We start from the raw sequence: 71,443 nt of genomic DNA, 5'->3' as shown, positions 1-71,443 counted from the left end.
CTAAGCAAAAGCACGTCCATCTGTTGCACCACATTTGGGATGCTGTGGGGGGGGGGGGGGGGATTCCTTGGGAAATGCATTTCCGAGAGCGTGAGCAGGTCGCACGTGGCAGACAAACAAAACATATCCAAAAATAATTGAATCTCTTCTGTCAGCACGTGTCGTTAAGTTTGACTACCTACAAAACTACAATTTTATATTGCTTCATGCCCGTCTTTTAGTGTTTCTCTCTGCATCATAAAAAGTTTATTTTGTATTCCAGAGGTAAGGTAAAATAAAGACAGACATCATATTTGCCAAGAATAAGGATTTAAATCAATTGTTTTACAATGTGTACTAGCTTTGCTGCATACTGTGAATTGAAATGTGGAGAATTTACGGTCACGCGTTACGCCAAACGTTCATGCGAAAAGTTATCAACGATCTTGTTTTGGCATTTTGACATTTTCAAGTCAGTGTCGTCGTTAGTTAGCTGGGATCTTTAGACTAGACAAGCGCTCTAGAAGCTGTTGTTTTAGTTTGCTTGTACCGACTAGTTCTTACCTTCACGACATAGCCCTCAAAGAAATACATTCAAAGCTTTCCTGTAGAATTAGCAGTTGTATTTGTTAAGCTTTGTGGCTTTCAACCCTTGAATGTGAAGCGATTTTTTATAGAAAAATTACGCCACATTTGACTATTTGACTGTTTTACTAGACATTTGGATTGTTGATTTACGAAGTAAATCTTCCAAGCGAATTTAACTAAATACAAAAAAGATGGCAACGACACATGATACAGTTAACGCCGAAATTGTAAATCTCAGTATTATAACACACACGCACATACATTGAGAAAACCACATTTTGTTGAACATTATTGAGCACTTTCAATTATTAATACAACGTTGTAACAATGCGGTAACTTTTAGCGGTAAGCATCGATACACCCTTGAGCACCTGAAGGGTTTGATGTAGGACAGAGAGGTGGCACTTGAATGTAGTTTTGACATTCACCGCTGACCGAACCATCGGAATCTGACGGATTGTGAGGAAAATGAAAGTATTCGAACCAAGGCAAAATGTGCACTGAAATCCGTTTGGGGTGGGTTCGATTGAATACACGACTTTACGGCGCACAGGTTCCGGGTTACTTTTTTTACTGGGTGCGGTACTACCGTACTGCCCTTGGGGTGATAGTATGCATTATGAACAGCAGGCTGCTCATAGAGTTGCGTAATTAAACTTTATTATACGCGCTCCCTATACTGCAACTAACTATCGACAATGCAATGTAAAATTGGAAACGTATAACAATACAATAAGTCAGGCGACTTGAGCTTTGTAAAGTTAGACGAAAATGTTGAAATAAAAATGAGCTCAATTCGCCTGCCTCGAATAATATTACAAGTAGATTCGACTTATATTATTGTTCGTTCGATTGTCTTAATTGTACGGATTTATCAGCATATCTTTTAAACTGATGTTTGGAACTCGACGAAAGGAAAGTTGCTGCCACCTTAAACAAGCATGTTGAAAGATGATTTGATTGAGGTTTGCTCCTTCTGCTGGGTCGATGGTGGTGGCCTAAATATTTGACACCGTTAGACAGTTGCTGCTTCGTTTCTTTCGATGGCCAGACGCACACAAAACGAGTTCATTGTAGCTCATACATACTGACGTGTAGCGGGTAAATGTATCGTACTCTCTAGCATTGGGCGTCATGGCGCGATACGCTGGCTAATGCCTGAGGTAGTAGTAGTGGTAGTGTAACCGGTGTCGGTGCAGACCAACACACGAGATACAACCTGGCAAGGACCACTTCGTCATTATCTTCATCATCATAATTGTCACCTTCATCATATTGCATACGATGGGGTGGTGAGATCAAAAAATGTTCTCGCACCAACGCGTAACCACCATCGAATGTATTGTTTTTCGTGTGCAATACCGTAAGTACCTACATTTACATGACGAGATTCATTGGATTGTTTTCGGAGTGATTCAAATGTGGAGCAGTTAACAGTCTTACTAAATGTAGATCTCGTCTAACGTCGCTAAAACTGTGCTATTGGTATGATTGATATGTATCATTGATTCTTTGGTAATATGTCAAGATTAAAATTATTATCCTTTTCCTAAAATATTGTATTGGTGGGGGCAGATTTTTTTTTAAATTTAGGAGGAACGGTACAAATAGGTCGTATTGTTTAATAATAGGCGCCACAATTCATATTGGGTGGGAGACATTTCATTTTATTAGATATGGAGGGGCACCTTATCCAAGGTGTATTCAGACGTTTCGGACATAATTTATTATGTTGAACGTAAAATTAATATATTGAATGATTGAATAATAATAGGTTCTCATGATCGTTTTTACTTAAAAACATTGTCTCTCTTCTTTTATTTCCTTTAAAAAAAACTTTACACAATGGGAGTACGGTAAACGTAAACTATGAATAAGCAGTCGAGAAAAAGGAATTATTTATGTGTGGAGGAGAAAGAATACGGCATGATAATCGTAGACAGCCGGTCTCATGGTACAGTCGTCAACTCGTACGACTTAACAACATGCCCGTCATGGGTTCAAGCCCCAAATAGACCGTGCCGCCATACTTACGACTGACTATCCTGCTATGGGGGGAAATCAATAAGTCACTGAAAGCCAACCCCACAAGTGTGTTGGCAGGCCTTGACCGGCATCGGTTGTTGAGCCAAAGAAGAAGAATCGTAGACATCGGAAGCTATTGCATGCGGGGTTTTTTTTTTCATGCAAGATTGAGCGAATTACATATTAAAAATAATTATATGTATATATATTTATATATGGCATACGGATATTATACAAACATATGAATACCAACCAAAAATTTACAATATTGTAGAACTATTGTAAACTGCACTAAACTGCACTAGCTATGCGTTGAGTTACTGATCGCTGGTACATTGCTAACAACTGTCTAGGTAAAAGCTGTGCTGTGTTTAAAGGATTTTTTTTTCGCGCGGAGGTCACAATGATGTTGATTGAGGGACATCTACATGGGCAACAGACGAGAGGGTAATTCGCAGGGCTCGGGCGTTTGCATATGCTGAGTGTGTGTGTGTAGCGTACAGTAGCAGATACGTGTATGAGTTATCAGCTGTGGGAGTTCTAAATACGTGTATGAAACCTAAGAAACTATTTGCTGAGGGTGCCACGCAGCGTTCATCCGGCTTATTTGTAGTGAGGTGGTGTAATACGTGTTATTTCCTACATTATGTGCAAAACTTTGACATTTGAGGATGTTTCTCCTTTTTGGTTTTTTAAAAATGATTTTCGAATTTTAAAGTCGTGAGGTGATTTATGTCAGACGTTATCTGTGTATTGTGACTTGCTGTCGGAGTAAAAGTACTATATTTGGTCAATATAATAATCAATTACACAGAAAACGTCTATTTGCTATCCTTGTGATTGGTACTGAAAATTTTCATCCATTTTTTGATGATTTGAATTATTTTTGATAGAAGGCTGAATTCGTATATTCTAATAGAATACCAAGAAGATTTATTTTAGCTTTTTTGAATTAAGTTCTCCGACTTGTTCTGCAACTTGACGAGATTTGCAGCACTATAAGATTATCAACTGTACTGCAGCTGCTTGGCACAAAATTAATAATTTTACTTGTTTTGATCCAATAGTGATCATGTTGTTTATCATTGAAGTACTCGCTATGATAATGCTCTAAATGGTGTCATTTAATTTACATCATTTTAGCTTAACGGGCGATAGGAAAGGATGGGACATCCGGTATAATGAATAATATATATGTCGAAACTTGATGATACTTCAAAAGTAAATTTCCTCTAATAATATATAATGAAAATAGATTGGATACAATTTATAATTTAGAGGTCAGATATTTCGTACAGCTTTCCTCTTGTATGATCAACTTGAATAAGTGTGAGCATTACTGTTCATAGTGTAACAGAAGCGTCTGGTGGTCAGGTATGGATGAATAGAAATCGAGACGACGATGGACTATTTCTGCATCGCAACAATAGCCACAATCCGTTTGCGTAACACGTAAACCACGTTCAACCGCCGAACAGCATAAAGCATAAGCTTGTTTGGCCGAATGGAAACTTGAAGTCTACCTTCGTTGGTATCGGTTTCGATCGAACGGGTTTTTGAATAACGGCAAGAGGAACAAGCCCGACGTTATAGAGAGACAGGGAAACACTATACGGCGATGAGTGGGAACATTTCACATTGCAAAGCTATTACACTGCTCTGCCGATGAGTTGTCGAAGGGGCGGAAAATGTAGCCAGAGAGCCGTAGCACACAATAGGTTATGCTGGTATAGCATTTTGTGCATTTGATGCGGCGGTGGCGCTTACGTTATGCTTCATTTGCTGCAGCGTCTCATGACGTAAGGTGGCGATTGTGATGAACTCTTCTATTTTCATACTAAACCAAACAAAAATCATGTATAGAAAACGAATTAATTTATTAGGATTATATTGTCAGAATTTGAAACAAAACACCCTTTTTGTGGATTGAAAACGAATACAATTTTCCTTAGCGATAGCGATAGAACGGCATTCGTCTGAAACAAGCAATATAGAGCAGATTGTATGCAACAGGAAGATAAATGCTTAAGAAATGCATCCAACTAGATTAATGCTCGCTGAAGCATATGCTTGTTCTGGAGGTGCAACAATGCAATGGGATACTAATCGAATGATTTATTTGGTGCTATTGCGGGACCGTAACCAAAAAGTTTGTTTTTGAACCGAACCCTCCGAAGAATAATTCGTGAATTGGAAACAGCAACAAGTCGGTTTCTCGCAGGACTCTCGTCATGCGTCACAGTGCGCCATAATCACGCAAACGTGGAGCACAAACGTGTGAGCAATCATGACGTATTCTCATGAAGAAGCCATGTGCTGCCGGGGTAAAGGTTTATTACGTATTACGAACGTTGTCTCTTAGGGCACCGTCACTGGTGTGGAGCATCGCCTGGAGACTGAATTGCACTCAAGCGAACGCGGAGTATCTCTGGATATATCTATCTGAGAATGTAGTAGAGAGAAATGAAAGTGATGATTTTTAAGAGAGGAAGATAAAATCGAAGAGAAAAATAGAAAGAGATGTAGACTGGTGGGGAGATGTTTTTTACAGTTTGGTGTATCTTTGGACATATAAAGTGACATTTTTATTTTTATAACTTATATTCCTCTATATTGATGGTTATTTTGTTGCATCAAATGCGCACTAATGTATGTGTACTATATCGTACCTAAAATAGGATGATTTTGGAGATGTCTAGTGTCACCTTGCGAATTGAAAAACCTGCAGCATTGGTACTTTCTCCGCTATGGGAGAGAGTGTTTCGTTAGTAGTTTGGCCGACCTGACTTTCCAATGCGCTTTAAATAGCTAATTTCATGTATGACGCAACTACTTACATTCGAAGTGATAGCTCCGTGAAACATACATTTGTACGCAGATGCATTTTTGCAATAATTGTATTCATTTTCAGGGGCAGCTAGTTAATTATAAATTCGATGAAAAATAAAAAAAAAACATGTTTCTGTGGAAAATTTTGTGATAACGCTCAATTACAGGATTTTGGAGGACTATTTAGACATGATCAGCGAGTTGTAGTTTTGTTCAGGCATATAATAGACTCTTTCAGCGAGATATAGAATTGTTCGGCAGTAGGCGTTGATAAGTTCAGCGATTCTGTAGTGTTGTCATTTTTTTGGTTTACACATTGTGCCGCAGCATTTAATTTTTCATCCTTAAAAGTCCTAAAAGAAGCAAATAATCATTCTCCAAGCGGTTTAATAATACATAAACTAGTTGAAACAAGCATATTTTTTCGAAAACCGTTTGTTTTGATGAGAATGATCCAAGCTGCAGTCCAAGGGAAACAAAAGTGACAGCACTACATAATCGCCGAGCATGTCAATGCCTACTTGCGAACAATGAAGCAGTCGGATGCTGGAATTTTTTCTGTTTAGATGGCAATAGGCAATGGGAGCTTTCGGTAAAAATTTCTTCCAGAAGGGGCACAGAAGAGGGGTGATAGTTCTGTGCAAAGTCTATATAATACAGAGGTCGATGCATAGCTCGATTTTGGTCCACCATTTTGAAAGCTTATTTTGGCAGTTAGATGAAAAAGTTTGTAAACAATTCCACACAACCAAACACTTTTTAGGGCCAATTGAGCTTTTTCTGCACAAAACCTAGTGTAACTATACATTTCCTTCTCATGTACGTGGCATGGAGTAGTTTTTTCACTAATTCATCAGTTAAACACGACCAAAAGCAGGAAACAAGCCTATTAGCTTTGGTCCTCTTGAGCTGCACATGATTTAGTCCTAATTTTGGGCACTGATCTTGTTATAATCATTAATTGTACCATAATTCTATCTTTTCTTGATATTCGTCAACTTTTTTAAGTGCAATATTACGAACAAACGATGTAAAAATGACCGAAAATGCATTCAGACCACTGCATGCACAACAACTAAAACCTATTGAAACTATTGAAGCTTTTTCATCCAGCTGTCAAAAATTTCCCACGCTTTTTGATCAAATGTTCTGGACGACTCGACCTCTGTATTAGACTTTGGTTCTGTGTTACAAATGACAACACTACAGAATCGCTGAACATGTCAACGCCTACTTCCGAACAATTCTATATCTCGCTGAAAGAGTCTATTATATGCCTGAACGAATCTACAACTCGCTGAACATGTCTATATAATCCTCGAAAACCCTGTATCTTGGGACCAGTGTTGTTAATTGTCGACATTTTTTTATGATATTCGCAGTAAGCGGGTGTCAAAATCATTTTTTGATCATGATATTCATGGTTACCATGACACGACTTTCCAAAAGCGACAATCATTTGTGCAATAACAATCAATGGTTTTTCGATGACATGATTGCAAAAACTGTAGAATGAATGTCATTTGACATTTTTCATGAGACGCCAGAACTGCTCTATCGTGCATTTATCGATACTTAGCCATTAGACCACTTGATATTTTCACTCAGTCAACCCGGAAAATGGTGTACTCTTACTCCTGTAAGAGTATAGAAATTCACGCGAAAACACGAAAAAGGACCCATTTTCGATGAAGATCTAATTCACTTGGGGCACGGCAAAATCAAAAAGTCAAATGATTGTAGCAGAAAAATATCATCGTGTCAAATGATATTTTTTCCGTGATTGTCGAATGAATGCGTGGATCTAGAATGCGATGCTTCAAAAAGTATCATTTTGTAAAATTTGATGTCGACGACTATCACCGTTCGCAACACTGCTTGGGACATTACAAACGTGAGACAGTTGAGTTGATTATGATTTTTTTATAAAGTTTCTCCTTTTACCTAGGTGTTAATCCGTTTACCTAGGCGTTTATGTTTGATTGTAAAATGTGTGCGGATTTTCAATGGGACAACTAAAAAGCATGCGATATTGAATGAAACCCTCGATAAGTTGATCTGATGATAGCAAATAGGTGGTAGACAGAACTGTCTGTTCTCCATAGTACATTGTTGTAACGGAAGCAAGAACTCGATACGGATTGCTGCTGTTACTGCAAATAGGGCAAAACCTAAATCTGCGTATGTTGTTTTCGTGCCGATCATATTTTTATATGCACCATCAATGGTATCGTTAGTTGCTTGCTTACTTGACTGCTTGCGGTTATCGGTCAATTATGTACTGTTGTAGTTGTTGTTGTGTTATGGATTTCAGATTGAAGCGCCCGTCGTGTCGATAAGCTAGAAGCGTTTTGTGTATTTAACAATAACATCGGTATGATAACGGGTTGGTTATCAGTGGAGTGGAAAGTGTGCTTTTGGGTCCATGAGTCGTTTGTTGTTAATTGTATGAATTTAAAACTTCGTCTAAACAACAGCTGTGAACAGTGTTATACCTTTTTGAAAATACCTTCTTACTCGTTATGTATTATTTGCCTTGTTTATTAGTTTCATCGAGTATTTTTTCAGTAAAATAATGAGCACCTGCGTTCCAACTGCATTTTATATGAGTTATGTATTAATAAACCAAATCTGACAATTGTGACATTAAAAATCCATTCTGATACTACTATTTTTCATAACAGCTAATATCCGGCTTAGCTGATCTCTTTTAATGTTCTTTCTCTATAGCATTCGCATTACTTTCTCCCTCCAAAAATGCTTTAAAAGAATTTATTGTTTTCTCTCCGCCAAGGCGTCAATTCTTTATAAATAGTAAAGCAATCTGCTTTATATGTTGTGTTTAATACTTGCATAATACTTCCAAACAACCGATCTCAAGCACGAAAACAATTGATCACATACTGCAATGCAAATCGATTTAAATGATATAAAATGTCAATTTAATATTTTTCAATTGCGTAACCAACACTATAAAATTTCTACAATTATCTTATTATATTTGGTCGCTATTTATTTTAGCAACGATATTCAGATTCAATTCACTCCTGCCATGGTAGAATGGTTGTGCAGTGATAATTTTATTGTTTATGTTTGCTGTATGTTAAGTAAAGGTTAAATAGTTAAATAGTTAAATGGTTAGCTAGCAAAAAAACTTTTTAGTCTTAATATTTTACAATGTTATAATGACCATCCAGTAATAACAAGTTTTCATTATGACGATACTGCCACAAACAAACTAACCTTCAAATGAACATTCAAAGACACACTGTTTTGATTAAATGTTGTTGATGTTTGTTTTTTTCTTTATTTATTTTTTTACTTGCCTGGAGTGTTCATGCAATCATAACCGTGCGCTGCAACGTGCTATGCGTATGTTACTGATACTTATGTTACTGCTAGCATGACTAACTTAATAAACAGTGACTCTAGAGCGCCTTGTTGTGCATTTATTATATTCAATTAAACTGGTGGTAGAATTCGCCAGAACAATATTGTGCAGGGGCGGTCCCGTGGTACAGTCGTCATGGGTTCAAGCCTAGAAAGGACCGTCCTCCCATAGCCTCCCGAAAGACTTGAATATCCGGCTGCGTGGTATTGAATAAGTCTCAAAAACCTATACAGGCTGGCATGTCCGCGTATGACGTTACGCCAAATAGAAGAATTTTGAGCAGACTTGGTAATTTATAGCATATTACTCACTAACTATTTCATGCAGATTTTATTATACTATTTAATGACCGTGCTATACTAGATGTTTTTAACTTTTTAACGACATATTTTCATCACAAAAAAAAAACATTCGAAAACAATATTTATTCTGATGTGATTATGTTTTCGAGCCGTTCTGGTGGTACAGTCGTCAACTCGTACGACTTAATAACATGCGCGTCATGGGTTCAAGCACCGAATAGATCGTGCCCCCATACGTCGGACTAACTATCCTGCTATGGTAACAATAAGTCACTGAAAGCCAAGCTCACTTCACTAGTGGGTACAGGCAGGCCTTGACCGACAACAGTTGTTGTGCCAAAGAAGAAGAAGATTATATTTTTAAATGAATTAATAAGTGGAAAAGCATCAGATAGAGCTAAATGGATCTAACTATTATTTTATATCCTTATACAAAATATTAGCGTGGGTTTCCCATATTCACCATAGAAATAAATGTTTTTTAACATTAATGTATGTATGTGTGTTTGTTTTTTTTCCTTTCAATTACAGGCAAAATTAGGTACTTCTAACAATCCATCGATACAGTTTCTTCAGAATGGCCAAGGCTTTCTATCATTTCCTTCCGGAGGCAACAATGTACAGAAGTTTAACTTCTCCATTACCGACATTGACACTGGTTCGATCGAATGCATTCAGCAGGCCCAGGGCCAGCTACAAAATATGGGCCATATTCCACACAAAATGCGGATACACGCAAACGATGATGTTTACGAAACCACGAGGCATAGGCTTGCCGCCGCAGAAGAAAATCAAAAGAACAAGTGGTATGTTAAGTTTAGTTTTCCTAAAAATATGAAATTAAATCACGGCATAAATCCAAATACTGCTCACGTTCACAGTCGCATAAATGTAGATAATTTTGTTTTAATAACCTTGCAACGAAGGCAGATGGTTTTTATACTCAAAGAGTATGGATTTTTGTTTTGTTTAAATGTTTTATTTTCTTTTTTATCGGAATCATACATGTGTCTCCAAACCATGGCCTGCGAGTCGCATGTGGCCCTCGAAAACCTATAATGCGTTCTGCAATGAGTTTGCAAAGGTTAAGTTAAATAGTTCATGTTGTAGATTCCTTTAATTGAAGTTTCAATTTTGGCTTTCTAAAGACGGAAATAAAGCATCAGTCATATAAAGCTGTAGAAATTTTATATAAGCAGCTAGCATTTTATTATCAAAACATACATTAAATTTTAACCCATTAGCTAAAAGTAACGTCAAGATGGCCCTCAATAACGTTATTTGCTGAGGAATGCGGCATGTGAACAGAAATGTTTGGAGATGGTTTAGATTTTCAGAAATCATTTTTTGGTTTCTTTTTCCTCTTAGTCGCCAAGGTCATTGACGATCTGTGACTAGTTGATTCGGGCATAGCATAACAGCCTCAGTTCGGTGTACAGGGGAAATCCATACTATATTTGCACATCGTGGTATGTTATATAGCCCTGCGTGCAGTTAGTGGACCTTTACTAAAAACATATCCGTTACAATCGCGAACTCTTGTTACATCTATTTTAACAATTGCAAATATAATTGTGAATGAACTTATGTTATGGCATTTTTCCCTCGTGATCCTGTTCCTTGCGAAAGGTAATGAAAATTTAAGTTCTGTTGCACAAAAACGAAAGTAACCTTTGTTATTTATTGATTAGTTATTAATACGTTGTCACTTAAAATTTGTTATACCGTTGTCTCTCTTCTTCTCATATGGGATATACATGACAATAAACCTATCTAACAAGACGCGATTGTCCTTCAGGTGTAGTGAACACGCAAAAGCTTGGGCGATGGGAAAGCAGTAAGAAATAAAAATCGCCGAAGATTCTTAAAAGTAGGTCAATGGTAAATAGCGGCAGGTTTTGTTGAATATTGCTAACAAACAATTTGGTTCGGCACGATTAAACCCAACAATTGTACTATTTCCGAAAAGGTGCCTATTGTTAGGAAAAATCATGAATTAGAGAAACTATTTAATGTACTTCATGTAATATAATTTGTAATGAAATTCATTACAATTATTTGCATCTATAATATTTGATCAATAATGCATTATTATTCATTTATTATCGTTCCAGCACTAGGGAAATAAAACCTAATCAAACAGATATTGGGCGTAAAGTGAAGTTAAAAAACCCAGCCATCCGTAACATTCCTAGTAATAATACAGCAGTTGTAAACAAACGTGATTCTATCTATAGCAACAATTCTGTGAATAAGACATCCTCCGTAGCAGCAAGCCAGCTATCATCTAATAATAGTGTTAATAGTTATAACAACCTAGCAACATCACCAAAACTAGCTAAAAGTAACGGTCTGCATCAGTCGTCCCAACAACAACTACAGTCTCAACAACAACTGCAACAGCAACCTCTGCAACAACAGCCACAATCGCAGCATCTGCTTCAACAAAATAATCATCAGGCACAACCACCATCTCAACTGCCTCCTGTGCAGGCGAAACCCGGATATCAGCATACCGTTCATGATCCGCCTAATTCGCAGCAGCAACACGTACCGAAGCTGTCTGAGAATGGAAACTCTCAGAGTAGGGTAGCGAATGGTAGGCCAAAGCCTGCGAATTCAGATTACATGAAATGCAACATAAAGTAAGTTATCAATCATCAATGAGACACAATTGGAGATGCAAAATGTATATGTTACTAATTATATTTGATTCAAAACACAGAGAACGTCTTATTCATATGCTAGCATTGAAGCCATACAAACGGCCAGAATTGGTTGTAAAACTGCAGCAAGGTATGTTTTGGATTCCATTGGAATAATTTTATATGAACAATCACATTTTTTTCTTTTTTTTTTTTAAAGATGGAGTCCGTAAGGAAGAGATGAAATGTACTCAGCAGATACTAAAAACCATATCCAGCACCCGAGACGGAGTTCTTATACTGCATCGGAACATATGGAATGAAGTACAGGATGATTGGCCGTTTTATTCGGAACAAGATCGACAAGCCGTTAAACGGTACGTGTGAATTCGTGTGAATTCGTGTAAATAGATGTCGTAGAGTGGACATTAACAATAATGTTTGGTTGGTTCTTTCGCAGGAGGAGGCCACAAAACTTGACGCCTCCTCTTAGCTCAGACGGTGGCTCATCAACTTCTGGTCAGAGTCCTTCTAGTACACATAACGGAAATAGTCCTCAATCGGGTAGCAAACGAGCTGTGCTTGCGGGCAGTGAAGAAGTTGGTTCTACTCCCACTGCCAAAAAGCAACGAATCAGTCATTACAAGAAAGAAACTACTTCCGATCATACGAGGTAAGTGAACGATGAAGGTAACATTTTCGTTTCGAACGAATACAACATCCCCACTTTCCATTACATTGTTATGTTTAAAAATGAATATTTGTTATTTACGGGATGCAATGTGTCTTATACATCTTTTCGGTTTAGGAAATTGTTAATTTTGTTCTATCATATCGTTATAAGCTTGTACAGGAGACCTTCGACATACGATCCACTTGAGATACGGCGAGAATGTTGTTGTTGTTTGAATAGTTTATAGAGGCTTTGGCTCCAACGGAGTTCTTTCGCCTCTTAATACGGCGAGAAGACATATCTAGAATCTAGATAGTCGAAGTCTAAACAAGAGAAAGAAGGCCTCTAAGTATAGGGAAACGAACATAAGTTTGAATAAACGTAGGAGTATACTACCTTTCTCATAAAACAGAAGAAGAAAATAGGACGATTCGCTTTTTCTAGAATTTTAACAGTTTACAGTTGTCATTTTGCTGAAATTGATGTTTCTTTTCCAAATTTCTGACTGATAGCCGTTACATACACATTTATAAAGATTCCAAAACTTGAATAATTATATCATGTAATCGATTTTTGTAATGCAATCAATACATTCCGGTTATTTTGTGTAGGTAAAATACACCTTGGTGTGAGTCCTTTTTTCCGTCCCAAATATAGTCGTGTGTCGGGGGTCATCTGTATTGAATGTAAAATGAAAAACTGAAGCTGTTGTTTAACAAATTATGAAAAATATATATGAGTTTTTTCTTCTCTTTTCCACTTCTACTTGGCATTAAAAAACAAATAAATGAATTTTCTGTCTTCGTCTGCATCATCGTATCATCATTCTACTTCTGTCAACTATGACAATGTACTGAATCGAACGGTTGCGATTGTGTCTGAAATGCGGACCTATTTGAATCGGTTCACTATGTGTTATCTTCGATATGAATGGATTTATCTATGTAGTAGACGCGGTATAACAGATTCCAGAGACAGTAGCAATATGAATCCACGATCCAGGGAACAAGATGATCACAAAAATCATCACCACCACAACCACCACCAACATCATCATCATCATTCCATACGTTCGTCGCACTACTACGGGTAATTATTGGTCGTACAAAGAGATAGAGGGTACATGTCCTTGCTTCTCTGCGTGCATGTTATTGTGATGGTAACTTTAAAACCATCATTTTTTATCTTTGCTATACGTTGGACATTTTTATTTGTTGGTTTTTTTGTTTTGGTGGCCCTGTTAAAATATTATTTATGGTGGATCATTTTTACATCAGTGGTGCTTATTCAATTAATCATTATTGCGGTTATTCAATGTTGAACAGAAACGGATTTGTTTGTTTCATAAAATATGATGGTTTCGGGGCTTTTATTGACATCAACAGCTAAAGGTTTATCAAATAATATTGAAGGTGGTTTACAATCTACAATCGACAATTTAAAAAAAGATGTAGCGAAATATTTTAAACCTGATTTCTATATTTCATGGTTCACAGCTTGAAATCGAGAATGTGGTGGGCAGTATAATTTTAGGCTTTTTGATATGGTGTTTTTTGAACCTAAGTTATCTAAACCCTTATCAAATTATATGATTAGAATAAGCGCTTCTGCTATCTTCAAAAGAATGTTAATGTTATATATAGTTAATGTTAAAATTTAATATTAAGGAGCCAAATGTGCTGAAGCATATGGTCACATGGAACGTTTGGTATTATTTTTACCCCATATTCCTTCATCATTCTTTTGATATTAATCTTGTATCTTGTCGATTTGTTGGGTTTAATTCATTTAATCACTTAACATATTCTAGCCAAATCTAACAATATTATGGATATTGTAGTACAATATCATCGTTAGTAGTTGTTTCGACGTGACTTGGGCACTAAGATTGATTTGTGTGTGCTTTCGTTTCTTTTTTTTTATTTTTTCTTTAAAAACCGCCTTGATCGTAGACCAAATCTAACGCCTAATGCCCAGGAATCAGAAGATGGTGTTAGTTTGAGCTACTCACTCGTATCGAACGATGTTGCGAAACGGATAGAATCGTCGGTGTGCGACGCAGAAGCTGAACGGGAGCCATTCGATACTGGCTATCTGGATGGTGCGCAGCAGATGAACGGCGGGGGAGAAGATGATTTTGTGTAAGGCTTTCAAGCATCCTTTCAATTTCTAATAAAATCTTTTAAGAGAGATCTCTGTTGTGCCTTTCCAACACTTTACATCTTTGACCTTTAGCTGTGCCTTTGTTGATTTATATGTATACTTGCTATCTTCTTTAAATAATCTACCTGTACTGTAAATGTCCAATGATGTTTCACTGTGCTTAAGAATTTTATCAATGTACAGTAACTATAGTGTAGTTTCATAATTTCACTAACAAACTTAACTCAACAATCAATAGTATAATGTAGAATATTTGCACTAATATTGGGAGCAAGCTTCCTTAATTAAAATTCAATATACTAACTGCTTAATTAAAATTCAATATACTAAGAGCTGCATGAAATATTGCCGTTCTTATTATGCAAAATTAATATTATATGGTTTGTACTTTTTTTAGAAACCAATTTACAAGGATAACATCAGTTGAGCAACGGCGTAGATACAAGACTGAATTTGACAACGAATACAAGGAATACCGGCGGCTGCATGAAGTTTTGGAGAATGCTTCAAGAAAGTTTGCTCAGTACGAAGATGATCTGTCGCACGAACCGAAGGATACACAACGCTACAAGGTATGAAAGATTCATTTCAATACGATAGCAATATATTCACCTAATGTGTGGTTCGTTTTACAGGAAATTCAATTGAAAATTCTGAAAGAATACGAAAGAAGTATTAAAAACGTCAAATTTCAACAGGACAAAGAGCGGTACGTAAAATTTGTAGCAACATCATGATTTTTTGTGTAACATAATTTGCACTTTTATTGAAATTGTTCAAAACATTATTGTATTAAATTGAAATTTATACTTTCAGGTTTAACTATCTTCATAAAAAACTGTCTCATATCAAGCTACTTGTACGTGACTACGATACTTCGATAACTAACGGCTCGTGCAGGCCACAGGAGAATTACTGACGATTGTTGAAGCACATGAAGCGCTCGTATTTTGTATGTTGAAAAAGACAATATTTATTTTGATGGGATAAATCAATCAATCGCTTCGTCATCAGACATTTTCGTACATGTTGCAGGAAAACTGTCAACATTGTGTTATTATCTTTTGTTTTTGAACTTACATTGTATTTTTAAAGAGTTTTTGGAACAAGCATTAGGACGGTGTATTGACTTGAGCACAGCTTCACACTGACCGTATTGAATGAAACTACGAGCCAAAATGTCGAAATCATCACGAGTTAACTAAGTTAGCATTTATGAATCATCGACATATTTATCCGATGCAATTGGTTCAATTATCTTCTTACAATTTCCTCTTTTTTGATTAATTTTCTTAAAGTTTTCATTCAATAACGTAGCTGTTTGTTGAACAGTTTTGATACGATTTATTCTCAACTCTCTCGTTATCCTTTTGCTTATTTGCTAAAAACGGCTGTAGTATACTTATGTTATGGGTTGTATGAATTATTAAGTTTATTGATAATTTCACAACTGATTCTCCTCTATGAACTGTATTTAGAATGAGTGACATACATCCGATTATACTCATATGCCTCATTGTTGAGATTGAAATTTACTGTCTGGATTTTTAAATGTCAATGCGAATGGTTTTTGTGTGCAAATGCAATCACCCTGTACAGGATGTGTTTGTCATGCATTGTCTGAGAAAATAATGTCAAGTATGAACAATTTTGAACACTAAAAAGTGAAGCTATCAATTTCAACGTTGAACGATCGTTTAAACATGTGTTTAAACATCTACAAACTTACACAGGATCTTTATTGTTGAGGCAATGATATTGAATATGTTGAAGAGCATGACAGTAGATCTACAAGAGTTTATTTGAATGCAATGATCCAGCGCAAATCATTATAAAGCTATATAGTTAATATGCTCGATTGAGGTTGATCTTGTAACAGTATATAGTTGCCCTCGTGCTACAGGAAAGGATTACAGTAATGTAACTTGTAATAAATTTCACGGTTGATTTAGAGAAAAGTAGCAAATTGTCTTAAATCTACTGCGCAGTCGCGTGTAATGGCTTGGGAATGAAAAAAGGTTATTTAGTTGACTAGTGTTCCTTTTTGTTTGTTCCGTTAGTTAATTGGTTAATCATTGTTTTATCTATAAGGTTATTAAGAAGTAGCGCAAAGGTTATGATAAATCGTCAGAAACGTGAAATACAAAAGAAACTGTTCGCCACCTCCCGTTACTGCAAGCACAGTTAAATTAGCAAATGTTCGTGGTGTTTAGTGACAATTAAAAAACAGTGAATGAAGGTTTGAGCTGATGGAAATGACATGCGTATCGGTAATACTTGTGATAGTGATATCAATGAGCAGTGTACCAAGAGCAGCGCTACTACACACGTTATTTGTAAGGAGCTTATTGTTTACGAAACAAGCAACAAAAACACACACATTGCCGCATATGTGCTCGCCATTTGTTCAACTTATTTCTAGTTTCTTCTTAACATGAGTTAATAAGTGGAATTGTAGCAAAGGGGCGATAAAGAATTACGTCGAAAGAAAACGAAAAGAGATATTAGTGCCACACTCTGTAATCGAGGAAAAAATATTACGCATTACAAGAACATCCATTGATGCAAAAGCATCGTATGAAGCTCGATTTGTAAACCAATTGAATTAAGTATCAAATTTAAATTGCAGGAGTTGCTAACGTTTTCTGGAAATGAGATTTTTGAATTCATGAACCCAAATAATGCAACACGCTCCGATTGTCGGGAATTATTTGATCTTCATGTTTTGAGCGTTGCAAAATCGATGGCAAAAATGTGCCATGATTGCCTTGTCAGAATCAGGAAGAACATAACAATCAAAATACGCTATCAGTTCGTGTTACGTAGCGTAAACTCGTATACCAAACAGGATAGAAAACATATCCTTTTTTGTTTGAATTTCTTGGGTTGTAGATTGTCTAGCAATTCAATTCAAACACAAACTGACGACACTCTGACCAATTCATCATAGATAATTAGATTATCTGCGCTTTGTTACCACAATTCTAATTAAATTATGTTTGGTATTTCACTTTTTTCGAAATTTGTTTTTTTAATGGCCCATGTCGGCGATGGCAAAACGATAGTAGTCGATATGTTAACAGTAAGGTTTAGACAGAATTTGTTTCGATATACATAACCGCTGCTTCATAACTCAACCGTGCAATGTTGAAATAAACTAATGAATTGTACATTGTATGCAATGTTTTGCAGGTGGTATACATTTAATTTAATATTACTGTGTTTTGTTTTTGTGCAGTTCGTACAATCTTCTCAGTTTGCTTGTTTCTTTTTGTTTTGTTTCAGCACTTTAGCTTCTACAGTCCATATATAAATATGTGTTTTAATAAAGCTATGCTACTGGACATTATTGAACACTTCTTTAAAATTTTGGTGTTAGGAGGTAGAATAGGGTAGGTAGCATGTATTTTTAATTTGATTGTTTGTTTCGTTGTAGTGATTCTGCCATCTGGACCAACGGAACTAGAAAATTCCTGTTAAGTTATAATTTCGTTACTTTTGCTTATGTTTTTTCTGTATCAGACAGGTTTTTTTGTATATCTGCTTTGTAATGGTCGAGTTGACATCAAGTAAAAGATTCACTAAAATTTTAACATCTGCATAAAGCCAGCCACAGATAATTTTAAATGAATGATAAACTGGGTTCGTACTTTAAGGAATGAAACAAGGAACACAGCGCTACACTTTTACAGTAGGAAAAATAAGCTATGCAACGACTAAAAGATAAAAACAATGAATAGCTTATAAGCAATGGTTTGTTTTTTTTTTTAACACAAGGATGTGCTTACTAATGAACGAAAACGCAATCAAAACATAAAAGTAAACATTTCAATCGAAAGCAGCACACTCTAAGAGCGGAGAACAGTTGCGTGGGAATAGACTTGTAGCAAAAGATAATGCAATACAAAACCTGAAGTTAAATCACTCGAAATTAGTAGTGTAAAATTTGTTTCTTACGAAGTTAACCAAGTGGTAGTTTCGCAACAATGTCTTAACTACAATGCAGCCCACTGGTGTGCATTCATTGTGTTTATTTTAATGCGGTTGTAACAAATGGGTGACAAATTTCCCCAATAAGAGGAAACACAGAGTACACAAAGTGCCAAGAATGCTTGATTCTTGTAGCAAGACATTCCCTCCTTTCTATTAGCTCCGTCAGCAGTACGCCGTTGCAGGGTTAAACAGTTAAACGCCATACTACAACATAACGTTGCAACGATATACTATATCTGAAATGCGCTGCGCAGATTCAAAAACTTAATGAACAAAGTGTTAAAATAGCAAAGAAATGTAAGCGTCCACTTCAGTCTTCGTAAAAACCCTTCCTATCACAAGTCCGTATGTGTTAATTGTAGAATAATAATATTTTTAATACAATGACAATTAAACCATCCTCCGTCTATGAAAGCGAAAGCAACATGCAATGTACGGAAAATACATAAGGGGTACAAGTCCATCCTATTGAAAATTTGACTGCAGAGTACACCCGAATGAACAAAACCATTTCAATTATTTTGTATGAACAAGTATCTTTTACTTTGGTAAAGTATTTAATCCTTCCCAGTTATCCGCCCGTTTGATAAATTGCGCCGGAAAGGTAGAGCAATATAAAAAAAAACCTCGTCCAGATCATAATCGCAGTTGTCTCACCATATTCTCAAAACAAAACAAAAAACAAAAATCACAGATCACAGATAAACAAGCAAACAAACAAATGCATAAAATTTAATTTTTACAGTAAATGTGCAATAGAATCACAATGACATTTCAGGTGAAATTTTATAACAGATAGTCGACTGAACATGATAAAACATGCAAACGTAATAATTGATAGCTAAGCACTTTTACATCGATTTGCTTGCAATGTGTCCAATGTAGAATGCCAATGTTGAGAGTAAATTTGGTGGAAGTAATTGCTAAATTTGAATTAACCTATTTTTACCAGTACTTGTATACAGGGTAGTTAATGTTTCTTCGTTTTATGCCTCTCTGTTACCAACAAAAACCAAATTGTTCAGAAGCTTCGTTCGAATTAATTTCTAAAAGCATTATGAAATTTTCATTCAAACGTTAAAAATTTGTGTGAACATACGATTTTATTCTGGTTTTAAAACAGATAAAAAAGAAACACATAAAAATGTACTCAAAACCATCTTGAAGCAGTTTTTTTATGATTGATAACTTACATGCTACTACTACTCTCTTCAGTTTTGGACATGTAGGGAAAATGCCAAAAAAACTCTTTTGTCAGAAACAAAAATCAATCAAGACAAATTAATAATGTAATCAAGCGCTTAAATGTTGTTTACATTCAACGAAGAAACACCTACCTATTATTAGTGAATTTGCATGTCATCTCTAATCTTTTTTGCATTTAACTCAAAATTCTTCTTTTGCGCTTCCTTATTTTCTGCCAATATTCAAGTTAGGTTTAGTGGCAGAATCGTATTAACGTGTAATAATGTACAACAAACTAGCTTGCTTACTTCAATAGACATATATTAACTGAATGCTTAACCTTGTTTAGCTTCTGGCTGTGTTACAATCCAACAGCTGTAACAGAAGCATCAGGAATCAAAGTGGTTTGAATTAATAGAAAAATAGCTGCATCTGTTCAAGCTATGATTAAAAAAAACACGCTTCTCGATGTGAAATCATGCCTTCAACAGCAAATAAACAAAGAAAAACACAGCAAAACGTACGTAACAGCAATCAAACAAGATATTAAAAACATGCTGCTTTCATCTGGTACTGAAAAGTCAGAGCTACTTTTTTCTTCAACCACCTCCCAATTATAGGAGAATTTGGAATAGAATGCAAACGGCGTATGTAAATAGCAAGAGCTGTATGAAACTGCTAGTAAAAGCAATGAACCGATGTGCTTAGGAAGAGCGTAAATTTCGCTTAGTGCTTTATTACTTCCTTGTAAATAATTATCATCTCTCGATTGCCATGTAGGAACATCCAGAGCAGAACGGAACAGCCCAGAAGGATAAGCCATTGGAAATCTTTTTTGCTTATTAGAACGGGACTGCAATGCTACATTGCAGCCATTATGGGGACCAAAAATTGGCTAAAGTTACCAAAATTGTTTACGAACCGGGGAGCAAACATGGCATAAACGAAGGCAACGGTCTTAGATATTTCATTCGAGCTGGTTCTCCAATGATATTTGCTCTGTCGATGATGTCGATGAAGGCCTGTTTTAGTATAGTGGTGCATTTGTATATGAGCTTCTTGATTTAGTGCAGTGAATTTGTTCTTCTCTTAGCTTGTGTAATGCATTCAAATACCAAGTATATTGAACGATTGTCAAATTCCACGAATATCATGTTTCCTTTTCTGTTACATTGTGTGAATACTACGTCAGTTACAGTTACATCAGTTCAATACTACGCCGACTGATCTGACAATCCAATAGTTTGTCCCACAAACGAGATCGAGAAAATGGTCACGTTTAATGCAAAGTATGGACTACAACACATTGCATGATAATGAACAGTTCACAAATCGATGCATGTAGATAAAGGAGCTAATACCCAAATTTATACATCGGAATAGTAGTTGTAACACAAAATATAAATTTCAGAGTAATAGTGCTATTTGAACTAGAATGTACCACAGTGAAACTTCTTAAAGCAAAGTGTTTGGTTTTCTTTCCTCTACACTCACAACGCAATTGTTGCAATTGATACACACAACGCAAGAGTAATGAATTCCAACTGAATTGTAGTCGATACAAATACATCAAACAGAATGAATACATAACTTACTTACATCAGTAGAAAGTGGATGCAGTAACAGGGTTTTTTCTCTACTTACAGCGTACAGTGTACGATCGAAGTCAAAAAACAGATGAAAATCTTATAAGCAGCACAAATATATTTTCAAAAAAGTGTCAATATTTTAAGATGTATTGGAGACTTGAATGAAAAACAGAACAAAGCGCGTATGAGAAATGTATCGTGCTGTAGTAATACGAGAAACTCTGAGAGCGTGTTTGAACTGAAAAATATCAAATGACATATTCATCAAACATGATGTTTCTTTTAACTAAAAAAGTAATTTAAACTATTCATACGCCCGTTGTGCGTATCGACTTCAGCTCTTAATAGTATTCTGATTATACTAATGTGTAAACAAGTAACTAACAAACAATAGAATCAACAAAATCAAATCAGAAATACCTATTTATAAACACGAAAGTACATAACAATGAAATAGGGGATAGTTTAAGATGCGGTGAGCAGTCTCAAGCAAACCATTGCAGTTATTTATAAACGCAGAAGAAAAAAATCACCATATACGCCCACAAAGACACACATGGATACACATTTGTGCAAAAAAATATATTTTTTGGATGAAACGTGTGGCCGAAAGGTGTCGGAAAGGAATTCACTCAGAAGCAAACGAACCCATCACATAGAAACGTATGTGCAAAAATCTTCTTCTTCTTCATAAAAAAACATCGTACCGGCGTCAATATATCAATCCTGCGAATTGTAGGAATTCTTGTACGATATATGATAATAGGAAGTTTAGAGCATGGTTTGAGTTTAGACTTTCGTAGCTAAGGCTGTTAAATTGATGGTAAAATCCAAATATAATCATCACTTACAGTCTTTCGAACTCGTAAAGTTGTGAACACTGTGTTTGGAATGAAATAATAATGAGTACATCACACCGATATCAGCGCAGTGTGTGCACCAGTTGTATCGCCGTGTGATACACGGGCTAGTTTGTTTACAGTTTGCATTTTCACAATAGATGGTTGTATTATAACGGATTTAACTGATGTACTGATACACCTCAAAAAGTGGAAAATGTCAAGCCCGTGTTGCCTATGTTATGTCTGTCATATTGATCTTCTCAGTAATGCTGTTGTACCAGCTCAGAGGTACCCGTACACACAACATCGTTTAGTTTCTCCTAGATTACGACAATTAGTGGCCAACAATAATATGCACGCTCAATGATGCTGTCAAATGCTCTCATTATACTTATTGTAAAAGTGTACTTATTTCAAAGAAGCAATGCTATAGTACGCATGGCACGCATGCGTTTCGTACGATGCGTAACACGTTATAACACTATTGTTAGCGTGTGTCGTACGATGGTGTGCTGGGGCGAGCAAATCCTTACAATTGCACCCATTGAACCGAAGGAAAGCCACTCATTTTGTTTCCAGATTTTGGATATTTGGCATTAGTGTTTAGTAATTATTAAAACATAAATGATCCCAATCATTTGTATGTGTGTATCATTTGTATCATGTGTACCAACAAATTCGAGTGTGTTTTTTTTTTAACTGATGAAGGTCTAGCAAAAGGTTACAAAACTTGCCTTGCCACACTTAACAATCTTTGAAGATGAATGTAGTTTTCGATGAGCATGAGCAGCTGCGAAACATGTTTTTTCTCATTTTCTAGTGCTGTAAAATAGTGCATATTTGCTTACACTTGAACAAAGCGCACTTAAGGTTGAAAAACTAGAGAAAACAAGCAGAAAACACAAACGAAAAGAAAAAGACTGAATTATTTCTAACATCTCTGTGTGGGGGAACTGTGGAGATAACATTGTTTGTTATAACGTTATGTTTTTCTCAGATTTCTCATGAGTATTGTCAATTGTCAAGAGTATCCATTTATGTCAGATTTAAATGGAATAAATACCTAACAACGTTTGTGTTTTAGCACATCAGCTAGCTTGTACAAATTGGTATTGGACAAGTGGTTTTGCCAATCTAAGCTGATTAGTTTAGTGTTACTTGGCATTAATGTGTGGCGATGGTTATATTTCGCTAGTGTGTTTCGGCTTGGCCTTTTTTTACTTCTTATTGTGTTCCTAGGACGATGTAGAAGTTTCTAATTCGTGTACATTACACCTTAAGTAAGAGCTAACCGCGTGACGAGAGTGGAAAATTGTGTACTACAGTTAAATTTGCGTGGTTTTTACTTTATTAACTTTACATCGGCTTAAAGCTGATGCTGCCACTTTGGGTAATAGTCACTGGCTTATCAAAAAAAAAAAAAAGATGAAGTAACACTAAACAACAACAACAACAACAAGAACATACACAATCAAAGAGATACAGCCAACCATCGTAGATAATGACTGACAAGATCAGAAAAAAAATGTACAAGGAAGAGAGACAAAAGCAAGAGAAAAGTTAACGAAAAATGAGTGAAAAAGAATTATGATACAACAAACAAAGCACTGTATGCAGCTGGGAAACGCTTTTTGAAGAAAACAGCATACAATGAAGGCCTTCAGCAGGACTCATAGGACTGAGCTTGAAATAGAAACCGGGGATGCAACTATTGGTGTACATGTGGAAAAACAAAACAAAATTCATCTTGAACAAAACGAACAATGGAACGATTCGAAAGTATTGGGCAAAACACAGCTTCTATTACATGTGTAAATAACTCATTTTTTTAGGATTTCGGAAAGACTAAGTAGCATACATTTGCAACGCAATGCCGTTTTGGTGTTATCAATGATTTGTTTTATTCGTTGGAAAAAAGTCAATCGTGTGTGCAACCGTTTAATGCGTGCGAAAGACCAACCAAACAAAGCTCCTCGAGGATCGCTTTGTACCACCAGACTAGAGTCGGATTGAATAAGTATTCCGGGTAGGAAACCGCCAATAGTCATGATATCAATATACATTAGGATTGCGAAAGGGACAAGATATAATAGATGTTGATATGACTGCGGTAAACGAAACGAATCCATGCGTTGTACCAACTAACTAAACTAGATTGGTATTTGAAAGCATTTTGACCAATTGGTCATGATCATGAATGTAACTGGAATCGATTGCCTTTAAAAAAACGCACCGAATAGTGCACAGCCAATATCTCTCCTAGAGCAGCATTCTTCTTCTGCGTGTGTCGCTTCCAAGAATGGCATAATAGTGCGGCCCAGCCAAAGAGAAAATGGACATGAAATGATGAAAAACAAAACGAATCAGTTTGACACACTGCATAACACGCTGCGTAAGTGCATCGTGGTATCGATGGCAACAGAAAAAGCCCCAAGCCCCCCCCCCCCCATACTGAAGTAAATACACATGAATGAATACTTGCATTTCAATGATTAAGTAAAACAATCAAAACCGACGAGCTCTTGTTTAGTTTCATATCGAAGAAGTAAGACTAGGCGCTATAATAAAAAAAAGACAAGAAACGAATGTGAGAATAGTAGTGAGTGGTGTATAAAATGACCAAACGTCCTACAGCAAATTAGAACCACAAACACAAGCGTGTAGCAATACACACATTGCAAAAGAGAAACACAAAGAAACGATGGAAAAACCAGCACATAACAAGTGTAGAAATGAAGGGGCAAAAAAAACAAACAAAACATAGTCAATAAGTAAGAACTCTAAGTTGCTAGTTAAGGCTGGTAGGCAGTGTGCATATTGTAAAAAGTAGAGAACACATGAAACAGTAAACAATACCCTAAATGGGCGGTGATGGTGAGTGAAAGAATGAAAAACTAAGAATAAACAAACAAAAAACAATACAAAAGAGAGTAACTTCTGGCATTAGCAGCCAATGATGAAACGTAGTAATAAATACGGAATGGCATGAACAACGCTAAGCGTTGAAGTCTGATACGATGTTGATGCTATCACTACTACGACTACTACTACTCCTACTACTATTTTTTACGATTATTACTGCTACTATTGCTACTACCACCACAACTATTACTACAATTACTTCAAATACTTTAGTTTACTGTTAAGATGCAGCAAAACAGCAAAACTGTAACAAAACACACAAAAAAATAGAATTGTGCATATTTTGGTGTAATTGATATTATATGAATATTATTATTATTATTATTTTATATATATACACACACATATATATATATATATATACATGCATATATTATGTAAAAATTGAAAATATGTGAAAAAAATTGTTATATATCAAGCAGCATACAAAAATACAACAAAAAAAATAATTACAGAAGAACTATGATGGACACGACGCGTTAAATTTATTTAAGCAATATCACGAGCGAAGTTATCATTTTTATTCGTACGAGTTTGTTGTCTCTAATTACTTTCTCCTAACGTCGATTCTGTCGTCGATCTGATTGCCGTTTGTGATCAATACCTGACAAAGCAACTCGCTTCCAAAAAACAATGTATGTTCTATTCAGTGCTGCAAAATGTCATGTGCATCACGAGATGTTCACCAACGAAAACAATGAACATATCCGTGGTAGCTTGATGCTCATTGCTGATACTCAATGAGCGTGCGTCATGACATGCCGAACGCGACATGCGAATACTTGTGTCCAACGACATACAGTCTGTTCCCGAGTTACACGGTTCTCGACTTACGCGGATTCGGAGATACGCGGTTTTCTAAATTTGACAGGTTAAATGTCAAATCAGTACAATTTGCTTCAAGTTTGGTAAAAATTGCATTTTTTCCAACAAATTGAAACCGCTTAAAAGCCAGAAATTTTAGAATTTTCTGCACGAACCATAACAAATAAATGATAAAGTGTATAAAAATACTAAATTAAATCAAAAACTACGGGTAATCAATAGTATTTTAGTAAAAAAACGTGAAATTCGACTTACGCGGATATTCGAGTTACGCGGATTCGTCGGGAACGCAGAAACCGCGTAACTCGGGAACAGACTGTACTCTGATTGATAAGCTGAGCTTAATGCCCAAGTCACAAGCAACAAAATGAGCATGCTTTCTCGCTCAGTCTGCTTTGATTGTCTATCGGGTCAAACAGCGCAAGAATATATGTTCATTATGTTTCTTGGAACCACTCGCAAGCACCGCATATCTCCCATGATCATTTGCGATGATCACCGACACAAAATTGACAGACCAAGAGTTGGTTGCACACAATGTCACCAAGCATATGATGGTCGCATCAACTGTTTGAGTCTCGCTTTTGATCATCACAGTAGAGCTCGTGACGCTGAGATGATTTTGTTTCAGCCAGAATTTGTCGTGACTATGTCAGTGACATTTTGTATAATTGATCATAGTAAAAAAAGGGTCATGACATGGTGACTGACCAAGTGATGGTTGCAAAAATGTCATGAAGCATGTATTGGTCACACCAATCGTTCTGAGTGTCACCTCTGATTATCACAATTGAGTACGTGACGCTGATATGAATTTTGTTTCAGTCAGATTTTTTATGACATTGACAGTGACATTTTGCAGCACTGGTTCTATCGAATTTAGCAAATCTCATACATCTAATACCACCAAATGACCAACTGTGATAGGCCTGCATTGCTGCCGCCTGTACACAAAGTGGCTACAATGTTGAACTATGCCGTACGTAGCTAAAATGTTGGCTAATGTCTTGGATTAAACTGATCCGGTTTTTTGGTTGTGTATGAAAACACATGAGAAACATCACCTCATTCCAGCTGTGTTGTATCTGGACATCAGCATCTATCATCTGCCTGATGTGTTATCGCAATTTCGATGTATAGCTTGCGTAGTTTCACTCAATAACTTTCCTCAACGCTACTTGATGCTGGATTTCAACCAAGAGCAATAAACATGTTGGCCTATGTCCTACGGGTAACTCTACCAATGTTACATACCAATTCCGCTTTTTTCGTGTGATATTTCACCTCCCCGTCCATTGCCGACGTTCATTTGTAGACGGGTTACGTTGCTTGCTTGGACTTACAGTAAACTTCAAAACGGCCGAAGTAACACTTGGATTGAGGGTTCATTAAATGGATCCGATCACAATTTCAGATACGCTGATATTTTAGATTCATACGTAGGGGAAGGTAGGTAAAAACGGACACCTTAAGAAAAAGGTTAAACATCTAAGAATATATAAATACACTGACCATGAAAATGTGCCTACATCATCTTAAAACCATGTTTTGTCATTCAGTCGTGAATTTAGGAATTGTAGGCAGCGCTTCTAACATATCAAGTTAATTGCAAAATCTGTGGCATTTTTGAAATATGGCTTTGCACCAGCTTACAGAACAATAATCTAGAACTTCCCTTTAGGAAATTGGTCCGCGGAAAGTCCACGACCAAAGCATATTTTAGGAACTCGGTAATAGGTTAAGCCATTTTTCCATTGAAGATTGAACTTTTTGATATTTGTAATTCCATAAAATCTCTCATCTATTCCTAAAAGATTTAATATCAGTGTTCCCTCTTTTGTTGATTTAAGTTGTCCAAGTCGTGGCAAGACATTGGTTTTCGTGAAGTGCCTCACTACGTTGAGCGAGTAATAGCATAACACATAACTGCTATTTTGATAGGTGTTTCATTTCTCGCTTATTTTAATGCTTTCTTTAGTTGCTGGATGGTTTATATCTTCGAAAAATACTTATTAAAAGTGTTTGATGAAATAGATCCACCATCAATTGATAGAATTCACAAAAAATCGATGATAAACAATGCAAGTTAAGGAGCTTAAGATCGGCAGTAGTCAAATTAGATCCACATATAGGTACGCACGATTGAAAATTTGTTTTGTTCGTTAATTTAACGAATTTGGCATATATTATACCAAAAATGTTCTCAAATGTTTTGTTTTACCTTCAGTTTGGATGCTACATTGTTGAATTATTTGAAAATTACCTTTTTCATGCATTTTTGAGTAGTGTTCGTCTTTACTTACCTTCCCCTACTAGTCTTATCGTTAAATTCATCTAATTCTGATTTCTGATGGCTGAGAAACCTTTTAACATTCGCTTTGGAGGAGTTCCTTTTTGTTGATTGGAATGTTTAAGGGGCAATTCAGATGTGTTTCTTTTAGTCAGTAGCACTCCGAAAAGGATGTAATTAATGGTAGCTGGAATGCTGGGCGCAAATACTTTCTGAGAGCCAAGTGGATAGTAACTCACAATCACTGTTGTACCCTGGGATACATTTTTTAAGTATCGAATACTTAATGAATTTTAAGCATCGAATGAACTAAAATATTGCTCTTAAAAGTAATGTTGATCATACATGTTACATTTCACAAAAAAATATATTTGAAGTTATGCGAATTCGTGATTATTAGTATTGAACCTCATTATGGGCAATTTTTGGCATTATCGTGATCTAGACTATCGATATTATATTGGTATTGAAAATTGAGTGTTGATAGTAGCGTTACATCACAGCCAGCAACACGATCCCACTGATCAAGGTGATCAACAATCAATAAACTCCAATGAGTTTATCCATGACACAGTATTTGAAATGGAATTTGATGTCTTAAATCGACAATAATGATGACTTTCGTATAAGGTTTGCCTTTTCTAGCAATGTAAGTGGTTAATGTACAGAACGCTAATCTGTTAAGAGTATACGAGCGCAGTTGATATTCTATTTACATGAGCCCACGCTTTGACGTTACAGGGGGTTCAGAGTCAGACTTCAATGTGAGCAGCATTACTCACCGCTCGCGATGTTTTTTATGGAATGGATAATAGGTCAATGAATCTGAATCTTTAATTTTGAGATTTAAATTTTCTTTAATCTCTAATGACGTATAAATATGCAAATATTTTGTAAATTTAGTGAAATGCACTTTTCCAATATTAGAGAACGAAGACGCGAAGCCGTAAGCTACTGAAAATTTTGTCAACTTTGTCAAAACTTCTCGTCAACTGCAAAAAGAGGTTTTCTCGTAGCCGCATTAAAAATCTCATTAAAACATGAAGGACAAAAAGCTCAAACCTCTGAATATCGTTCGATATTTTGTGTATGAAGTACCAACTAGCAACTAAATCAATTAGAAACATGCATTTTAGAAATATTATCATTGCAATGGCTAACAACTGCGCCAAATGAGTGTTTGTTTTAGGGATTTTTGGCAAACGTCAAATGTTGTCACTTTTCGTCAACTTTTTTCAACTTTTTTTCCTGGCTGCTGCAGATTACAAAATTTTGACAAAAGCCCAAAAAAGTGACAAAAGCTCACGTTTGGCTAAATTTGTTAGCATTTTGTCACTCCCGTGGCGTCGGGCCTTATGAAACAACGGCCTTATGAAGAGTGAATGGTGACATTTTTGCACAAGCCTTTCTGCTATTCAATAGCTTTTGGTCAGGTAGTAAACTATCATCATAATTAGTGTTGTGCAAGGAGCTCAAGGGCTACAAGGAGTCTTCTACTCTTTAAAATCTGATCTTAAACCTTAAACAATCAGGAAAAGATATCTCTTTTTATTTTGCGCATTGTACACAATTGCGCCAAAACAAAGAGTTTAAACCAGCTGAGTTAAGCTACACTTTTTAGTGTATGAAGTGTGTGGAGCTTGTAGAGAGAGAGAGAGAGAGAGAAAGAGAGAGAGAGCGGAGCTACATTGACCGTATGGAGCGTACGGAGCTACATAGAGTTCTCGCCACTCTTTGGCCATTGAGCAGCAGATGGGCTATTCGATAGATGCATCGGCTCAATCCTGTCCGGACGGCTGGACGGGATCGATTGCCTGTTTTATCGATCGATTTTATCGGGATAGAGTTGTGTGGTATTTAAATTGTTTTAAATTCACTAGTTTATTTGGCCCGGTTGCAGGGTTTCGCAACAGAAACTAAGATGTGTGTAATGACTGCAGGGCATATTTTAATGTTTTCATGCAAACATGTAGATCAGCAACCCTTCTCTCTTTTGATGTCTTTTTACTGATACTTTTTATGACCGTTTTGCTATATTGGTACAGGTTTCCATTCAATTCTTATCCCAGTTTATAGCCCTTCCATATTTTTGCCTTATTTACAAATGTTAGTGTTTCCATTACATTAGCAATCGTGGCCCACTTTCTTTTTAAGTATGTTTGACTATCAGCTGGACTCGTGGTACAGTCGTGCATTGTGGGTTCACACAAGATGACTGACTATTATCCAATACGCATTGTGGGTTCAAGTTCAAGATGACTGACTATTATCCTGCTAAGGGTTATCAAAAAGTCACTAAAAACCAAGCCCCGATGTGGCGCACGCTGGCCTTGGCCAACAACGGTTGTTTTGGCAAAGAAGAAGATGTTTGACTATTCCGCTATCATTGACCATTTTCAGAACCATATAGGACATACGAAAATTGAATTTAGTCATTCTGAACTTATGGAATAGCTACTATTAAATGACATGTTCATATGACATATGGGTCCGAGTCTTCCATCCACAGGGCTCACTGTCACGGCTTATTATTGACCCGTGCCCCATTTTCTTCAGGACTATTTGTGTACCAAGCAACCATGGATATTCAAAAGTGCTAAATGCTAATAAAAACAATTAAACTAACTTCATTTAACTTCGTAGCTTCATCATGTGCTCATATAAAAAAGAACCCCTGACCCAGGAATGTCCTTATTCCGTGTATATTATTATCCCATTACTTTTCCCAATAGGAGTTGGTGTTCATTTCAGTTTTACAGTGCAGTTCAATTGTAATTCCACTGCTGAACCATACAATTGTTTTTCCCGCAAGATATACTTTCGATGGAAAATAAATATTAAAATTCATTTATTCAATTTTTGTTTTTTTTTAATGTTTAACACAACTCGTACTGAGCCTTATCCTACAATCTCCGTATGGAGACCCGATCCATGGGAAATATAAACCCGTTATATGCATTGAAAAATGATGAATGATGCATGATGAATGCATGAAACATTGTAATTGTTCAACGTTCATAGCGTACGATTTGGCAATCCTTTCAAGCAAGCATTTGACTGCATTTGGATGATGGTACAGGAAGCAAGTACATGATAGTTCGAAGCAAGTCTTTTTATTGAAACGTTTTGAACTACACAAAAAACACTACTACGCATGATAAAATGGATGGAGCGAGGTAGAATCTCCACCACAGAATTATTTAGAATCACTGGGAATAATTTGATAATTATTGATACACTTTCAACACGTGTGTAGAAGAAAACAATGATGTCTTTTGATCTGAATATATCAATGATTCAATCACTCTACCATTGCTTGATGCCTCGGAGAATGGAAACACCGCAAATAAATAAAAATCATCCAAGCACCCATAGTTGGTTAGCAAAACCGTTCTATAGTGAGTAACTTTTTCGTTCAGGAAGATCCTATAGTGAGCAAGCGTCACCTATGAGCGTGACGTGAGCGTAACGTGAGCGCCACCTCTTACTTCGTTTTGTATAGGGAGATTTAATTCATTTTAACTAATCGAATAATTGTTGGACCTATGACAATTGCTAACTACAAAAATTGCCAAACATACGAAGGAGTTCTGCTATCTCGAGACAGTCGTTACTTCGGACAACGACATCAGCAGCGCGAAATCCGGAGACGCATTGTTCAGGGGAATCGTACATACCATGGGCTTCACCGACTGCTGAAATCCGGAAGACTTCGAGCCCGCTCGAAATGTCAGATAAATCGCACATTGATTCGCCCGGTGGTCCTCTATGGACAACAGTCTTGAACCATCCGAGCGGAGGATGCAAACGCTCTGGGCGTGTTTGAGCGACGCATCCTCCGGACCATCTTTGGCGATGTGTTCGAGCATGGAACTTGGAGGAGAAGGATGAACCACGAGCTTGCTGAGCTGTACAGCGAACTGAGCATCCTAACGATGGCGAAGGCCCCACCAAGAAGGTGTTCGACAGCGATCCCCAGTTCGACATAAGGCAAAGGGGAGCACAGCGAACTCCATGGCTGGACCAGGTGAACCTGTCGGAGATCGGGTGTCTACATGGATGGGAGGCTGCAGCCAGGGACCGAGGATCCTCGAGAATGACTTTTGACCGGGCCATCGACGTGCTTCTTTGTGAGACCAACAAGAAAGAGAGAGAGAGAGAGAGAGAGAGAGAGAGAGAGAGAGAGAGAGAGAGAGAGAGAGAGAGAGAGAACCTAGCCAACACGGAACAAAATACGACCTCTGACTGTGTGATATGTGAACGTACAGAATTACTCGTCAATCCATTGGTTCTTATACATCCATACAGTAAACTATTTGACATTCAATCTATATCCAAATTCTTCGTCTCTTTGTTGATTTTGTAGGCATTGTGTAAATATTCTTTGTGAAACTAGTGTTTATGTTTTCTACAGGGTGGCAACGTGAAAGTTATGCATTTTGTTAGTGTCATAAAATACAAATCAGATTTTATTTAGCTGCAGAATAGCGTGTTTCAGTAGCAAAATTTAGATTGTATTCTGTTAAGCTTAACTATTTCTCCCTCGTATTTGAAAACGGCCTGTAACGCTTGGTGTATGTCATTGCAAGGCGCACGCACAACTTGATTCGACAATTTTTACCAAATCTTTATTAAACGATTCTTGAATTCGTCCTAACTTAGATGCTTAATGTTGTCGCACTTTCGTAGCATATATCCAAAAAAACTGAAGCCCAATGGCTTCAAATCTGGTGAAGCTGCAGGCCACTCAGATGAGCTAATGTAATAATGCAAATTCTCCCTTACGCCATTTCAGAACAATTGAAGCCTTATGGGTTGGTGGAGCTGAATGCTGATGAAAGCAAAAAGTGTCCTTTCCCAAAAGTATTTTAGTACAATGCTTCAAATGGCTTTCGATAAAGTGTTGCAAATGGTACTTCTTGCTTACTTTTACGCCTCTGGTAGTGCCTTTTTTGTCGATAAATCTTCCCAAACCAACTCAGGTGATGCATTTTGAGATCGTTCGACTGTAATTTTAACTGCTGGTATATCACGAAGACATGCTCCATAAATACGATCATTTTGTTTGTTCCAAGTTTCCTCCAGAGTAATAAATTTTTTGTCCGAAAATACAAGAGTCTTTCATAGGTAAAGTTTTGAACTTGGGTTTTATTAGGGTAAATGTACCAGTTTTGGGCAGGTTAGTGCAGCAGATTCACTAAAACTGCTAGTACACTTACAATTTTTATTACTTTTCATGAAAGTGACGTTATTTTGAACGATAAAATATCGAATTATGTTGTGCTATTTTTATTTGCCGATTTAAATGTATTTTTTTAGAGATATTCTTGAAAATGCAAACACTGTTTGTGTTCCTATTTTCGGCAGACTGTGCTCCTATTTGCGGCAACGTGAATACGGGTCGGTAAATGTTTTAATTAATGCCAATAGATATACAAAAATGTTTAAAGCATTTTTTCACTCTCACTTTCCTAAAATTGGTGTTGAAAAGCACTTATATTATTAATTTTATGAGGCCCATTTTGGGCATTTTGCTGGTAATTTTTACAGTCACTTTGAAGTGAGTTACAACGAGACTGCCTAGCGGCTATAGAGCATGGCTCCGACTGGCTCACAAATTATTTTTCTTTCAAGTTATTGGATTATTTATAGTGAAATGTGTGATATTTGATACAAGAAATGTGGTTTTATGTGGGCAGGAGCCAACAGCATTGATCTGTCAAAAATAAACATTTACCATGTACCTATTTTTACGGCAGTATTTAAAGTGAATAATTACTTGTTTTTCGTGATTTTTAAATTCTAAACGGGCTAGAATAAATTCTGCAACCATAGAATCTTTCATAAAAATCACACTTTCATTGATTTACTGTTCTGGTTCTCTTAATAATGAAACTATTGGCGAACTATTGGCTGACAGCAAATCTGCCGAAACATGTTGAACTCTGCACATTATGTTTTATATTTTGAAAAATATGCAAGGAAATGATGTGAAACATTGTATATGAATAACAAATGAGTATATCTCTATTTGAATAATATGTGTGGAGACTATTTTGAACGCGTTTTTGTGTAATTACACAATTTTAGTTACCCTGCCGAAAACAGGTACACTGCCGAATACTGGTACAGTTTTCTATTTGTTTTTTTTTTTAAATTCTTCAAAATGTACAATTTATTTACATAAAAAGGGAAGTAAAAAAATTGAGGATCATGTATAGAGCAATTAGGAAGACGGATGACAGCGTAAGAGCACGGGAGGGAAAAGAACTTAAGGAGGAGTTAAAGTCAAACTGCTCATGATAGTAGATAAAACTCCACCTGAAGAAAGATATAGAAGGATCATGATCAATACAGTGTATGCCGTATTCAACGGCTAAAGGATGAGGGCGACGGAGTTCACGGGAAGCTACATATAGACAAACAGTGGCAAGCGAATTGTGTAGAGCAAAAAATTCGTCGAAATGCAGGGCTCGGCAAAGTCCAGACAATTCGGCCCATCGAAACCATTTTATCGGAATTTTCTAAGATCAAAAGCAATGTTGCGAAGATCGTTGAAGTCTGTAAGAGGCCTCCCTTACTGAAAGTGTTGGAGAGACCTTACCTTGTGCAGGGGTACATTCATGATCATGAAATGAGCAGACGAATAGATTTGTACAAAGGGTCCGGACGATTCTGATCTGCCATGATCGGTAGTAGTTTTATTTAAATTCAAAATAATTAATAGATTTCGTACATTTAGTTCCTACTTTTGCTTTTCTCATACTTTAATGTTATTGTTATGGATTACTGTACCGTTACGAAGTGTTTATCGAATTTTGCCTGCCCTGGGCATTTAGTGTTTCCTCAAGCCGGTTTCAACTGTTCTTCCCCAAGAACGTGTGTGTGTTTTTGTTTCAATAGTATGCATGTAATTGAAGTTCAATTAGTGAGCAGAATTAGTAAGAGTACTTTATAGCATTTATTTTTCAAATAACTCTTCAAAATTCACACCTTAGGAAAAAGTAAAAGTCAATTACCGTACAATATTGCAATCAGCTTGTCTTTATAAAAACTGCATTTTCTGCGAATCATGTCTATTTGCGCCACAGAGGTTGAGAACCACTGCTCGGTGGTTATACAAACCCCAGCAATTAAAATATTCTATATTTAAATATTTATAAATATTTATCCTCTCTACCTACCAATTTCATAATAGGTTTGTTTTGTAGAATTGTATTATTTTCGATCACAATTACAACATCGAGATCATGAACCGCTTTGCATGATGACCGATTAAGTGAAACATTACGATGAATTCCGAATTAATTTCTTTGAAAATCATGTTCCGTGCCATATGTCTTCTCTTTAAAATCCAGTCCCGTTTAGCAGTGACTATGCCGTGTACTACAACAACCAGCGCAACACCATGGGCTAGTTTAACGTATTTCGATGAAATAATCTCAACGTACCCCATGCAAAGGGCACGTAAACATTCCCCACTCGGCGTAATCTTCTCCGTTCGTTGGTATTTCCACTTTGGTCATATGAGTGTCGGCCACGATTGAAAAACATTCGACGTACATCACTCAGATGGGTTGTGTGTTTTTTTGGTATATGTCGTGTTTTAGCTTCGATTAAGCGTTCCCTATGTACGTCGAGGCGAGTGAAAGCAGCAGAAGGATCCAGGAGGCGCTTCGTCGCAATTCCACCGTTCCGCTGCGAAGGAATGGCTCGTTCGGAGCGGTCGAGATGTAATACACGCCTGCCGGTTTCGATGACTTCCAGATCATTCCGCCCAGCACCGTCCGATCTTTGGAACAGGTCGGCCCAAGGTTCGCGATGCCATCGCAGCGCCGGGCGTAATAGTTGCTTATCTTTAGCGATTCCTTGAAAAAGTCCACCGCGCGTTGATGGCTGCAAGTAAGGCTGAATCCGCAGCCCGGCTGTCGAACGCCGCCGTTAGGATAGTAGTCGGCCTGGCCAATGTTGCTGAAGAAGCCCAACGCTTTGCCGTTCGTGTGTATAATCTCCACGTACTGTGCATCGTCGGCAGACAGCCGCTCGTCCGGTTTCTTCAGCCGAAACAGTGGCGAGGCGGGATCGAGCCCGACGATGTAACCGATCTTACCCGATCGTACCCGTTTCGCCGCAATTCCCGCAATGTGCGCCCCCAGGCTGTGTCCGATGATGCCGATCTGGTTGATGTCCTGGCCGAGCCCGGCCACTAGATTGTCGATCAGTGCCGCCACCAGGTTGGCCACCTTCGGCACACGGTAGCGGGCGATCGGGTAGAGCAGCGTGCTGGCACCCTGCTCCCAATCCACGGCAATTACGTTCTTGTTTTCCTCGGCCAGCAGCGCTTTGGCGAGCGGGTCAATCACGACGGATTCCGAACTGCCGAGCCACCCGTGCACCAGGATGGCTGTGGGCAGGGTGCGCTTGTAACCGGCGGCAACGATCGAACTCAACCCATTAAAGTGGAACTCGTGACGATCTTCCGTATCGTTCGCCCGGTACAGATAGCACTGCACGTACTTGGTGGCCTCGTAATAGCTGGCATTGCTCTTGCACTCTTGCACATCCATGCGCGTCATCGTGACAAACTCGCCGGCCTTGTTCGGGATCTGTACGGTCGGTACGGGATCGCCTAGGTCCGACCGCACCACGACCGGTTTGGGGATGAGCGAATCGCCGTCGTTATCGCGCTCGTACTCCATGTCATCCAGATCGGGATCATCTACCGCTGCCGCACCGTTGCTGCTCTGCCCACTGCTGCTGGATGCTGTCGAAATACAACACGCGCGTAATGTAATACTGTTTTACCAAACACAAAACCCAATGCCAAACCCACTACTCGTTTTACTCACCATGGAATCCTACCAAAACCGCCAACAGTAGCATATAGTGCGGCTTCATTTCACTGCCGAGCGAATCGAGGGGACAGTCACGGCAGTGCGGATGGTGCGGATGATGATGCACCTGTACAGATCACTCGCCACGCGATAACTAACGTGCCTTTCGGATTCAACGTGACCTGAAGCCGGCGATCGGCGCCTTGACGGTTTACGTTCATCAATGGACGGAATGTTAAGTTCGTGGAATGTAACCGTGAAAATGATGCTGCAGTGATCTGCATATGAACTTTCATCAATGATGATCAATGATCGTTCAATCTGATTGTAAAAACTGTGCAATTTTGCTTGTAAATACAGCTCCATTAATCATACAAAATATTAAAACAATCCAATGCATTCACTGATCACGTTAAACACAATCGGCTGTTACGAAAGGCATGATCAGTCATTAACTTCCCTTTTTTCTCCCCTACTGTCTAGTAACTTATCAATTCAAAGATTGTACATTTTACCAGATTTTATTTTTTGTTATACATGGTTTAGTAAGATCGTGTGCCAGAAGATCATCATAGCATCCCATCACGCATACACTGCACGTTTCATCTGAATCATCTGTGTTTGGGCCGCGTCGTCGTACGATGTGGGTTGGTCTGGTGTGGGTTATTTTTGTCATGTGTAGGTTTCGCGAGTAGCATGAAAGATGAAAAAAAAGAAATGCTCAAAGCTTAACCTGTTTGGACGGTTGGAATTTCCTGAGCATGAATATAAAGTTTATTCGAAAAAAAAGCTGAACATCCACTGCTGTTGTTGCTTTCATTCGACCCTTCGTTATGGTAGGTCAAATTGTAATGTTTGGAGGATCTGGTCGATTGGAATACACATTGCGATTTTCCCAATGTTGCAGTATTTCCCCAACGCCAACGACGTAAAGTTCAAACAAAATTACCGAAAACAGAAAACAAATGTAGTTTGCGACATGATCACCGTGATCATGCTACTGTACATGATGATGGTCATGGTAGTTAGGGAGTTCATGCTGGCTGTAACTTAAACTTAAATAATGACATAAACTAAAGGCATATTTTAAAAGGAATCGATCGCCGCACGGTCAAGTTGCTGGCTGGAAATCCATCCGGTGTACACGGTTTTATTGCGGGAATTTAATTTAATTGCTTTTCTACTTTCTAACGTAACAACCAATCAGGCACTATATACAAGAGTTTCGTTCGTATCGCGTACTAGAAGTTTCAGCAACCGGATTGACGGTTTAGATGCGAATATTTTCGATTTGATACCTGATACCTACACTCTTTGTACATTTGTTCTTTTTGATTTAGCGTGGCGGCAGCTGACCATAGCAAGAACATCGTGTATAACATGTTTGATCATTTATCACTTTCCTGGTTCGAGTTGTTCTTCGTAGATCGATCGAGAATTGGATCGTAAATCGTTATCATCGTCAACACGTTGATGACGATGACGGTGGGAGCGCTTTGGCGGTTTTTATTTTGCGCTACTACTATCTATTGGCTATCGTATATGGAAATTATTCACCTAAATCATCTGCCATTGTACAGCACAGTGGCGGATTTAGGGTGTTGGGGGCCCTAAGCGATAAAAGGAGTTGAGGCCCCCTGTTGGTGGGGGGGGGGGATATTACAATTGGCTTTGAATCAAACTCACCGTAATGATTTGCTGGCGGGGGGGAGGGGGGATTCTCGAGATCAACATCTGCCTTAATCCGGTGTTCGGTGAAATTAATAAAAAATACTCTTTAATTGCGTTGGTCGTTAACTCGTTAATAAATTAAAATCAAAGTCATAAGACCATGTATTGAATTGCCTTATCATGATAGTAATGGTAATGGCTCATTGTATTCCATATAAAGTACGCCTGCTCTCATCAACAAGCAAGTTACGAGAGCAAAGAGGTCCCGAAGGCACGTAGATGAAGAACCAATGCACATTTGTTTACCTTAAAACGGTGCTCGAGCGTCTGTAGGCCAGGCAGAAGGTAACGTGAGCGATAACTTGGCATGGTTGTGAGTCCTCTGAATTGGTCGCATTTTAAAGCAAGTCTTGTAAACTTCCGTTCAATTGCCTCTATTGTGTTAATCATGGTAGTGCAATTCGGGAACAAAAGTACTGAGCAGTACTTCACCCCCGTGCGCACAAGACAAGTAAACAACGACATAAGACTTAAGACATGACTTCTTCTTCATTGGCACATCAACCATTGCCGGTCAAGGCCTGCCTCTAACCGCTAGTGAAAGGACCTTGGCTTTCAGTGACTTATTGTTACCATAGCAAGATAGTCAGTCCTACGTATGGGAACACGGTCTATTCGGGGCTTGAACTCATGACGGGCATGTTGTTAAATCGTACGAGTTGACGACTGTACCACCAGACCGGCCCATGACTACATTATCGGAATTGTCGAAAGATAAAACCTAGCATCTTATATGCCTTGTTAACAGTGTTGTCAACGTGTAAACGGAAATTTAAGCTAGAGTCCAGTGTAACGCCTAGATCACAAACTTCCTGATGACGATCTAACACACTGCCTTACAACGAATTACGAATTAGGGTAAGTGTACCAAATGTGGCTATAGCACCAATTATGGCTATAACGAACGCTATTTTCGCTCTAAAACAGTCTATTTGCATACTAAAGCCACGCAAGGATTTTTCATTTCAATTATGAACATTTTAACACATTTGTGCTTGATTAGTTCCATGCTGGTCACTTCCGTCACTTGTTAAATATCACCCTTTTAAAATGTGTTGCCAAGATTTTTGGTATCTCTTACCATTTTGCTAAGAGCAGCACTGTAGGATATTAGCGGTTTTTAAGCATCTAGCCATAATTTTATCTCAAAATCATAATTTTGCTGCAAAATATTAGTTATTCAACGACTACACATCAAAATCTACCAACATTTCATCGAAAATATGCCTTTTTTCTGTACGTCGATAATTGGTACAACTAACCTTCGGTGTACCAAATATCGCAGTATGCTATGGATGCTTTGTTGACAACTGTCGTTTTGGTCGTAGCGCGTAGTTTACTAGTGAACAGCTCGGGTTTCTCGTTGTTATTTTCGCAATATAAACAGCCGTACCGGAGAACTCGTTCGTTCCTGGGAACGTTCGCCGCGACGCTCATTTTCACTCATTTCATAGCCCTCTAGATCAAACATTAGAAAACCGTATAGATTTTGTTCTGGTCAACCTAGTGGTTCAACCCTGTCCACTCATGAGCAGCGTTGTTAGCGGTGACGATCTTCGACATGAAATTGGCTACTTTGACACGATTTGATGCTTCGCATTCAGTTTTCACTCTTTCATTCTACAGTTATGTCAAAAAATGTCGTTTGATTCAACGACATTTTTTGGCGACATTCATTTGACTTTCATTTTCGAGTGCACTACATCGCCTTCTCCTTTGTAACATTTTTTCTTTAAAATTCGTGTATTCCAACAAGAAGACACTGATTTTCGCACTGGCCAAGTAAAAATATTTAATTTTTCACCGCGCGGCTACATGAGGTGAAATATACAGCGAAATTTGAACTATTTGACAGGTGAAATATCTGAAATATCGGCAAGAAGTATCTTGGTCAGAAGATAGTTGAACTATGGCTACGATTCTTGATTTAAACAAATTCAAACAGACCACCCTAATTTGTGCTCATTATACGTATCGTATAATAGCTTCGTATTGAGCGTGGATATCAATACAACCAGTGATAGAAAACGGATATTTTAAAATGTTAATTTTACGTATTTAATGGTGCTTACATACTTATATTGGTGCAACTCATTATTAGTTGATTTCAGTTAAAAAAATGTCACAAAGTAATTCTTGGTGTTAATATCCACGAGTTTGAGCATACAGCCATAATTGGTACAGCTATGGTGAATTGCTAGGAACACTATAGCCATAATTGGTACCTTAAGATGCAATTTTGAATTGAATTTTTTTTAGTATTTTGATAAACACTGAGTGAAAATAAAAAAATACCCTCGTGTTCTGCACATTGTAGGCTACATAAAAAACATAAAGAAGTTTGTAATTTTACCCAATACTTATTTTTACAGGCGTAAAATCGGTATCTTGATGACATATTATAGCCATAATTGGTACACTTACCCTATACTTGATCGTTTTTTCAAGTCTATGAAACGATATAGTGAAAAAGCAAGGGCTACCTCGATATCATTTTTAGACACCATGTACCAAACACCAAGTAGTTTCTTCGTCCATGGGGCCCCTATTGGGCACAAAAGTTCTCGATGAGACTACTGTACACATTGTTGTATATGCTGGAATTACCATCCACGGGGCGCCTAAATAGACGGGGCCCCCGCAGCCGCTCAGTCCGCGTACCGTTAAATCCGCCACTGGTACAGCACATAAGTTTGTTTTGAATTTGAATTGCAAGCAGTTTTAGAACGCAAGACGGAGATAATTTACCAAAATATATTGCAAGGAAAAGCTGGTGCTCAATCAATAAGTTCTACACAACTACGATCTTAGGCTCCCAGCATTCCCAGTCCCAGCATTCCTAGTCTACAACAGTCCAATGCTATTGTGTTAATGACGAGAAAAAGCAATTTGCATCAGAGATCGCGTGTTGTTACTTCATTGTTCATGATCGAAGATGATCTAATAGTCGCTTCAATTAAAGCGCCCACGTGCTTTTTAAAATCCTCGATAAAACAGTTATGTTCACCAATTTATTTTTTTGTATTATTTGTGCCTTTAACCCTTTTTAACCCTTTTTTTAATTTCGTTGGTTTTTGATTGTTGACATATTGTCGTTGTTATAATAATATTCACAATAATGGGATAACTAATTCACAAAGTCAACACAACAGTTTAATTTAAAAATCTTTTATTTGTAGCTTTAATCATTCCAGATGTTACTGTCGAGAGAATTTCTCCAACAAACAACGGTCAATATTTACAGTAGCGGTCATCTAAAGTCAGACACCTCATATTTTTACCTTTTATCTGACTTTGCGGCACCCTTGACAGTTCCATAGACCGCTTATCGGAAAACTTTCTTCACACGTCTTTGAGGATATTCTTTAACTATGCACGTGCAAAAAATCAGGTCAATATCTTTTAAAATCTCGGAACATCATTCTTAAATGTGATAAAAGGTATGCTATTTATGCGATCTACTGAAAGTCGGACAGTGCTCATTTCATAGCACTATGACCACATAATTTGCCAATATAGACCAATATGGTTCTTAAATTATTTGATATCAGTTATTAGAGGTCAATCGACTAGTTTGGGTGGTAATCTGCGTTTTAGATAACCTAGGTCATGCGCTCTACCAATTTAAATATCAGAATAATTTTAAAGAGGGTATTATTGTTTTTTTTTTCATAATTTTAAAGTTATTATATCTTGTAAAAGTATCAGGAATGGAGTTATATAGACAGTTTTATCAGCTTTTCTACATAATATCTTAATTCATACAAATAATAGACGAGAAACATATGAATGTTAAGGAAATATTTGGATACAACCATGTGGAGAAGTCTTCAAAGCATCCGTTTTTGCGGTTTATTGATACAAACAATAATAATTCATGTTTAAGACATCGAGCTTAAGACAACGTGAACATAATCAATGGATAAGACAGCAAAATAGAATGGTAGAAGACCGCGTCAGAGCTATCGGTTGTAACAAATTTAAAACGATAGGCTTTACGCTTGTAAGAGAGTGACATTTTGTTCAAAGGTTAAGGCAAACAGTCAAAGAATTCTTAAAATCTTATTTTTGATTTAGAATGTATGCATCAATAAAGCGAAAAACTATAGTTTTGATGCATAAAATGTCGCGCAGGCTGTTAAAATCTAGATGGAATATTCATGCTCAAAGCCGTTGAACTTGTTAGCGTATCTAGAAAGATATGGGGATGCATGGGCGCTTATGGCACTAAGCCTTATTCAATACCTTGCTAGAGAAAGATACGATTCTTGTTATTAATATGTTCAAACATGCTCAATAACCAAGCTAGGAACAAAAATGGTCAACCAATTTGAAGCATCAATTATTCTATCAAACTAATGAACAACGGCATTGAGGCAATTAAGTCTTCAATGGCAGGTTATATAATACGCAGATGATCACTCAAAATAGTCGATTGGCCCTTTAAAAACTGATATCAAATGATTTTAGCATCATATAACCTAATATTGGCAAATTACGTGGTCCTTGTGCTATGAAATGAAGACTGTTCGACTTTCATTGGACCGCCTAAATTTAATACCTTTTATCACATTTATGAACGGAGTTCCGATATTTTAAAAGATAACTGATAAGGACTGATTTTTTGCATGTACATAGCTAAAGAGTGTCTTCAAAAACGCATGAAGAAAGTTTTCCGATTAACGGTCTATGGAACTGTCCAGGGTGCCGTAAAGTCAGATAAATATGAGGTGTTCGACTTTAGGTGACCGCCACTGTATACGATGCCAGAGAACAACACAAATATGGACAGTTTCATAGTCGGTTGAATGGGAATATTTGAACGGATCTTGTTTCTACGCAATTCTTCGCAGAGTAGAACATAATAATCACCACGTTTTGCAATGTTTGGACACGTTTTCTACAAGATCGATTCTCAATCGCGGGACAATTAATTGAACATTGCAAACCACCATCTGCTTAATTCAGCTACTCAGCCTACTTGGCAAATTTACAGAAACGTTAGTAACGGAAAACGGGGTAACATGAAAAATCCTTTATTCAAGTATTATTTTACAGGAAAGGTGAATTTACTGACCCAAAATCTATTCTTTGGAGTGTTTCAACAACATGTAATTTTATAAATGTATAAACAAAAAATATAAATTATGATTTAGCAGCAAAATGATGCCATTTTAGCACTTTTAAAATAAGCTTTCAGTAATGTCGCAGGGATGCGTGTAGAGTTTATATGGTTTATTTTTAAAGTTATGGTATTTTTATAGTCTATAAAGATAGCTTGAAAAGATCTGATTATGTCGTTTGGAATGTGTAAAAAGTGTTTTAATTTTAAAAGTACAGCTTTGAAACAATTTGCAGGATCAAAAGCTAGGAAGAGAAAACATATCACGTCGCGTGCGCAAAAGCTTTGGTCATTACTTACGCGCTGTTGTTGTGGGCATCTCGTGAAAGATCAACATTTATTTTACAGGTTTTTTAAAAAATAAGAATAGGTGAGGTCTTGTGTCAATTTTAATCCATACATAAAAAGTAGAGACATAGACAAATATAAAAAAAAATTGTGTTTAGTGGAAAATTCAAACAAATATTCATAAAACTGCTTAACATGTTCATTTTTCCCGTTTTCCCTTACATATAATCTCGTGCGAAAATCGATACCTTTTTTTTCCTTTATTCTATATAGATACTTTGAGCCAATTGATCTAATTAGCCTCTTTAAATCAGTACATAAAATCTTATCTTAAAATCTAACATTCTTCTTTGCAAGCCTCTCATGCCATGAATTTTGAATATCCTGTTACTTACTTACTTTTCTTACATACCGCGATCTGAAAAGAGTGGTAAAATAGAAATAACTGAATATAACCAACGTTTCATTGTACCAAACACAAAGTGACGCCTCTCCGAGTGGTGAATCGAAAGGCTAATTCATTGGGAGGTGCGAGTTCTCACCCATGCCATTATTATGACTACGGTGGATTAACACGATTTTAAGCTTTTCTGAAGTGTCAAATGAGAAGCTGTATGAGGAATTTTAAAACCAGAGAAGGTTTGAGAAGAAGATTAACTTATGAGTGGGAGATCGGTTGCTATTGTCGGGGCACCTCGAAACCACTGCTTAATCCGCCACTCGGTGGAATGGTTGGCTAAATTTCATTAATATTATATGTTTTAAATTTATGGAACAATAAACAAATATCTTTCAAAACTCGAGACAACAAATAGAGAATCTAAAACATTGTGTTCCTGTACATTATGGAGATGTTTCGATTAACTCGTTCCACATTACCCAAAACAATAATGAACGATTCCATGATAGGAAGGTGTAGACATTAATGATTGTGAGTTGTTTGATTTTCATTTACACTTAATTTTATTATGGCTTATCTTACATCTCTAAACAATATCATATGAGCTCTATCTTTGTTGTGTATGAAAGCAATGAAACGAACCTATATAAATGTTTCATGACGCGATCCTCCTGTTATTTCCAAGCACGATTACTTTTTCACAAACGACATAATCGTCGTTTTGATAATGTGCAAACAATCCTCCAGCTGCTCCTGGTTGATCGTCAAAGGTGGCGCGAACCGTATAATGTCCCCATGCGTAGGTTTTGCAATCAATCCATTTTCCTTCAACCGCAAACACACTTCCCACGCATCAAAGTTAGGATTGATAACGATCGCGTTCAACAGCCCCTTGCCACGTACGATTGACACGACGTCCGTGGGCAGCTCGCGCAACGAGCTGCGCAAAAGCTGACCCATACGTTCGGCGTTTTCGGAAAGTTTTTCCTCCACCAACACTTGCAGCGCAGCGATGGCCACCTTACAACCGAGCGGATTGCCTCCGTACGTTGAGCCGTGCTCGCCTGGTTGAATGCACAGCATTACCGGATCGTTGGCAAGAACAGCCGACACGGGATACACGCCACCGGAGAGAGCCTTGCCGAGGATGAGAATGTCCGGCTTCACGTCCTCGTGATCGACGGCCAGCATGCGTCCCGTACGGGCCAAGCCCGTCTGTACCTCATCCGCAATAAACAGCACGTTGTACTTGGAGCAAAGCTCGCGCACCTTGCGCAGGTAGCCTTCGTCCGGCACGACTACACCCGCCTCGCCCTGTATTGGCTCCACCATAAACGCACACACGTGCGGGTCCTGTAAGGCTTGCTCGAGAGCGGCTGTGTCATTGTACGGTATCAGCTCGAACCCAGGCATGAACGGTCCGAACCCGGCGTAGCTGCTAGGATCATTCGATGACGACACGGCGGCCAGCGTGCGGCCCCAGAAGTTGCCCTCGGCGAAGATGATTTTGGCCTTGTTTTCGGGAATCTGTTTCACCTTATAGCCCCACTTGCGGGCCAGTTTGCAGGCCGTCTCGCCTCCCTCGACGCCCGTATTCATCGGCAGCACCTTGTCGTACCCGAACAGATTGGTCACAAACTGTTCATACTCGCCAAGCACGTTCGAGTAGAAAGCTCTGCAAGGAAGGAAACGAGTGCATTGTAGAGCATGAAGTACGCCCAAAGCACAGTGAAAGTGCAATCGAATGCTTACCTGGAGGTAAGAGTCAACACTTGTGCCTGTTCCGTTAAGGCTTGCACGATCTTTGGATGACAGTGGCCCTGGTTGACGGCAGAGTATGCGCTCAGGAAGTCGTAGTACCGCTTGCCTTCGACGTCCCAAACGTACACACCTTCTCCCCGGGCCAGTGCCACCGGCAGTGGATGGTAGTTGTGCGCTCCGAACTTGTCCTCGCGATCGAACACAGCTTGGGATTTTGGTTGGGCTTTCAGCGCCGTAGCTGCGTGACCGTATCCGTTCTTTGCCATTTCGTTGATATTTGCTAAAATGAAGGAAGCGCGGAAAATTAAACAGGAGAAATTGTTTATTTGTTAAGATAAGTAAACGATTCAACGGTTGCAAGAAATCCAAAAATTGCAACGCTCTTAGAGCGACGGTGATAAATCGAACTTACTCTCACGATCGATCACAGAAATAAAAACCCCCGTTTCAAACAGAGCTCCAAGTATAACAACACAATTACAATAATAAAAAGTGCAAACACTATTCGCTCGCTATTGCAAACCCCTTCTGTGCGATCCGGAATTTGCAGAGTGAATGGTGTAACAGCAAGCGCCAACAGCACGAGACACTTCACTTATGAAACCAAGGACAAATCAATTCACTAATTGATAAGATTATAATGATGGACAGTGAAGTGTTCGCCTTCGAGGGACAGTGAGATCTCTCGTGCGATGATCGTCGTGCATGCACATACAACAATATTTGCGTAAAACCATGGCAACAGTGTGTGTTAGTTAGAGTTTTCCCTGTGCATACACGGAACGAAACGATACGATCATTGGTAAATTTTGCACATGCGTTCGCGCCAGTGCTGCAAAATGTCATGAGTATCACGAGATTTTCACCAACGAAAACAATGAACATATCCGTGGTAGCATGATGCTCATTGCTGATAGTCAATAAAAGTGCGTCATGACATGCTGAACACGACATGTGAATTTTTGAGTCCAACGCGATACTCTGACTGACAAGCTTAGCTTAATGCCGGCGCACGCATTATCATGATTTTTTTTTTCTGGCTGTGAACAGTGCTGCCAAATGCCTCTGTTTCAATCATCAACACTCATGACTGAAACGAAGCTCAAATCAGATCACGTACACAACTGAGATGATCAGTGACTATACTCAAACAGTTGGTGGATCAATCACATGCTTGGTGACATTTAGTTTAGCACCCAACTTTTGATCACTCACTTGGTCACGACATTGTTGTCGGCGATAATCGCGACATTCTTGAAATACACTTGGCGCGTGGGCTCTAACAGCAAAATGGGCATGCTTTCTCCCTCTATCTGTTTTGATTATCTGTCGGGTCAAACAGAGCGAGAAAACATGCTCATTTTGTTTCTTGGAACCACTCGCACGCAAAGCATATCTCCCGTGTCCATCGCGATGATCACCGACTGAAAATGTCGCGACCAAGTGATTGAACACGAGTTGGTTACACACAATGTCACCAAGCATGCGATGGTCGCACCAACTGTTTGAGGCTCATCTCTGATCTTCGCAGTAGAGCTCGTGACGCTGAGATGATTTTGTTTCAGCCAGAATTTGTCGTGACTATGTCAGTGACATTTTGCAAAATTGATCACAGCAAAAAAAAAGTCGTGATGTAGTGACTGACCAAGCGATGGTCGCAAACATGTCATGAGCATGTATTAGTCACAGCAATCGTTCTGAGTATCACCTCTGATTATCACAATTGAGTACGTGACGCTGATATGGAGTTTGTTTCAGTCATATGTTTTTATGACATTGATAGTGACATTTTGCAGCACTGGTTCGCGCAACACATGCTCTGAACCGCGGCTATTTATGACATTGCTAACAAAAGATGGGTACCACTTTCTTAATATTGTGAGTTTGTCGACTATAAATAGTCTAAAAGCAAACCACAATTGAGGTACAAGATGAGAGAGTATAAAACGAAAAAAAAAACAAAAACAAAATCAAATGAAAGCGTGCTAGCTTTCTGTGTCTATTTTATACCATGTAAAATGAAATGAATGAAAATTTCAAACAATTTTTCGCTACGCTTAGGATCAGGAGTTTCCTTGAAATAAAAGTTTAGCGGTCCATTCAACAAGACGATCTTCTAGAAAGTATTAGCAGCAGACAGGCAGAACAAGGCAAGGATTGTTCGGTCGATTATAAAAATGTTATGTTAGAATTAGTATTTACTAAATATTTATATATGTCCTTCTAGTGATCGTCGAGTGAAAGTGAACGTAAAATATTGTGTTTGATGATATAATATACTCAACAAAATATAAATCATTTGATACCTCATGAAAGGACATTTTATTTTCCAACAGTCGACACCATGATTAAAATATGAGATTAAATGAGCCTTTTTAGATTAATTATTAACTCCACCAGATATTAGTCAATCGGGTTCTTACTGTGGGAAGGTGGTCCCGCATCTTTTCAGGCGTTGTTTAAGATAACACGTCTAACGATTAAACGATGATGTATGCGATCATGTCGGCTTTACATGAGCAACCATGAGCTGCTACTTCGATTACAGCATATTAAATGTTAAACAAAAATACATGTAAAAACGCGCGAATTTGAGAGTCTTACAATCAAAAGCTGCGAGCATCTCCTAAACAAGCTCAAAACAGCAGATAAGCAATTTCTTCCCCTAAGGCAGGGGTCTCCAAACTACGTCATGCGGGGCCCTTGCTGACTATGTAAGAGTTAAAATAAATTGCATATTATTTTTATTATTAATATGTCGCCGCAAAATTAAGCTACAATAAAATAAAATATCAGATTTTTTCCAGCTTTCTTGAACACATAATTGCACAGGTCGAAAGCACACAGTATGTTAATCAATTGAGCCTCTCCAACATAGGACTGACTAGCTGCCATTGATGATGATGATGAATGATTGAATAGGTTACAGATAGTCCAGCTAGTTGCATTTATGTGCCAACCAAGCAAAAGTCCGCAAAATCAATAATAATATGTATTTTAAAAAGTGGTTCATGTAAGTTTAATTGTAAAAAAAATAAGATTACCGAATACCTTTGAAATCATTTTCAGTAAACAGCTCAGTAACTGGTTCGCAACTATCACGAGTGATAAGCAATCTGGTACAACTGCTATTGCGTATTTTATTACTAAACTCTAGTTCCTTCTCTATCAAATCGTAGAATAAATAGTCCAGCCGCCCTTTTGTGGCGATCCGTTTTAATCGCAATTAATTATTCCCTGTGCGAGTGCGAACAGCCTTTTGCTTTCCATATTTTACTGCCAACTACTGACGTCATTCCGTTTTCGGTATCACGTCTCGCCAGATGAACCGCAAAACCTCTGTAACGGAAAGGTCTCATCCCCAGGTCGGTATGCTTTTATTAGCCTTTTTTTAAAAAGAAATATTACACTAGTTAACAAAAAACATTACGCTATCGCAAAAGGTACACGCTTCCGGCACCGACGTCGTTGCCACGCGCAGCAAATCAAATTTTCATCTTGAACGATTGCTTTTTAGCTTCCAAAACAACCAACGTAGAGGCGTACGTCATGATCGAAGGAGGCTTATGACCAAGATCTTTTAAGGAGAACAGGTCGATGCAAAGCCCGTTGCTAGGTTGCCATTTTCAGCTCGCTCGCGTTTACAAACAAACGGCTAATAGTTAACGCGCAAAAGTGGACGAATTTACTATTAGGAAGGTTATATTGGTTAAATTTCTTGCGGTCAATCACTTCTGGACGATAAAGGAGAAGTAATTGCAGTCTACTCTGTATTCAGAAACATTGATAACCTTTTTCATTGTTTGCCATTCCGTGACCACAAACCACTACCGTTTGCAACGGTCCTGCTGGAAAAACGAAATGTTTAACATGTTCAACTGGGTTAAAGAAGTCCTTTTTACTTTCAATTGAACACTGAGAGTAAAATGAAACATCCAATCGACACACGCTGGTACAATATGCATACCGTCATTTTTTTATAACCCGGCTACGAATGATAAATGAGATCCTTGGATTGTATCAGTCATGTAATATTCTAATTGGATTCTAATTCTTCAAATATTCTATCAGGAATTGAATGTAAAATGCTGAACAAAACTCTCATTCACTCCATAGCAACGTCCATCGCTAAACATAAACAATGTTCACTTTAACTGTCAAAATTTTCCCATGGCTTTCTGTCAATTTACTCTAAGCGCTTCGACCTGTTCTCTTTCAAGAACCTTGCTTATGACCGACCAAAAGCATGGGCCAAGCGATAGACAACCGGTTTTCAGTAGAACAATGGTAGGCAAAAACAGAAGGTTCAGGGCAGTGTTTTTTAATGTTTTATCAACACAGCAGTGCGAACAGTATTGATAAGGAGCCGTGCGAAAATCAGTTCGCAGGGGTCCTTTGCTATAAATACTTCCATGATAATGGGCCCAGACAATGTCAGCCTTGCCAGATTAGTGAAGGATGTTTATGAAAGGCGAGACATGTGTTTACTCCCAGTAGGCGATTTCGATCCAATGCCCCCCCTCCCCCTTCCCCGATGCGATTCCAGATTGTCACTGACTGCCTGGGCAGATGCAGCGTTACAGAGGTGAAGGAATTATTCAAGATCGTGGCAACAATCAATCGACCAAGGAAAGGACACGTTATTTTCTAAATCATGAAGTAACACTGATATTCCATGTAACGTACAATTTGTTGTCATATATTGGAAGAACTCTTCTACTTGGCATACTAGTTTTATTATGACTCTTACCAAAAATCATACAACCCAATCAAACAACAACAACAATCCTCCTGCTAAACCGGTTCCAGTAAGGTGAATAGTGATTGTTGTTCTTTCTTTTCCTTATTTTCCAAATTCTTATGCCATTTTAAATACCATTTTACACACGTATTAAAACACTTACCGAGTCCATACTTGTTGCGACCAGTCAACAATGAGTGATGATTGTTCATAGGCACCGTCCGTGCAGACGATGAACTTTGACGAAGTCCTGATGCTGGCGTGGGAGATTGTGTTGAGAAGAGTGGTACCAGCAGTTTGTCGAACTGCTTGGTCAACAAATCAGACTTGCTCACTTGACGCAACATTATGCACACTTTAATCGTTTCACTGGCACAATACGATCTGCGTGCACGACACTTGATTTACACGTTGTTTGATCTACGCACACACAAATGGTAAATGGCAAGCTGCTACCGGTTGGTTTGTTTCTCCGCCGTAGGTCACTTGTTTCAGACACACTTGCGCCGTGTTTCACTTCCCGTGTTGAACTGATCGTTCCACGCTGATGCGGCGTCTACCATATGTACAAGACGGGCCCCCGAATTTCCATACACCACACAAGCTCATTATCAGTACACAAAGCAACAGCCGGGATTTGCCGTCGCAAAAAGGGTAGAAAAAAAGGTAACCAAACTTATCGCACCGGGAGATGACTGATTACTCTTTTGAAGGAACGGTTTAACACTGCACCGTATGCCCGGACACTACTGCCAGGGGCCATAAACTTGCGGCCTGTGGGTTCTTCGTCACTAAGCTCGTATTGCATCGATAGCATTGTTGTCCCATTACCTGTACACGCACCTTGTCACAGGGTATGACGATTTGGGCACCCGAAATCGGTTGCTGCGTTGTTGCTTAGCGACAATGAATTCGCTGATAACGCACGATGCCTGTTTGAGTAGATGACGCATGGATCGATCTGAACGCGTTATGATGATAGGGTATCATCGTGTAAACGATCGTTACTTAGAACAGTAATAGCCAAGCACAAATGATACTAGAAGATTCTCCACGACACCTTACCATAACACGACCTTACACGTTCAAACGAATGCTATTGCCTTCAAATGTTTGACATTTTTTTGAAAACGATAATACTTATCGTACTGTCCGTGTTAATTTTTATCAGTATGGAGTTTGTCTACATGAATAATGATCCATGTATTTATACTTCGTTTATATCTATATTTATGTGGCAGAATTGTAATTGAAGTAAAAAATGAAACGTAAATGAAGACAATGTTCTTAGGTGTTACAGTAGTGCGAAAATGTAGCAAAATGGCAGTAAATCTGTAACACAAATCAATAATAGATTTCTCAATGCTTTTTTAACCCTGTGACTTCTCTTGTACAGCACACACTGTCAATTGAATATGAATGGAAGACTTTAGCTTTATAATAAATTATGAACACACAACTATCGTTTCTATTTAACAATATGTACGTGTCCTTCACATTTAACTGTTATGAATTACCACACAGAATAGAAATAGCAAATATTACAATGCATTTTGAATAAAATGTCATTTAGGAAATAAAACACTATTCTGAGATAATGTAACATTTCTTTCTTTGTTATGTATTTGATTTTAATTCTGATTGCTAATTCCGAACGTCCGAAATTAAATTGCAATCGAACGGCTCGGTTTGTTGAATCAAAATGTTTCACAAACATCAGAAACTTTTTTTTCGGAAATCGAAAAGAAAGTAGAGGAACTAAAATTGAATTTTAATTTGTATTGGTTTTACTATTTTAAACTTTAACAAACAGAACGTTTCACTCCAAGGTACGTAATTCCCTAGTACTTTAACACTATTAAAGACAAAAGGTAATTTTCACACTACTTTGTGACTATCAATAACACATGCGATATTTACAATTACAGACACTGCCCAAAAACCTCATTAAAAAAAATAAAAAGATTGCACGTCTTTTAATGTCTGCAACGCTGGTAAACCAAGCCAAATACAATTAAAAAGGAATAGCACGATTGCCTACATTCATGGCAAAGAGGCCAAATTGAGGATGATAGAGAACAATCCGTTGAAGTGTTTGCTGCATCGGTTGCGTACAGTTGCCGAACGGAACTCAACTGTTCTTCTTAATGTAATCAGTTTTTGTGTTATGAATGTATTGTAACTGGCAATTTTGAGGTATTTTTGAGCCTTACTATTATTACGCCGCGATTTGAGTAATTGATTAGCATGGGGTAAGCATCCGCTAAATACGTCTTTAACTCGACTTTGGTTGCCTACATAGCTTTAGCCATGGTTTTGGTCCTTAGAATGCAAAGAAAACCCATACCTCACTATCCACGAAGTAGCATAGGACACGTCATACAAACCTTACTCAGTACCAACACTGCCCGGAGAGCAATTGTTTTCCCCTAACAAATTAGCAGACCGCGTGAAATCGCGCGTTGAGCGTAGGAACCGGGTCAAACGAAATAGATATAAGAATATAAGTAGCTCCACCAGGATGTTTTCTTCACCGGTGGGCATTCTTCCACTATACTTTCACACGAATCTGTCGCCGCCGCACTGGGTGAACTGGCCTTTCCATTAAGCTGCGTCGACTCTACATTGGACATAGAGGTTGTAGAAGCTAGTGGCTGATGAGATGCAGAATTTGTTTCGACATGGATTTCATTGACTGTAGAAATATGAAAGGAAATTTGTTAAGTTTGTGTTTAGTTATTATAAAACAAAATGCTGAAAGAAAACAATTGATCTAAAAGGCGTATTGAGGTATTTTGGCCGATGAAAAGAGTTAGTTCAACAGCAACAACAAAAAGTTATTTTTTCAACGAAAACCAACACAAAAGCATTAAAATAAATGTAATGGTAGCATTAACTTAACAATCCTACAAAAAAGGATTGATTGTAACTTTTTCTAGTTATTCTAGCAACTTTCCTAGATGTTCAAAAAAAAAAAAAACAAAATCAAATTCATTGGCTTTTGGTGGCATCATACACTACTCAAGAATGTGGCAAAATTCGTTATTCAAGCAATTCTGTTAATTTGATAGCATCAGTTAAGGAGTTATTCCATGAAATCCCTGACTTGAAATGGAATAAATAACCGAAATAATCAGGGTGGTAAAAAGCATTAGAAATTTGAAAGCTTACAGTGAGCTACACAAAAGGGCACCTGCCTCATTGAATAAGAAGGGAGAAACAAATCTTCAGTTTCTGGTAAGATAATTCCGTTTAAATTTTTCCTTCGCTGTCCCAACTACTGGCAAGATACTGTGGGGAAATCTAATATACAACAAAAAAAGCTATAATAAATAAGTACATACATTTTGTAAACCTTCTGGTTTGCTTACTAAACTTGCTGTAATGCTGTAACTGTTGTTACAATATCAATTCTACTTTAAAAAATGGTTCTACTAGTTACCTCATATTGTTGGGACATTGCCACACTTTGTCTTACTATTTCTTATATATATACTATTTTGGAACCACCTACTTAATTTTAAATAATATGTAGCGCCAAAATTTCAACTTTTTCTCTACCACTGTGGCGGCAAGGGACGGTGTTAGCAGTGCATGTGGATGGATTTCAATGGAACATACGTACAACATTAACGAAGCGGTGTGTCCGCAGCCAGCCCCATTTGGGCATGAATGTGTAGCCAAATGTAATCATGAAAATGAACGCCCGCATATTGCCAGAGAAGAGAAAGAGAGAAAAACGAACATACATACATTTAATACCAGCAAAGTCAATTAGAGACTGCTGAAAGCCCTCACTGCATAACGCATTATTCGTGATATGACGAAGCATGAAAGTGAATTGTGTGTGCAAACACGTACCTTGTTGTAGACTAGATTCTTCTTCCTGCTTTTGCGCTTCCGTGAAATCCTCCGCACTGTATCCGAGCAGTGTGTCTGGCGGATATTCGAAACCCGGATCCTTATGCTTGTCCCAAAACTCGATAATCCGCGTCTCATTCTGCTTCTTGGCTTTTGCATAGTTCACCGTCGCTTGGTGAAGTTGCCGCAGGAAATCGGGCATCTGCTTCTTAGCCACCCAGGTGGTAATGTACTTCGGTATTGAAAGTCCTGGATTATCGAAGTATGTCAGTACGAACGAGACTCCTGGCTTGTTAAAGGCAGTCGTTGGTTTGATCACCATATAGCTCCAGTACTCATGAACACGCTGGGTGTGCGGTTTGGCGGGACACTTGGGGTGCTCCACGCTTTTATTCACAATCATTATTACACGCCGACTGCGATCGATAAAAAAGCGCCTGTTGTACACGTAATCGCGATTGGCAAATAGTTTCTGTTCAAAATGAAACGAAATGTTTATACAGTTTCCGGTCGCCTAAAAACAAAGATTTTACTATACGTACCGGCCATAAGGCCTCCCAATAGATGATGTGACTGTTGGATCCTTTGGCCGTATCTTCGTCTATCACTTCCAAATTGACAGCAGTATTGTCCCACTTTTTCCGATACTCGACATCTATTTGGACATGTAGAAAATCTTCTGCCGTCACGTCAGGATACTCAACGTAAACTACGGTGAAAAAAGAGAAAGCAATTATAATAGTTAACACAAAAAACCGGCTGTTCGTCCATCGTATGTACCTTTGTAAGCAAATAGTCCTGGCTTGATCTCCTGACGCCAAGTGATCATACGTTTCTGTTCAATGTACGGTTCCCAGACGGTGTAGACGTTTTGCTCAGCGGACAACATTTCGGTGACATTCTTGGGACAGCAACAATAGTTGACACCTTCTACCCGGCAATCGATCTGCTTTCGTTTCCGACACTGTTTGCAGTAGATTGTTTCCAATTGCAAACGCTCCAGGAATTGGAAGTCGTCCATGTGCTCCTGCACCGACTCAAGTTCGATTCTTTCACGTTCCCAATCAAACGTTAGCAGTGCTGCGGACGAGAGTACGAACCCTTTGGCATGTCGTTGCACCTAAAAGCCGAAAGCGTCGTAGAAAGATGTACGTCAGTGAGATGATTAAACATGCATTTGGGGTGTTTGTGTTACGGGTGCTGATGTTTTCTGTGCATTAGAAATCGTGTTTAGTTTGGGATTTGCTAAAAATAAACCCCCACCCCTCATACATTCCACGCTGCTGATACCTTGCGCACGAATAAAGCATTGAGGACTGATATTTCGTTATCTTGTTGATTTCGTTGGGTTCCTGGCGATAGATCCGTGGACGTCCTGTTACATAAACTAAAACCCTCCCTCAATGCGGCAGCGCCGGATGCTTACCTGACCTCGGAAGCGTTTCAGCAATTCGCGAAGCGCGCGTTCCTCCCAAATTTTGGCATAATGGGCAAATATCTGTTGGCTTCTTCGCAATTGCTGTGCAAACACGAACTCACATTGCGTTGCCCAAAGGCGTAATATGCTTGCTGATTGATCTTTCACATTTCTTCTTAAGTATTTATTGAACTTTCGCAGCGCCAGCGTACTGTTTGGGAGCAGTTTCAAAGCCATCGAGCTGCTGCGAATTGATTGCGACGGACCGTAACTAGAAAGGGAGCGCTGACACTAGTACACGGTGTTAATGCTCTAATAAATTTAGGTAACAGGCACGGAACATGGTTCTACAGCGGAGCAAATTGTTGCTAATTTAATTCAATCAAACGCGCAAAAATGCCGGAACCTTTTGTGTAGCAAGGCAACCGGTTTGATAAACAGATAACAGCAGCTCTTGATGACGATTGAAACGCACTCCACTGATGAGAAGGTAAACTACAATATAAAGTACACTACAGTAGTACCGTTTGTTTAGTATTGAACGCAAATGGTTTTAAAGAACTTTCGTCTGAATTTCCTTTATTTTTTTATTTTTTTGCTGAGTGATGCAACGAGTTTGACAGATGCTAAACATATGGCATTCAAACTACAAAACGTAGCTCACTAGGCACCTTAAATTGTCACCCACCCGCTAGGCACACGCTAGGCAAAACCCGGTTTTCACGAGGTAGGCAACGCTCCTAGCCAACGCTCCAAATCGGTGTGATTTTCCCTCGCTGGCGAGTGATTTTGAAAGGCGTTGTGAGGGTTTTAGAGGGTTCAGGTGATGTGCTTCAGAGCAAATTGACATTTCACGACTTGACATAACAATACTGGGCAAGGATAATGTATTTAGGGTAACTGTACCGTTTTCGGCAGGCTCGTGCAGCAGTTTCACAAAAATTGCTCACACGAAAACGTTTTTTTATTATTTTTCATGAAAGTGATGTTATTCTGGTTGATAAACTATCATAGTATGTTACACTATTTTTTATTTGCCAGTTCATAGCCCTTTTTCATAAATATTCGTGAAAATGCCAACATTGATTTTGCTCCTATTTTCGGCAGGCTGTGTTCCTATTTTCGGCAGCGCGAATACGGGTCAGAAAATGTTTTTATCAATGTAAATATATACAAAAAAATATTTAAAGTAACTTAACACTCTTACTTTTCTAAGATTGGTGTTAAAAAGCACATAAGTTATTAATTAAATGTTGCTTATTTTGGCCCGTTTTGACAGCCATTTTGATGCGACGTTTAAACAGAGCAGCCATTGACAGTTCGATGGTTATAGCGTAGGGTGCGAACTGGCTTACAAATATTTATTTTTCTCTTAAGTTAGTGCATTTTATGTCGTAAAATTGGTGATATTTGGTACAAGAAAGTTCATATTATATGTCGACATACGCTTTGTAGTGTTCTGATCAAGTTTAAAAGGAATATTAAGCCAAATCCCAGGTGTGTTATTGTTCCGAGTTTCGGCAGCAGCCCACAACATTGAGCTGTCAAAAATGAACATTTACTGTGTACCTATTTCCGGCAGTATTAAAAGTGAAACATAACTTATTTATCGTGATTTTAAAATTCTGAACAAGATAGAATAAATTAAATAAGCGTAAAATCTTTATTATACACCGCTTTTCCAATGTTTTACTGTTCTGGTTCTCTTAATCACAAAACCTGCCGAACTATTGGCTGACAGCAAATCTGCCGAAAAAAAGAACAATTTATTTGATATTTTAAAAAATACGCAATGAAATGGTGTGAAACTTCGTATGTGAATAACAAATAAGTACACTTTCACTACAAAATTGTGTTTTGTGAAAATTTCTACCGCGTTTGTGCAGAATTTCACGTTATTAGCAACCCTGCCGAAAATAGGTACACTGCCGAAAACTGGTACAGTACAGTGGTACCCTAGGCGAGTAAAGGAAGGGCCGACAAAATAAGCGAAATGCAGCGATATTCGAACGTCAAACCTCTCGCCTTGTTGTACGGGGAACGCATCAAGCACGTACTCGTGAAAAATGTGCTTGTGTTTGTTATCTAAGTTTGTGTGCATACAAACAAAACAGCAGGGAAAAGGTTTACCAATTTTATCAACAGTTTCACTTTCAATGGAAAAGGAAAAATTGGAAAGATTAGATAAAAAGTCAGAAGTAGCCAATCCCGATGATTCGAAGCGGGAATTGAAACCAACGGATGCAGGTAAAAATGAAGGAAAAGCCCCTGAAACGAGCAACGCGTCACCATCCAGCAGTGGAACAAAGGGTAAACAGTCGGCACCGAAGACTACGAAGAAAAAAAGGCAAAAAGCTCCGAAGGATGCAAATGCGCCGAAACATCCGCTTACTGGTGAGCTTGTTAAATCTGTGTTCTAGCTTGCTTACATTTAATTGTCAACACGGTTGAACATATTGCAGGATACGTTCGGTACATGAACGAGCACCGCGAAGGAGTGCGCCAGAAACACCCCAATTTGACGCCCATCGAGGTAACGAAAATAATGGCCGAAGAATGGTCCAAATTGTCGGAAGAGAGAAAGAAACCGTATCTAGAAGCCGCAGAGGTTGATAAAGAACGGTACAATAAGGAAATTTCAGAGTACAAACTGAACAATGAAGCGAAAGCTAAAGCGTTACAGAACGAGTCGCAAGTAGCAAGAAAAGAGGTGACGGGGCCAAAAGTAGTCATATCGTCTATTCCATATGTTAATGGCAAGGTAGAACAAAAAGTGGCTCGCCAAGGCGATTACGATATACCCATTTTTACGGAGGACTTTCTTGATCACAACAAAATCATCGACTCGGAGTTACGCACGCTGCGCAAATCAAATATAGATTATGAACAGCAGAATTCGGTTCTCGAGAAGCACGTCGAAAATATGGAAAATGGCATTCAAAAGCTAGATGGCGAAAGAAGTAGCCTGGAAGCACAGAATGTTGTTTTAGAGAATTATCTAAAAAAGTTACGTGCCGCACTGGCTAATGCACTGCAGGGTTTACCTCTTGCCAGCGAATACTCGGGAGCCACAATCGACAATATTGATCAGTATTTGGAAAAATTGCATCAAATGGCAGATAGTAGTACGCAGGGCCATACTTTGAACAAAGCAAAAGATATTATTCGTAAGCTAGATCTCCATAATCTAACGCTTTAAACAACAATGTGGAGATGCAAAGAAACGTTTCTCATTTTTCTAGTCTGATTCGCATCCGAAAGTTCGGCACCATGCAAAAGAAGCACTGAAACGCCAGATTCTAAGGTTTGCTCGACTGTTGCATAATGTATTTCCTTACGAGCACACTTCACGAAGTAATCCTATGTAGCGTAGCATGAACTCTTCCGGCGTCCTGCCATTACTTCTTGCTAGGCTTCAGTGAGAAGTACAAGATCAACAACCCAATCGATGCGTAGGTGGCCTTCGCAACCTGATTAGAAAATAAATGAAAAAGAAAAGGACGTTACACTTGCTGTTTTCAACAATAAAGCCGGAATAACTTTGGCTGCAGACGAACGATATTTACATTAGCGCGGCCCCGCATGGTTTCGCCATTGAAGATACGGGAGAGTCCGGTAAGTTTGCTTTCATCACCACCACCAGCCATTCTGCAAAATAAATAATTATAGCTTCAGTTTACTGCAAAAATGACGATAACTGAATATCTGGAGATTTTCTAATACTACATACTTGGAGTTATGTAATTATCACTGTTTATGCGAAGCGAGTCGGAAAACAGCGAACGATTTTCGTGAAGTGAGCAAGGGATATGTGTGCGTAGGTGTGTGTGTTTTAATTCGGTTTGACTGCTTGTGTCACGTTTGACATGTGCTGTCAAAGTGTTTCTTTCTTTGACCACATATAATTTCCACTGTTCAACAAATGCGTTTAAATTTAGCAGTTATAGAACCGAAAAATAAGATTATTTTCCTTTTTTTTTATTTCGAACATCATCCTTTTTTATTTTTATTCTATTTGGTGTAACGATCGACGCGCTCATGACGGCCATACCAGTTTAGGAGTTATACTCAGCCCATACCAGTCTATGAACCGATAAAGAATTCATTCCGGTCTCGGAAATGATACTGAACTTTTATTTATCCTGAAACAGCTGCCGATTCAATTCCGATCTTGTAATTGTACATTCACCTTTTCTAGATCAGGAACGAAACGTGACATATAATGTCGAAGACTTAAGTACTCAGATAGTAGTTTAGAAGACACACAGATGTCAATTTATGTAATCACAGCTTACGAAAATCAGGCTAATTGATAATACTTCTTAAAACATAGGAATATTCGCAATAACCTTATTGTATGTTCCTCATTTTGGCTATTCTTGGAGATCACTACACATGATGATGGTCACGGAGGAAAACAAATCCGTACTCGCTTGGCTTTCTCTGGACACTTCGACTCCGGCGAGTCCGAACGAGTCTGGTGAGATAAAATGAGTCCAGCTAGTCCGAATGAGTCTGGTCAAATCCGTATAGGAAATATTTAAAAGAGAAATTTAGCGTTGGAGAGGAGGTTGTGAAGGGGGGGGGGGGTTTATGTTGTAACGCAGTAAATGTGGACTATTCTCTTCTAGTGATGAAAGCGAACTAAACCTTTATTGAACATTTAAATGACTACTATGATGAAAGAATCAATCATGCATGCTTGGATTCCTTCACTCCTCCTCAAGCTGCAACGATTGAAGTCCCAACTTCTTACGGCAAGTTTCCAACTTCACTTTTGACAATGGCTTTGTCAACGCGTCAGCAATCATACGTTCGGAAGAGCAGTATTGAACCTGTATAACGTTGTTATTCACCAGGTCCCGGATAAAATTGTACCGGGTGTCGATGTGCTTAGTCCTTCTACATCCCCCTTCGGCTCGCAACATCGCCAGGCAGCTCTGGTTATCTTCACGGATAACGATTGACCCAGAGGTCTTCTCACCTACATCTTTCATAAGTTTTTGCAACCAGAGCAGCTCTCGACAGGCCTCCGCTAAAGCGACATATTCCGCTTCGGTCGACGAAAGTGTCAGGCACTGCTGCTTCCGAGCTGACCACGAAATCGGTCCACCTAAATGAAAAATGAATCCCGAGTTCGATTTTCGATCTTGATGGTCGCCCGCCCAGTCGGCATCAACGTATGCTTCAAGCTGCCCATCTTCACCGAGTTTCAATATCGCAATATTCTCTTGGCTTCCGTCCAATCAGCTTGGCAAGGATTGTTCACCTTGCGCCCCAGGATGGATGCACTGATGGCAATGTCAGGCCGCGTGTTGACCGCAACGTACAGCAAAGCATCCACCAAGCTTTGGAAATCGTCTTTTCGAGGCATTGGTCTCTCCTCCTTTTGCTGTATTTTCTGGTAACCGGGATCCATTGGGATACGGGATGGTCTTGCATCTTCTTGTCCGAATCTTTTAGCAATCCTATGAATGTACGAAGCTTGATCTAACAAATATTGCCCATTCTGTCCTCGTTCGATTCGAATACCCAGATAATTCCTTACATCGCCCAGGGTGGTTATCTTAAAATGTCGTTTCAAAGTGATTTCGATGTCTTCATACTCTCTGTCCTCAGAGCAAGCAACAAGCATGTCATCCACATACAACAGTATGAATGACCATCGATCACGCTTGTTCTTCACAAACAGACAAGGATCTGCTTCTGAAGAATGGAACCCCAAACTCCGAAGCACTTCGGTTATAGTTTGGTTCCATACTCTTCCTGCTTGCTTCAAACCATATAGACTCTTTTTCAGCAGACACACGTCATTTTTTGAACCAATTTCAAATCCAGTCGGTTGTTTCATATAGATCGTCTCTGCCAGGTCTCCATACAAGTATGCCAACTTAACGTCCACATGTTTCACAATCAACTTTCTTCTAGCAGCGATTGATAACAACGTGCGAAAAGTGGTCTGCTTCGCCACGGGGGCAAAAACTTCGTCATAGTCCGCACCATACACTTGGCTGAAACCTTTTGCAACAAGTCTTGCCTTGTATTGGACTATTTTGCCGTCGCCGTCCATCTTTCTTTTAAATACCCACTTACTGCCCACAGCTTTGCGATCTTTGGGCAAAGAAGCGATTTCCCATGTGGCATTTTCGTGCAAGGACTTGATCTCCTCCTCCATTGCACGCTTCCACAAGTCTCGATCTGGGCAACTCATGGCTTCTTCAAATGTACGGGGCTCGCAGTACTCCTGGGTGATTAAAATTCTTTCATTTGAGGATATTCTTACCATTGCAGTTGTTTCTCGGAAACGTTGAGGTGGTACACCCTTTGTGCTACGGGATGATCGTCGAACCGTCAGCTCCTCAGCTGCCCTTTCGAGAGTGTGTGCATCATCACCATCATCTTCGTTCGTAGTATCGCACATACTGGAATCCATATCCGTTAGCTCCTCCTCAAATAGAGTTTCATCGGTGCTGTCTTCTTCTTCAGATTCTAGACGATCACCGACATCGTCATCGAAATTGGAATCGTCATCGACAGGCAAATCATCGTCGAATTCGTACTCAACAATTTGAGGATTCGTCTTTTTCGAACGATTAATCGCGTCATGTTCGAAATCTTCCATTTCGATAAACTTCGCATCACGGCTAAGGGTTATCTTATTGGTGGTAGGATCTACAAAACGAAACGCTTTATGATTGTCAGCATATCCTACAAATATAAGCTTCTTCCCCTTTGGATCGAGTTTACTACGCTTCTCAACTGGCACATGAACAATAGCTGAGCAACCAAAGATGTGCAGGTTACTGTAGTCCGGTTGCTTCCCATACCATAATTCAAACGGCGTCTTCTCGATAGATCTCGATGACGAAATGTTTTGGAGATATACTGCTGCATTGATTGCTTCGGCCCAAAAACGATACCCTAGTTTCGCATCAATCAACATGCAGCGAGCCATTTCTACCAACGTCCGATTTTTTCGTTCAGCAACTCCATTTTGTTATGGGGAGTAACCTGCTGTAAACTGCGGAACGATTCCTTTGGCCCGATAGAATTGACCCAAACGTTTGCTTTTATACTCACCGCCTTGGTCTGAGCGGATGATAATTGGATTCCTTCCAAAACGATTATGGACCATAGTGACATACTCTTCGATCACTTCAGCTGCTTCAGATTTTCGTTTCAAAAAATACACCGTTATATAGCGACTAAAATCATCAATCATTGTTAAGAAGTAGCGTGATCCACCTGACGTCACTGTATTCATGGGACCACAGATGTCCGTGTGTACCAGGTCCATAACTCTCGTTGATTGTCGTTCCGTAATCGGCGGGAAGGGTTTTCGAGCAATCTTCCCCAAGTAGCCAGCTCGTACTTTATAGCTGATGTAGGGCTGTTTAACGAAAAATCGTTCCGATGTCGTACTTTGTGGCTGATTAAGAGATAGACGGTACTTTGCGGAACTATGGAGCTTGTTAACAAGCACATGGTACTCTTTGGAACTTTGCGGCTGATTAGCACTATGTGTAGGGTTCATGATGGAACTTGAAGGCTTGTTAAGAAAGCGTACCGAACTTGGTGGAACTTTATAGCTTTTTAATGCATAACATCGGTGCAAGGTGGCTCTTGTCAAAGTGTAAAAGACGGACGCCGGCAATCATCTCATTGCTGCTGCACAAGTTAAATTCGTTGATTGAAGAATGAATATTGAGTGAAGTGATTGTGAATTATCAGTAAATTGTGTAAAATTTTGTGTAATTCATCAATACAAAAGTTTTAAAAATATACATATGTGTTTCAACGAAAATCTTGTTGTTTATTTCATCGATGACGCTTGCTTGAAAATAAAACACAAAGAAAAATAATCCCTGGCATCGTGGCATAAGGAAGCTGCTTAGGTGCTGTTTGAAAGACCCACATAGATCTTTGATGCTGTTTATCTACTGCAAAAGGCGAGTTAGAGCAGCGATCTTTAGCGTGCCAAAATGAGCTGCTTAAGCAATTCTGGCTATTTGGGTCCCTTCAACACAACACTCACAGGTCTGGAAAATGTCGCATTTCTTGATAGAAATTCCCTTCGCCAAGCCTTCACGCGCAACTCGCTGAATTGCGTTAGGGTCCCGGTGCCCTTGCTTGCGATGCCATGAATGAATGCAGTCTTTCGTGTGATGAACAACCTTCATGCTTCGTTCCATACTGCTTTTCAACTGATATAGTCCATCTTTTTCTTTAGCAACCGTTGCTAGGATACCTTCGCATTCCACTACACAGCCTCGGATTTCATCAAACGTTACCTTCGCTCCTTTGTTGACGAGTTTTCCAACAGAAATCAAATTCGATTCTAATTCCGGAACATAATACACGTCGTTCAGGGTAATCTTCCGTCGATCTCCATTTTCGTCGATCTCCAGAGTCAATTATCTAAGACTTCGGTTGCTCTCGTTTCTTGGATACCACGCCTACTGTAAACGAAAATTCAGAAGATTTTGCTACTTTACCCTTAGGCTTGGGCTTGAAAGACTCTCTTTGTCCACCGGAAGAAGAACAATTTCCATTTTTCCTCGAATAATCACGCATCGTACTAGACGTATTATTCGATCCCATCGGACAATCACGTTTCATATGCCCGGGTTTTCGACATCGAGGACACAAAACTCTTCTTCTCAGGACCAACGCGTAAGATGGATTCGCTTTGATGGGATTTCTCCATCCTTTTCTGCGCTTCATCTAACAGTTTACTTTTCACCAATTACATGGTCAGGTAATTGGTGCAAGGTCCGAACGAGTTTCCAACGTCGTTGTGAGATGATCGTAGGATTCTGGCGGTCCCCGAGATACACGGTACTTCATATACGCGGATTCGGAGATACAAGCGGTCCCCGAGATACACGGTACCTCTTATACGCGGATTCGGAGATACGCGGTTTTCCAAATTTTACAGTTCTTTGAGCAAATTGTACTGATTTGACACATCCATTGTGAAATACCAAATAATTTCCGTATTGATCGAATGTGAAATACCATTTCAAAAGGTTTAAAACTGTTCAATTCAGTAGAATTATATCAAATAATTAATTTGGTGGCTTAAACAACCCCCTACTTGCAAAATTGCACCAAAATTAGTGATATTTTAGCTGGAAATCACGAGATTCGACTTACGCGGAAATTCGAGATACGCGGTATTTTGCGGCCGTTTTCGGTCCCCATTAACCGTGTATCTCGGGGACTGCCTGTACGCGGTTTTTTTTTCATTTGACAGTTCTTTGGGCAAATTGTACTGATTTGACACATCAATTGTAAAATGCCAAATAAATTTCCTTTTGATCAAATGTTAACAACCATTTGTAACGATTTAAAACTATTATATTTAGTCAGAATCATATCAAATAATTAATTAAGTGAATAAAAACAGTCCCTTCTACTAAAATTGCACAAAAAATAGTGATATTTTGGCTGGAAATCACGAGATTCGACTTACGCGGAAATTCGAGATACGCGGTATTTTGCGGCCATTTTTGGTCCCCATTAACCGTGTATCTCGGGGACCGCCTGTATTTACAGTAGATATCCACAACAATAAATAATTGAATATTTTTTTAGATATGTGGTTGGACTCATCATCAACAATTGGACCAGTACATCAAACACTGGGACAAATAACGATTTTTTTTACATATACGACCATAGGCAGTAATGATTTACCGTATTTTTGCCTATAAACGACTAGCGTATAGGGCAAAAATGGCTAAAATCTGTATTACACTTTGTAGTTAGCAACCTTTGGGGGATATCTTAGTTAAGCAACCTTGGTATGTCAGTTGGGAATGATGGACTAGAGAAGAATAAAGAGTCAGTTGTGTGGAGACCGAGAGAGGATCCAGGCTTGCTAAACCACGACACTACACACCTGTGACATTATATTCGATTACATACAAAGATACGGCCCAACATTACTCGATCGAAAAAAAACGATCGATCCGCCTGTCATGTTGGTATCATTTGACACTGATATTGCCTGCAAGTTGTTAATTTTACTGTTTTTTTAACTGTTAGATTGTTGTTCATACTATTGTTCCGCTTTGTATGAAAAAAAAAACGAATATTTGAAAAATGCCATCGACCCGATCGACCCGAATGATCAGTAGGTGAGAGAAAGCATAAGCGATTTCGACTCGTTGATGCAGCGAGTTCGGGTCGGGTATTGAACTTACTTTGACTCGACCTGACCCGAACTCGCTGTACCAACGGGTCGGAATCGCGTATGCTCTCCCGGTGCAAACGACTCCCGGTCGCTCCGATCTGGTAGGTGCGGGTCAACCTGCACATCACTATTATAGGCTACTTGCATTCAGCGGGAAACGGTTTTTTTGTCAGTATTGTTTAGTTTAGCAAGACATCAAGGAAGGATATGTTCGAGGATCCTAATTGACCACGAGCTCCTCAAGGGACTGATCATTAGCCAATTTGTATACGCGTGTGGTATCTACTGCTACCTATTGATATTGAAACGTATGCTAGATTTGCAACCTATTGACATTGAACGAATTAAAACGCATGTTAGTATCACAGGAGACCCACTAATATAAAGGGTCCCTGGGTGATACTCTGCTTACCACAAATCAAATTCAATCAAATGATTCCATTTTTGCAAAATATGTCATTAGTTTTTGCAGTAAATTCAATAAACCTTAAGAAACTGCAAGGCATGTTGTAAATTTTGTATTTTTTCCACGTTTCGTTTTACCTATAGTTAATAGATAATAGAAAATAAACCTAAAAGAAGGGCCCTTTAATTCAAGTCAGAATAGATTTCGTAAGATTGGGTACTATTGGATGAAAAATTTGATACACAATGCATTTGATAAACTTGTGCATTGTTACTATTGCACGAAAAGCTCGTGTTAACGTTTGAGCAGATGGAGTGGATCTGTATGTTGCAGAGGATAAAGTTTTCGTTTCAATAAGTTAGTTATGATACTGCTGCAGGAAAACTGCAGGCAGCAGACAGTTTAAGCTTTATGCTTCCTAGAATTCACTATATAATCTCATTTGCTGCTATGTAGTTGAAGAAATATAGTAGGATGGATTGGGTGTTTGGTTCATATGGTAAGAATATTTAACGGAAATTTTCTGTATTTGTATGTACACTCTTTACCCGAGTTACTCGAATTAAAATTATGCGAATTTTTATATTTTCCAGTTCATATGTTAAATCAGTACAATTTTCTCCAACAATTTTCAAATAAAAAATAAAATGCCATTTTTCAAAAAAAAATAAATAACTAAGAAATCTAACAGAAAGAAACAAATTTTCTACACGAATTGAATGAAATAGGTAATAAAGTGCATAAAATTACGAATTTTAATCAAAAAAGATTATTAAACATGAGTATTTTGGTTGAAAAACGTGATATTCGACATACGCGAAAATTCGAGTTATGGGAATGTCTCCGGGATGCATTCGCGTAACTCGGGGAAAGACTGTATCAAGAGTACATCTTTTAAGGAACGGAGTAGATTCCTTGAAATTTTCAAGCTTTAAAATTAAATTGCAAACGTTTAAGCAAATTTATTTACTTTTCTTCGCTTACGGTGTATCGTCTTTCCATACACGTGATAGAGGCCAGTTAAGACAGCATAAACGACTTAATTTAAATATGCCTCTTCTATTAGCATATGCATTAACCTAAAACCACCATTGCCACCAATAATCCATCTGCAAATCTCTTCTTCACCGAGTGCACACAGTGCACATAGTGCAGCAATGTTGCTCGACCTGATCATAAGCCAGCCGGTTCAACATACCAGGACACCGATTCTCGCATGTTGTCGTGATTGTACAGAAACAATTAACGTTACAGCTGGCTGGTTGCATCGTGGTGCGATTTGAAAGCAGCACAAGTTAGTCGCTCCCGTCAGAGACGGTGGCACGATCAGCCTGTACAAAGTTTAGGTGGGATTATTCAATTATTAAAATTACATTTCTCCACTATTCCTCGACCCATCTTTCTCTCTCTCTCTCTCTCTCTATCTTCTCTCTCTCGCTCATCGTGGCTTGTTGCCCTTGCATTACTTAGCGACGCACGAGAGCAACGTTGTCCTCATGTTCCGATTAGTGGGAAGTAAGAACAATTAACTTTCTCGATGGTGTGTTGTCTGCGGACAGTGAAAGTTTTTTCAGCTACTTCAAACACTACTACTCCCTATAGCCAGCTTGCCTGGAAAGTCGCACCAGCGCTCTTGTATGTTCCTGCCATACGAATACGTACCAACTTAAAGTTTGAATATTTAATTCACTTCGACGTTGATTGGGTCGCTTGCAAGCCGTTCCGAGTCCTTGCTCGCAATAAAAATGGGTGAGATAGTGCTCGCTTAGCAGCTGTCCTGTGTAAAGCTAAATGGTAAAGTTTAATTGAGAATGATTCATTTTTCCCTAGCGCCATAATGCATTGCCGAAACGCTGCCTCTCAGTCGGTGAAGAATAGGATTTGATTTACCAAGGAAATCTAATTTCGTTTATTGTCTTATTCTGCGTGTATAATTTTTATATTTTAACATTATTTTTGTCGGACAAATGACGGAATGATGACTCTCGAGGAAACTATGAATAAGCAGAACTATCGTATTTATGGAGCATGTCTCCAATGGGATACAATGGGATATAGTTCAATAGGTAAGAAAGAAGTGTTACTTAATTTAATATCGGTAGCTGAATTCTATCATTAAGTGCAATCGTTGCACAATAACAGGATAAGAAGGATTAAAATTTTGGTAGAATGAGAATGAAGCCACTCACCGTTAGTACAAAACAGTATGTGTTCTAGTACTTATTACGCACTTAGTATGTCTGTTTTTGTTGGCATTGTTTTTTTCCGGTGCGATCGGTCACGCAACGTCGAAAGGATAACTCTTCTGAAAAGACAAAGAAGCTCAAGCTGCCCATTGTTTTGACGAATTTCTGAAACGAATTTCAAACTGAATTCGATATAGCGTCACATCCGTTGAATCCGCAATCAGTTTTACATCTCTAACCAGGCCTACTCTTCGTTGGGCCATGTGCCGAAAAGGTTTTTCAATCGACGTAACACAGCCATCCATGCCGATGGGTCAACTGCAAGGCAGGTCGATGCCCAGCGAGAGATGACTCAAATAAAATTGCATATTTGCCTAGCACAGAGCTGTGTAAAGGCTGCCAGTTCAGTGTGCACGTGCAAAAGGTCTGTGCAACACAACTACACAGGAGTTATACCAAAGAGTGGTGCGATTTAGTTTTCAATACTAAATGCGTGCTACCAAAACCCGACGCCTAGCGTGGCGAAACTGTTCGGTGGCGATTAGAAGTTTTGACTGTCCGAGTAGCGGGACAGATATAAAATAGAATTAAAAGCCATCCAAGCGTCAAATATATGATTGTGAAAAGAAATGCTTAGTAAATTGAAAAAAATATTATTTTATTGTGTAAATTAATATTATTTATAGTAGAATATTTTTATGTAGTAGAATATTTTTTTGACATTTTTTTAAATGTACCTATTTACGTTGTAAGTTTAGATTCAGTCAAGTTATTTAGACACTGCTCCGAATGACACTGTAAGCAAGTGTTATTAATTTATGAACGTATTACGTATACCTATTACAAACTAACACAATATTTAAACAATTTTCTTAAAACTAGCCTTGTCTCGGTGTTATTTATCTACTTAAAATTTTTATTTATTTATTTATTTAAATATTGATTGATTGATTTATCAATTAATTTATTTATTCATTTATTTATTTATTTATTTATTTATTTATTTATTTACTTATTAATTATTAATTAATTAATTAATTAATTAATTAATTAATCAATTTATTTATTTATTATTTAGTTTTTATTTATTTCATTTATTCATGTAATTATAGTAAGGTTCCATATTGTAAGGTTCAGTTTCTTATCTGATCTCTAAGTAAGCCTTTTGCAACAAGAGTTTAGTCGGATAATCACGTTTTTCATCTTGAATCAATGCGAGGTAAGCAATGCGAGATCCAATTCACAGCGCAACACTACAGACATGAACAAAAAAAACATGCATCGATAACTAATAATCCCATACACAAGTTAGCCGTAAGGTGAATATAAGTGACATTGAAAGCATATTTATTATTTCGTAAATATTCATAACAATAGTAAAACTACAGTTTATTGCAACACCTATTCGGCTTTAAAGGCAGACATGATCGCTTGCAACGAGCTTTTTGCACAACTTTTTGCTGTTATGCTATGTTTAACGCCTTGTCTCGATATAAGAGAAGGTACTTACACTCATGTTTAATCAGAAAATTTGTTGAAACTTTTAAGATTCCATCGATTTTTGCGTTTTTTCATGAATGAAAAAGATGATTTTTTCGTGCAGTTTTGAAATGTTCGGGTAAGACGGACACACGATATGGGAAAGATGGAAGGACCATGAAGGGTAAGATAGACACCTATAAAAAAACGCTGGAAATTGAAGAGGTTTATAGTATTCTGACATATCCTATTGCTTTCCACATCATGGTACGTACATTAACCAATTCTAGGCCAATTGCAACGACGGTTCATTCAGCCATGGATTTGGGAATTGTAAGCAGCGCTTCAAAGATATCAAGTTAATTACAGAATCTGTGACATTCTTGAAATATTAGGCACTAAAAACTGACGTTGCACCAGCTTACAGAACAACAGTCTAGAACTTCCCTTTAGAAAATTACTCCGCGAAAAGTCCAATAACCCCAGTATTTTTAGAGGGACTTGTTAATAGTTTAAGCCATTTTTCTCCATGTCAAATTTCAACGTTTGATATTTGTAATCCGATAGAATTTTAAATCTATTCCTGAACGATGTCGTATCAATGCCTCATCTTTTTATTGCTTAAAGTTGTTCAAGTCGTGACAAGATGTTGAATTTCGTGAAGCGCCTCATCAGCGTCGAGCGAGTAATAGCATAACGCATAACTGCTATTTTGATATTGATGTGCTTCATTTCCCGCTTATTTTAATGCTTTCTTAAGTTGCTGATTAGTTTATAG

General features: G+C 38.3%; 6 protein-coding genes across 22 annotated transcripts in view; 2 read left to right on the top strand and 4 right to left on the bottom strand.

The window, feature by feature from the left end:
• The window catches only part of LOC121594896 (RNA polymerase II elongation factor Ell), a 29,282-nt gene extending 4,630 nt beyond the window's left edge, over window positions 1-24,652 (top strand). For 7 of the 11 annotated variants that reach the window (XM_041918705.1, XM_041918703.1, XM_041918702.1 and 4 more), the window contains 10 exons: window positions 9,646-9,920; window positions 11,229-11,759; window positions 11,840-11,910; window positions 11,980-12,136; window positions 12,220-12,432; window positions 13,381-13,521; window positions 14,385-14,573; window positions 14,993-15,167; window positions 15,231-15,304; window positions 15,412-24,652. In XM_041918705.1, coding sequence (XP_041774639.1) covers window positions 9,646-9,920; window positions 11,229-11,759; window positions 11,840-11,910; window positions 11,980-12,136; window positions 12,220-12,432; window positions 13,381-13,521; window positions 14,385-14,573; window positions 14,993-15,167; window positions 15,231-15,304; window positions 15,412-15,514 — 1,929 coding nt within the window. In that variant the 3' untranslated portion in view covers window positions 15,515-24,652. The remainder of the gene's footprint in view (window positions 1-9,645; window positions 9,921-11,228; window positions 11,760-11,839; window positions 11,911-11,979; window positions 12,137-12,219; window positions 12,433-13,380; window positions 13,522-14,384; window positions 14,574-14,992; window positions 15,168-15,230; window positions 15,305-15,411) is intronic. The other 4 variants (XM_041918707.1, XM_041918708.1, XM_041918709.1 and 1 more) reach the window with 4 other exon arrangements.
• A 10,246-nt stretch (window positions 24,653-34,898) lies between these two features.
• On the bottom strand, window positions 34,899-37,244 carry LOC121591781 (phospholipase A1-like). Its single transcript, XM_041912718.1, has 2 exons — window positions 37,091-37,244; window positions 34,899-37,005 (listed from the first exon to the last, which is right to left on the bottom strand). The coding sequence occupies exons 1-2, from the start codon at window positions 37,137-37,139 to the stop codon at window positions 35,858-35,860; spliced, it is 1,197 nt and encodes a 398-aa protein (XP_041768652.1). The 5' UTR covers window positions 37,140-37,244; the 3' UTR covers window positions 34,899-35,857.
• Window positions 37,245-45,160: 7,916 nt separating this feature from the next.
• Window positions 45,161-51,898, bottom strand: LOC121591779 (ornithine aminotransferase, mitochondrial). Of its 2 annotated transcripts, none has more exons than XM_041912709.1 (3): window positions 51,282-51,898; window positions 46,369-46,657; window positions 45,161-46,291 (listed from the first exon to the last, which is right to left on the bottom strand). In XM_041912709.1, the coding sequence occupies exons 1-3, from the start codon at window positions 51,463-51,465 to the stop codon at window positions 45,307-45,309; spliced, it is 1,458 nt and encodes a 485-aa protein (XP_041768643.1). In that variant the 5' UTR covers window positions 51,466-51,898; the 3' UTR covers window positions 45,161-45,306. The 2 variants fall into 2 exon arrangements, with proteins under 2 accessions (XP_041768643.1, XP_041768644.1); XM_041912710.1 differs by lacking the exon at window positions 51,282-51,898 and adding an exon at window positions 46,790-47,047.
• A 984-nt stretch (window positions 51,899-52,882) lies between these two features.
• On the bottom strand, window positions 52,883-57,038 carry LOC121591780 (stAR-related lipid transfer protein 7, mitochondrial). Of its 6 annotated transcripts, XM_041912713.1 has the most exons (7): window positions 56,406-57,038; window positions 55,760-56,099; window positions 55,522-55,688; window positions 54,980-55,451; window positions 54,561-54,681; window positions 54,290-54,421; window positions 53,725-53,813 (listed from the first exon to the last, which is right to left on the bottom strand). In XM_041912713.1, exons 1-5 carry the CDS (start codon window positions 56,631-56,633, stop codon window positions 54,629-54,631), a joined length of 1,260 nt encoding a protein of 419 aa, XP_041768647.1. In that variant the 5' UTR covers window positions 56,634-57,038; the 3' UTR covers window positions 53,725-53,813; window positions 54,290-54,421; window positions 54,561-54,628. The 6 variants fall into 6 exon arrangements, with proteins under 6 accessions (XP_041768645.1, XP_041768649.1, XP_041768646.1 ...); XM_041912715.1 differs by lacking the exon at window positions 54,290-54,421 and having other exon boundaries at window positions 53,669-53,813; window positions 54,680-54,681; XM_041912712.1 differs by lacking the exon at window positions 54,290-54,421 and having other exon boundaries at window positions 53,712-53,813; window positions 54,633-54,681.
• A 1,235-nt stretch (window positions 57,039-58,273) lies between these two features.
• On the top strand, window positions 58,274-59,595 carry LOC121594112 (high mobility group protein 20A). The gene is made up of 2 exons (XM_041917074.1): window positions 58,274-58,790; window positions 58,859-59,595. Exons 1-2 carry the CDS (start codon window positions 58,463-58,465, stop codon window positions 59,593-59,595), a joined length of 1,065 nt encoding a protein of 354 aa, XP_041773008.1. The 5' UTR covers window positions 58,274-58,462.
• Window positions 59,596-59,696: 101 nt separating this feature from the next.
• LOC121594113 (ATP synthase membrane subunit K, mitochondrial-like) lies at window positions 59,697-60,239 on the bottom strand. The gene is made up of 3 exons (XM_041917076.1): window positions 60,127-60,239; window positions 59,963-60,044; window positions 59,697-59,866 (listed from the first exon to the last, which is right to left on the bottom strand). Exons 2-3 carry the CDS (start codon window positions 60,041-60,043, stop codon window positions 59,795-59,797), a joined length of 153 nt encoding a protein of 50 aa, XP_041773010.1. The 5' UTR covers window position 60,044; window positions 60,127-60,239; the 3' UTR covers window positions 59,697-59,794.
• Window positions 60,240-71,443: the final 11,204 nt, after the last annotated feature.

Source organism: Anopheles merus, chromosome 2L (genome assembly GCF_017562075.2).
Source record: "Anopheles merus strain MAF chromosome 2L, AmerM5.1, whole genome shotgun sequence".
NCBI classification, from domain to species: domain Eukaryota; kingdom Metazoa; phylum Arthropoda; class Insecta; order Diptera; family Culicidae; genus Anopheles; species Anopheles merus.
This window is presented reverse-complemented; position numbering and strand designations above follow the sequence as displayed.

Coding starts and splice junctions, on each gene's coding strand:
- LOC121591781 (XM_041912718.1), bottom strand. CDS start 37,139: ATGAAGCCGCACTATATGCTACTGTTGGCGGTTTTGGTAGGATTCCAT. Junction 37,006..37,090: donor GGTTTTGGTAGGATTCCATG/GTGAGTAAAACG, acceptor GTATTTCGACAG/CATCCAGCAGCAGTGGGCAG.
- LOC121591779 (XM_041912709.1), bottom strand. CDS start 51,465: ATGTTGCGTCAAGTGAGCAAGTCTGATTTGTTGACCAAGCAGTTCGAC. Junction 46,658..51,281: donor TCGCAACAAGTATGGACTCG/GTAAGTGTTTTA, acceptor CCTTCATTTTAG/CAAATATCAACGAAATGGCA. Junction 46,292..46,368: donor GTGTTGACTCTTACCTCCAG/GTAAGCATTCGA, acceptor CCTTCCTTGCAG/AGCTTTCTACTCGAACGTGC.
- LOC121591780 (XM_041912711.1), bottom strand. CDS start 56,633: ATGGCTTTGAAACTGCTCCCAAACAGTACGCTGGCGCTGCGAAAGTTC. Junction 56,100..56,405: donor TGAAACGCTTCCGAGGTCAG/GTAAGCATCCGG, acceptor TTCGGCTTTTAG/GTGCAACGACATGCCAAAGG. Junction 53,814..54,979: donor AGAATCTAGTCTACAACAAG/GTACGTGTTTGC, acceptor ATATTTCTACAG/TCAATGAAATCCATGTCGAA.
- LOC121594112 (XM_041917074.1), top strand. CDS start 58,463: ATGTGCTTGTGTTTGTTATCTAAGTTTGTGTGCATACAAACAAAACAG. Junction 58,791..58,858: donor GCCGAAACATCCGCTTACTG/GTGAGCTTGTTA, acceptor AACATATTGCAG/GATACGTTCGGTACATGAAC.
- LOC121594113 (XM_041917076.1), bottom strand. CDS start 60,043: ATGGCTGGTGGTGGTGATGAAAGCAAACTTACCGGACTCTCCCGTATC. Junction 59,867..59,962: donor CCATGCGGGGCCGCGCTAAT/GTAAATATCGTT, acceptor TTTTCTAATCAG/GTTGCGAAGGCCACCTACGC.